The sequence below is a fragment of the Gossypium raimondii genome, chromosome 1 (assembly GCF_025698545.1).
Source record: "Gossypium raimondii isolate GPD5lz chromosome 1, ASM2569854v1, whole genome shotgun sequence".
NCBI lineage: Eukaryota > Viridiplantae > Streptophyta > Magnoliopsida > Malvales > Malvaceae > Gossypium > Gossypium raimondii.
The window spans coordinates 3063294-3135382 of NC_068565.1; the positions used below are offsets into that span (position 1 = coordinate 3063294).

Genomic DNA, 72089 nt, shown 5'->3' on the forward strand with positions numbered 1-72089 from the left:
TTTTTCATCATCAATCTAACATAATTTTTTTTCTTCATTCGAATTGATCTGTTGTAAATATAACAAGAACAAAATTTAAAAGTTCAAATTTACAACATCCCAGAATGTAACATTTTCTACAATTGAAAACCGACGTTTGACATCAACTCTAATGCTCACCACCAATTTTTGAACATGTCTCCATGATTTATACATGTTATCGCCAAGGCTGAAGCCATTTCATTTCCTTCCTTTTTTTCCATAAAAAATACAACACTACTTACCTTTTCAATTTTCCTCTCAATATTAACAAAAGTTAATTGTAGTGACTATATTCTCATTGACTTGTTTGCACACCAATTGAACACCACTTTAGAACCAATTTATACAAGCAGTGAATCATTTATCTTCCATTCCAAAGATATAAATACTTAGAATGCTAAAAACATCACTTGTTTGCAGTACCCTAAATCCAAGATACTAACCATCGATATTGCAAAGGTGTAATAGTGTAGTTTTAAGATTCGAAAGATTCAAATAAATTTATCATTATCTTTGTTCTTGTTCTAAGTTGTTTTTGAATTATTATATTCTCTTATTTTTAAATTTGTTGTTTGAGTTTCTATTTTAGATGTATTTATAAATAGAAGTATCTATTGATAAATCAATGAAATCGTTTCATAAGCCACCATTACTTCAATAGGGAGGTAGAAGGAAGGTCTCAAGATTTTTGAGGTATTTTTGCATGGTTTCAAGTATGCAAATTAGTGGTCTTGAGAAGAAATGGTTAGTGCAGAGAGTATATTCCTCTCAGTGGGTCCTCTTAGCACAAGTGTTGAATTATGGGAAGCAAATGGTTTAATCATAGGGAACCTCCTAACACATGCACTTGATTGGATGGATGGGACATTAAGTCCCCAAGTGGGATCAATGTGACTTGTTGTACGTCCACGTGTGAGACTGATGTTAAAAGGGAGAGTTGCCAGGTTACTCCTCCATTGGGCAAGGCAACTTCTTGAGATTGGTTTCTTATTGATATTTTGGCAAGCTCCTCTATGTTATGCTTTTAGGCAAGGCGGTGTTCAAAGGCTGCTCGCTGGTTGTGAGTTGGTAAATTGGGTGAAGTCCTCAAGGCCTCTCTTTAGGCAAGACATAACTATTAGACGAAACACCTCCGTATAACAAAAGTGTTCATGAAATGAGAAATGGTTGAAATAAGATTTTAACCCATACAAAGAAAAATATCTTGAAATATATCTTAATTATCAACTTGATGATACATTGGACATATACATATCCTAATTCTATATATTACAAATTGGTACATGAAGTGGCCTCGGCCTCCTAAAAAATGATAGATTTACGATTTAACCTCTTAAATTCTATAAAATTGCATGTTAGTATAATGGTAAAATCGAAATTTGTCTATTCCTTAATAATTTACGATTAATCTCTAATCCCCTTAAAATAATTTTTTGACTTCGTCGTCTCTTATAGACATCACAACATTCTAACACTAAATTAATTATTGTGTATCAAAACTGAAATCATTCCGGATTACTGAGAGGGATTATGCTAATTCTCTAAATTTACTTTTTGACATCTATCTATAACATAAATAAAAACACCATACATGTAGACCTGTCCATGGGCCGGGCCCAAAAAAATTTTCGGCCCGCCTCCTAGGCCCGGGCCCAGCCCAGACCGAAATATGGGCCTAAAATTTTGCTCAGGCCCGGCCCGAGAAAAATATCATAAGCCCGAGACCGGCCCGGCCCATTTTTAAAATAAACATTAAAAAATATTTTAAAAATAAAAAAATTATTTTAAAAGTATTTTAAAATTAAAAATGAAAAATGAAAAATATATATTTATTATATTCGGGCCGGGCCCGGGCCAAAAAAGTGGTGCCCGAGGCCCGACCCGTTTAAAATACGGGCCTCGTTTTTTTGCCCAAGCCCATATTTCGGACCTATATTTTTACCCGAACCCTCCCATATTTCGGGCGGGCCGTCGGGCCGGGCCGGGCCGAGCCGCCTGGCCCATGGACAGGTCTACATACATGTAGTACTGTATTGCTCTTAACACATGACAGGTGTGCGTTTCTTTTTTAATTATAACTATAATTATATTACAATTATTTATTAAATATTATTAAAATTATAATATATATTTATTAATATAATTGATATAGACTAAATCCTGAACTTTAACAAAGTAGAGGATCAATACTAAAATAAAAAAAGGCATGTATGATGACAAAATCGTTTAGAGCTTTCTTTTATATAAATAACTGACGAAATTATAAATATTGAGGTATCAAATTATGTAAAAGAACAAAATATAAAGATTAAATCTTAAATTTAAGTAGTATAGAGACCAAAATTGAAATTTAACCATTTATATTTATAATTAAAAAAACAGCTTTAGACAAGTGTTAAAGAAGGAAGGCTATAAATAATAGTATGGTTTATGGAAATAAAGAACAGGAGTAAGGGAAGGGAAGGCGATGGGTCTAATTTTGCCTTCAGTCCCTTTATTTTTAAAAATTTAAAATTTAGTGCTTTTATTTTTAATTTCAAGAATTTAGTCCATCTACTTAAGTTTAATTAGTTGTTAAATTTGAATATGTATTATCAATTGGACTTTAATTTTAAATTAAACCTTTGAATATTAAAATATCATATATTCAAAATTCATGAAATTCTATTAATAGTGTCATCAATTAAATTTTAATTTTAAAATCAAAGACTAGATTTTGGAAATAAATGATGAATATAAAGAGCACAGGGATTGGTGCATATTAAATTTTTATACCATTTTATAATCTTCATTATAATATTTTAATCATCATATTTTTCATGTCAACTATCACTTCAATTGTGGCATTATCACTTCATGATTCAATTAATTATTAACTTTCAATTAAAGGCTCAAGTAGGGCTTCATTATTTTTTTAATTTTTTTTCTCAGGGCATGTTTAGCACTTAAGCTTTTTTTTTATTTTTAATATATTTTTATCTAAGTTTATTATATACTCCTACATTACATGGGTTTAAAATTAGTATCTATATGTAAAAAAGAAAATTCAAACTTTAACCCCACAAATAGTGACATGTGATAAACAAGCATTAAAACTATTTTATATAGTTGCAAGAATTAAAATTATGTATTTTGCAACTTGCATTTCAAAATGGTAAAAATATCTGAATATTTGGAGGTTATAAATAAATAGCATAGGTTTTGGTGTCTCCAATGGTGATACAAGAACTTCCTCTCAAAAATAATAATAAATAATAATAATAATTCAATTTAAAACTATTCGACCAACTGACTTTACCTGAAAAACTGCCAACTACCAAATAGCTTTTTCCACTTTTTAGGGTTATCTTTAATTGATCTATCAATTAATTAAACTTTGTTTTATATACCCACCAATGATAAACATTAAGATAAACTTTCTTGGATTATTTTAACAAAGTGCATGCACTTTAATAAAAGTTAATCATGTGTTAATGTGCATATTAAAGTATATTAATATTAATGTCGATTGAGTCTTAATTCGAGTAGTATGGATATTGTTATCAATGTAGGAGGACATGGATTCGAGTACATTGAAAGTGCATTACCGTCCTATTTATAAGTTGGGAAGGGACTACCTATAGCCCCAGTTTTATGTTTTGTATAAAAATGACAGGTATAATCAAAATTTATAATGAAATTATTAAAAAATTTATGTTAATGTTAATGATTTTTTTTGTAATTAGGACACTTTTAAAGTTATCATATTAATTAAGTTTTTTTATTAGAATTTATTCAAATATTTAATAAAAAATTTATTATAATAATTATTTAATTAACCATAACAAGTGCTATAAGGATATATTAATATTTTATAATTCATCCATTCGCAGAACTTAAATTTGGTAAGAACACTAACTAAATGAAGGAAAATGGTAATTGATAACAATGATTAACACAAATAACGGTACTCAATTTATCCTTAATTACTGTTAAATCTTACCAAGGTTTGAATCGGATTGATAGTTAAACGTTGATATTATTAATTTTCAGTTTAATTGGGTTGATTTGTCTATTTTAATTAAATAAATTATTTAAAAAAATATAAAATAATAAAAATATATCTTAAAAATAGAGAAAACTTGTTAAATCTAATCAATCGTCGATTTAACCATTTTAATCTAGTTCAATCAATTCACAGGTGAACTGGTCCTGGCCAATCCAATTTGGCTCTGTAAGCAATGCCCATTACCAAATTCTCGAGGGTGTGTTCGGAAAGCAACTTAATAATTCAATTTGAATGTAATTATTTGTAATTTTATACATTTGTGGCATGTTTGGATAGTCATTATATTTAACGAGTCTAGTTGAACTGAATGTAACCGAAACAACCCAGTTACGCTCTTCAATTTTTAGGAGGAGATGGAGAATTCAAGTGATTATGTAAATAACTACAAATAAATATTACACTCAAATCCAATTACTCAATTATTTTTCAGACATTCTAACGCATGATTTGATTTTAAGAAGTCGTTATTATACAATAATAGTAGTCTTTTAATTTTAAGAAATATATTTATTTTTTCAAAATGTAATTATATGTTATTTTATTAATTTTGTTTAAATAATTATGAAATTTTATTGGTAAGAGATATTTTTAATGTATATTGACATACTAAATATAATACATTAAAGAATATAAAAATGTAAAAATAAACGGACACAACATGATACACAAATTGTCAAGTTGACTCATTAATTAAACCTTTACAAATGCATACCTCAATTATTTGAATCAAAATAATTTGGACTACTTACTATACTTTGTTTAAGTGACTTTAATATGTGATGAGATTAAGATTAATGATACAAAATTAATGAAGAGAAGGGAAAGTCACCTGCACTGATGACTGGTCTGTTCAATTTGGCCCCATATGAAAAAGGTGTGTTGAATTATGGCACATGGAGGGCACATTGGTTTGGGGGCAAAAGGAGAGGTGGTTGGCTACTCAAAAGAAGGTCCAAAACAAAAATGGTGGGTACTACATTTGTGCTATGCTTTGTACCATTGCATTCAAGAGGGGACAATCTTAATGTGAAATAAAACATTTATTTTGTTTTTTCTTTAAAAAAAATTTAATTGTTGTTACTTGTTACCAAATTCTTTTTCCCAAGGATTCGAATATTTATAGATACTTATTTTATGATTTTTTTTTACATTCATATTTTATTTTGCTTTAACTCTGATCATGTGTGTGTGCTCTTTTCAAATTTATTTTGATTTAGATTTGTAATGGCTAAATTAAAGCATGCTTAGAACACAAAAGCATGACAAGGTAACCTATTTACTTCAAATTGGTTTTAAGCTTAATGTCGGTCTTAAAAATAACACAAGCATAACTATCGTTAAAATAATATTACTATGGGGTGTAGATGTAAGACATGTTGCACTCTCAATTTTAAATTTTCGAAATGACATTGTTGAAATGCATGCATTTGAATACATTGATTTCATACTTGCTTGATTTCCGATGGATGAATGAGATTGTCAAAGCTTTGTACCCTAACACTAGGGGTGTAAATATAACATTGGTGCTCGTAAGCTATTTAAGTTCAACTCAGAAAAAAATTCGAACTCAATAGGGTAGTTATGAAGCTGAGCTCGAGCTATTGATCGAACTGAATTCGAGCTTAATATTACTTGACTCAACGGCTTGTGGGTCTTATCGAGCTTTTTATGTTGTTATATTATTAAATTACATTATTGCTCTTAATATATATTACTAACTCTGAGCTTAATTATCGAGACGAGCTCAAGCGTAAGTACAAAAATTGATAAATAAGCTTAATCGAGTCCAAATTTAAGTAACTCGATTATATTTCAAGTCAAACTTGAGCTTAAAGACAAATAATCGATCAAGCTCAAGTCGATATTAAGCTCTAAATTTTAAGTGAATCTCAACCTTGACCTTTACCTCAACAGTATTCAAAATCGGCTCAACTCGATTACACCCTAATAGTAAAAATTCAAATTTCCATTGCATGAGTATTGAAAAAAGACAATATATTAGGGTGTAAAAAGAAAGAAACGAAAAGAAAACACAGAGACACACACGATTCACATGTATTGATGAAATGCATGAGAATAAGCGATGGAGCATCTGGAATGTACCAAGTTGAAGTGTCAAAAATTGTCGGCGAGCTGACGTGGAGGAGGCAATGACTAGGATTTATTACATTGAACTTTCCCACCCTCTCCCATGCGTATACCTTTTGTTTCTCTTGGTGCAAAGTGATGATGTCCTTTTTGGCGTTGCTTCTCATCTTCTTTTTCTATTTATTGTCAAAAATTAGGTTATAATTGTGGAATTTTTATTTTTATTTTTTTGAAAAAATTTAACTTCATTTACACTCAATGAAGGATGAGAATGGAGTAAGATTCATCGATGTTGAGAAGGAAGTGGCTTCATCTCACCTTTTTAATTATAATATATAATATACTTAAATATTTATATTTTGTCTAGTTTAAGCTTAATTATATGTATTTTTTTTATAGATTTATTCTTATATATGTTTTTATATATTCTCATTATCAATTCAATGGTTCTTTGTAATGTTAATCACTTTGTAATTCTACCTATTAACTCTTCCAAAAAATTAAGTGGTTGAAAAAAAAAATATTTTTTTAAAATTTAATTTAATTTTGAAAGTATCTGAAAGTATCTGAAAGTTTTTAAGTTGATACAATACTTAAAACTACCCATAATCATGCCGATTGAGTCTTAACTCGATTGGGATAGGCATTGTTGCCTATGCAAAAGGACGTAGGTTCGAGTGCGTTGAAATACATTAGCCTCCTATTTATGGATTGGAGAAGGATTATGAACAGTTTTAGACATTGTGTCAAATAGAACAAATATGATTAAAACCTGAAAAACTATCTATAACTATCCCAACTCTTAAATAAGAAGATAAACATGTTTCAACATGCTCGAATCCATAAAACTATTACTCCTAAAAAAAAGAAATTTATGAATAATAACTAAATGGGCTGAGAAAAAGTGATCCAATTTTTTTTGTCCCATCACAAACTGTTGACCCGCTTTCTTTGGATTGGAAACCATCCTGCCAAGAGTTAGGTAAAAAGCAAATATCAGCAGGAAAATGTAGCATATATTTCTTGGCCTCTTTTTTACAATTAAGAAATTTTTTTAGACCCATTAATTGACATCGGTATCATTATTAATACAAAAAATATGATTTTAAATATATTTAAATATATTTTATTTTTTTATTTAAGAATTGAAGAAAAATTATGTCTAATTTTAAACATTATAAAAAAAATTAAACATTAGAAGAAAGACATACAAAGAAAATAAAATTTGGTATAATATTTATTTAATTATAAAAAAATCAAAATATATATACACCATAACATGTTTTAAAAAAATAAATTACATGGAATTATTTAATAAAAATGTAGACATGGAGATTGAAATTCATATCGCTGAAAATGGAGAAATAGGAACCTTCTGTAGAATTTGGGACATGTTTGGAAGTGTCAAATCAGTGGAGAATAAGCCAACTCTGTGGTCCACTTTTATTCATTTTGCCAAACACGCCGTTATGCCACGTGTAAAAAGACTGCATGAACTCGAAACCTTCTATGGGAGGGATAGCTATTATAACGTTTAGGTTAGGTTTACAGTACATCAATTTATGTTCCAATTATTATGTAAAATGGAGGCTTTTTTTTTTCTTTATAATTATTTAATTTCTATTTTGATTCTCCTATTTTTTTAGTTTATATGAATAATAAATATCTTTATATTATATTCAAAATATTTTGTTTTTCAACATATTTTGATATCGTTAACATTATAAATGTTATTAGTTAGTAAAAATACTTTATTTTAATTAAAATTATAATGTGAATTTTACGAATTATTGATACGAGTTTTTTTAATTTTAGAATGTCACACTAATAAATTTAATAAATAAATTTAACAATATTAATAGTGACTTAAATTTTTAAACACGAAAAATAAAAATATTAAATTCCTAAAATAAAAATATAAAATTAAATTTTAAATATCTGAAAACTTAAAGCATACTACAATTTAACACAAAGAATAATTAACCAGTGTGAAGCATGGATCAAAAATCTTACTAACATGTAGTAAATTCAATGTCCGAGAGAGTAATGACATTTGAATGATTTTTATATATTAGGATGAAAAATGATCTCTTCCTTTATTTTGTTTCCTCTCACTTTTCTTCTTTATTAAGCGCACTCAAATTCATTTTTTTTTCACTTTTCCTTTCCCTTCTGTTATCCCTCTATTTTTTCACCCAACCAAACACACATTTATTACCCGAGAGAAAAAAATAAATAAGATTTGTGCATTAAATTTATGTCGGTTATTTTAAATATTGATTTTATACTAATTTTATAACCGTGTTTTTTAATATTTCTTAAAAAATATTAATTATGGACAAAAAACAATTTCAAATAATTTAAGTTTTAGCCCCTTATTAATTTTCCACAAAAATTACTTTGAAAGTGTTATTTTTATGAAATGGACGTGGTTGTCAATGCAGAAGGACGTAGGTTTGAGTGCGCTAAAGCGCATTATCCTCCTATTTATGAGTTAAGGAGAAGTTATAGGCAGATTTAAATATTTTGTCAAAAAATAACATATATGATCAAAACTGAGATTCTTAAAAAAATATACTTACAAATTTCGAAGAAGAAATGTGATTATCATTATTTAATTTGGGAACAAAGAAATGTGATTATCATTATTTAATTTGGGAACAAAAATTGTGGTTAATGATAGAAACTTCGTTGTTAATACTTTCGGTTAAATAATGAAATTTGACCACAGTTAAAAGTTCCTCATTTTATCTTTCTCTTTTAGAAATTTAATCTTTTTTATTTTTATGAACTGAATTTTTAGATTTTAAAATGTAAGTTTAACAGTCAAGTTATAAAAATTCTTTTATTAGATCTATATTTATTACGATGTTATTGTATTGGTTATGTGGATACTAAACGGATATTTTTATTCTAAATTATGCCTTTAATAGAATAATTTTAATCAAGATCAAATTATAATTTTTAAGGGGTTAAAGTATAATTTTATCCATATATTAACATATTATTTCATTTTTAAAAGAATAAACTAAAATTTTATCATTTTAAGAAATCAAAGTGTAATTTAATATTATATCAAACTTATAAATTTAGTATTTTTGAAGTAACTACAAAACAATTTTACCATGTAGGAGGAGGCAAAAATTCTGTCAGTAATAAAAATAATTTTCATGAAAATTTATGCCACTAATATTCATAAATGCTAGATCCAAAAAAAGCCCTTAATCCGTGGGTTAAGGATAATTTTGCAGGAAAACACCGACAAAATTGCTTAACATACTCAAATGATGGTCGTTCAAATACATCGCAGGACCATGGTTGAATGGTCACTACAAATTTTCAACTTTATTTTGGCCATTTTCTAAATGTAAGAAATAAAAATTCATATATAATCTTGATGGACATGGATATGAGTGCAAAATAGATTTGGTCGGCATGTAAGATCATAGTTCATTCAACCCCTCAAAAGAATATTACAGATTTACATGTCGGAAAACGAGGGAAATGTTGCCAAAAACCTTAAATTATCGAAATAAATAAATAAATTTGTGATTTAATGGGGTAATTATTTAATTATTATACAAAATAAATAGCATTAAAATTTTATTCCTAATTCGTCTAAACTGGTAATCTTCAAAAAATTGTGTGGTGGGAAATTGTTGATCCGTACAAGTGATGGGTTTTCCACAATGGAAGTTGAAACTCCATTTAAGTGGCTTGTTATTATTCTAATAGGATTGAATTAATTAAGACGGTGCTTAATTAAAACCATAACCCTTTCTTTTTGGTTTAGCTTTTTCTAAATTATTATTTGGGTAAACTGCACCCAAGTTCACTAAATTATTAATATATTATGTTTAGGTCACTCAATTTTAAAAAGTTACAAAGTTGTCATTGAATTATTTAAAAATTTTTTATTTACATCATTGGGTTGTTAAGTTTTTTTTTTTTAAGCTCGGCTAACGAGTTTTAAGCAATGAGTCGATGATCAATACAATGAATTAGTACCCATTGAAGAGTAGAAGAACATACCCTAGATCCAAATCGATCTGATGGTCAATGTCCAATATCGGAGAAGAAAGTTGTTCGGATATTGGTTTGCAGATTCGTGGCATCCACAGTTGTTTCATAAAAAATGGACTGTAAAAAGAGAAAGGGAAATAGAGCTTTCGATTAGTGCAAACGGTGTAAATAGAGAAAACCATATAATAATAATTTTAACAGCTCAGTAACTTAAATGAAAACTTTCAAATAGTTCTTTATCTATTTTGTAACTTTTTAAAATTGAGTGATTAAAATATAAATTTACTAATAATTTAGTGATATGGGGTATAGTTTACCTTATTATTTTTATCATTTCTTTTGAAATAAAATAATTGTTGAGGGAAGACCAGCTCGTTTTCTAAATATCATCCTTTCAAAATTAATCAATCCCTTAATAATCAAAACCCAAAGATAATACCGATTTGTCGAGAGGTCTGATAAACTTTATCCACTTCGCTATTAGAATTAATGAACACATATTGTATAATTAGAAGATGGAAGACCTAAGTGATAAAGCTAAAACAAGCCGTTCAAGTTAAGAACTTCTAATGTACTCATTAGTCAATAACCACTTTTGGTTAAATATTTAATTATAAAACTTGGCAAACATTGAGGTTTCTTGTGCAAATGAAATACCCATTTTCAAGATATCTCCATTTCCCCACAAAATTATTATCTCATTATGTATAAAATATATAAAATAAACTAAAAACACCATAAGAATGAGGTTCATTGTATTTGGGAGAGATGGATCCATTATTGACCTTTTCCAAAATACCTTTAAATATAATTTCATCAATTTACCTTGAAATTTTGTTATTTTATTTTATTGAAGTCTTGATTTATGATAAAATTAAAATTTTGAGAATATTAATGGTTTAAGTTCGAGTTAGAATGAACTAAGTTAATTAGTTCAACTCGAATTTAAATGTTTAAAACCTTAACTTTTATTAATGATACTAAAATTTCGTTAGTATTTAAATTCTATTGTTAGTTATAATTACTTAGTCGGATATTATTTATATCTGTTGACAGGGAGTCGACTCTTAGCTCAAGTAATTCTATGTATGTAAGCATGCTGCCTTTAAGGCTTTAATTGATGGTTCGAGTTACATATCTCATATTGTCACATTTTTCTATAAATCATACACGACTTCGTAAAAATTAGAGACGAAACTTTAATACAAAACCCAGTTATACTCAACCGTGTTAATTTATTTTGAAAGAGCAAGCACGATATTTATAATTCTAGAGAATCAATCGTTTTCCCATTTACTTCTAAGTTAAGTTCAATTGTCACGTTTTAATGTAAATTTTTAAAAAAAGACAAAAACCATGTCTTGGTTTCAAAGCAACAATTTCGACATCCTCCCAAAAGCAAAAGCTGCCGCCAAGCGTACAATGCCGTTAATCAAATGCCATGTAATTACTATATATGATTCTCCGACAAGACCTTTCACCTGACATGTGTCGGCTCCTCCATCAGAACCAAAAATTGATGGGGATACGTGTCCAATCCACCGTGTTTTGACTCGGTATAGCCAACTCATCCTCCTCAGTCAACTCACACACCACTATCTTTATTCATTACATAAACCAACCGCACTACAAATTCGTGATTTGCTTTCCATTTTTATTCTACTTTTTGGTTGCATACGACATTGATTATGACAAAGACAATATATAAAATAAAACAACATGTGTACCATTGAGATGTAATATTAATGTTTAGATTCTTTGTAAGAATCCTCCATGGCATTACCTTGTTAAAAGAGTAGTCAATTTCTCATCTCTTTTTTTTTCTTGCTTGATCTTTTGTTTGAAACTTGCGGAAATTTCTAAGAAATAACATATGGGGATTTTGGTAATGTTGAATTATTGTTTAGCTTCTTCTTTTTTCTCTGCTGGAAGATACTTCAAATTTCGGACCATTTGACTGGGTAATTAATCACTAGTTGTCTGTCGACTTGTCGTCTTCTCTACTTTCTTTTATTTATTTATTTATTTTTGTTATGGATTTGGCCAATCAACAATTTGTATTTGATTCACGCTTTACTACGTAAACAAGTACCGTGTGGAAAAACATTAAAATTAATGGTCCTAACACTCGTGATGAAAGATATTTGTGAGTTCTAACCTTACATTTCATTCCAAAAACAAAAAATATATAAAATCCTTCACTTTTGGTCTAAGGCCCACTTAAAACGGGTTTAATTTTAAGAAATTTCTTTAACATATAAGTTTAGTATGGTGAATTAAATGTTGTCTCAGTTGATATCGTTGTTATTGTAATAATAAAGAGGGTGTGGGTTCAAACGTGTTGAAGTAGATTTTATCTTCTAATTTATGGGCGAGGGGATTTATACGATCATTTGAATGTGGTCTGTATGGCAGTTGAGGATTTTACCAAAAGTGTGTATTTATATACACAAAGGCAAAGTAGGAGGCTAGCAATAGATCTGCTCATGGACCAGGCCACCTATCCCAAAAAATGGGCAAAAATATAGATTCAGAAAATAGGTTTTGATAAATATATAGGCCCAAAAGATAGATTTGGGCAAAAAAATAAAACTCGTTTAAAAAATGGATTGCGTCTAGGGTAAGGCATTTTTGGCTTTGGCCTGACCCAACCTGAATTCACAAAATGACAATTTTTTTTGTTATTGTTGTTTTAATGCTATTTTCTTGTTGTTTTCTCCCTATTTTGCTATCATTTTATTATTATGTTATTATTATTTTGTTGATATTGTTTGGATATTGTATAATGCTTGTTTTATTGTTAATTTTATTATTATTTTAGAGGCATTTGCTTATTAAGTTACATCTATTTTAGCGTTATTTAAGTATACATATTTTTTAAAATTTATTTTCAATTTGTTAGGAAATATTTATTTTAATGTTTCTAGTATTTTTGATGTATTATATATATTTAAAAATTATATAAAAAATTAATGCAGGTGGGCCAGGCCCAAATTTTAATATTTTTATCCAGACTAAGCTTGAGCAAAATTTTTGACCCATTTTTCGGGTTGGCCCAACTCAGCCCATGAACACTTCTAGCTAGCAAGGGCCTTGGTTCCTTCTAAAAATGAAAAATTTTAGCTATCACTCTAAAGACAATAATATTACAAATTAATCAATAGTAAATTTATACTTTGACTCCCAAATCTAAAAAGAAAAAAAATTAGTCCCTTAAAAATAATGAAATTATAAATTAATACATTATAAATTTATATTTTATCTCTTGAAATATTTATAATTCAATTTTCACCTCCTTAAAAATTTTCTAACTATCTCATATATATATATATATATATATATATATATATATATATATTCTTAAATATATCCTAAAATGTTTGAGATCTTGCTAATCTCACTAGTGATTAAATATAAATGAGATAATTGCTTTTATAATAATATCGAGAGAATTATATTTTTAACCTAAAGTCATGTATAAGTTTTCATAGAATTAATTAAAAATAAATCAAGTTGACTAATAGCTAGTTAACCAAAATATTAGCCATAATAATATATAAATTCCTTTTTTCTATTTTTTTTTAGAAAAGTACAGTATTAAGTAATTTCATTAGATAAAACCATAATCAAGAGGAAATAGATATGTTGTGATCTCTTCCCATCAAGTAAGTTCATGACCGAAGTCGATGGGGATCTAAATAAACGTATCAAAGAACTATTTGTATCAGAACATTTAGTCATGTGATTAGCAACACTATTAAGAGCTCTCGGGATATGTCGGATACGAATCTCCCATTTCTAACGCAAAACTTGATGTAACAGCCACAATTTCACTAAACTACTACTAACTCCTTCACCAGGCAAAAGTAATTTTGTGGCAATTTTTTATCCATCATTTGTTTTTCTTCTTGTCTTTTATAGTTCAATGAATCCAAGAACCAATTGCAAATAGGTCGGTTTGGGATGATGTGGATGAATTTAGCACATGCCAAATTATGTGGTTGATGATTCTAACCAATATATTTGACTTGAAAATGAGTTATTTTTTCTTTTTTTCTTTTAAAATTTTGCTTTCATCCATCATTAATGCTTAGAATTTTCGAGATTTACATTCCAATGGTTTGAATGATGAAATTCTTGTAGAAAATTATAAATAATTCATCATCATTTGTAAATATATTATTTTCATCCATGAGCTAAAAATATTACGTCTATAATACAAACTTCCATCATTTATATTTTATTTAATGGACCGTCAATTTTTCTACCCAACTTTGTCACACAATCAATTGATCATATAGCCATATCACATGTTTTGTCAAGCCACATGGTCTTATTGGTAGCATTAGTACTTCTTTTTTCTCATTTTATTGTAAATTTAAATTAACAAATGTATGGAAAGTTTGAAAATTGGAAGAAAAAATTTATAGTAATTATAAAAAACACACACAAAATACTCACATTGCAAATCGAAAAGAGAAATGCCCATATATATATAGTGAGTGTTTGGGGTTTTCCTTTCAATTATTTACATTTAAGGCCTTGTATGGCTATTGGGTAAGCTAACCCAAGATTGCAAGGCTTAAAAAGGTTGGGTTCTGCCTTTTAAAATAGACTACTAATTTTAATTCTAATTATTTTCCTTGCATTCTAATACAATTTTATTAACTTTACCTGTACTATAACGATCCGATATTAGTCGATACCAAAGTGATTTTATATCGAAAATTGATATAATATCAAATAACACTAAAAGCATATCCTTCGCAATACTTTGGAAGTAAAAGTGTTCATAGACTAAATCAGATCAAGTCATTGCATTGTATCAATACCAAATATACTTGTCCAAGTTTGGTGTAGTTCGAAACATAGGCCTTAAATTTTATTGAAATCTGATCATATTTGTAAATTGATAACCCAAATTTATTTAAGTCCTCCCATATATCTATATATATAATTTTATAAAATTAAGTTACAGACAAGAGAAAAGAAATTACATCAATAGGATTTGAACTTGGGTCATTGAGATGTCAGCAAGAGGCTTTAACAACTGCTCCTTTATGCTATTGACTATATATATGGGGAGTGATCTACTTACATCCTGCACGCTTTTGTATCTCTTTGTACGTTTAATATTTTAACGATCCAATTATTAAATTAAAATTCATATATAGTTTTCAAAATTATCTCAAAAATTATTATTATTTTCTTATATAAACTAGGCTTAAGTATTTTTGAAGTAAAGCCCATTGACTAATTTACAGTGTGGGAAGAAAAGAATTATTTTAGGGCCTGATGGACTTGTTTGGTTGAATTTTAGTTTTAAGGGTTAGCTTTGGTAGGTCAATGGGCCTGTCTTCTCCTATTTATTAAATATTTATTTTTAGATCAGAAGTAGAGCATAGAGCAATCAATTTTCATATAATTTTTCATCATTAATTTTATATATTTATAAATCTCTTCAAATAAAAATCTAATTCTTTTAAATTGAAAAAAAAAAAAGAGTTCTCAAAATATTCATAGAAAATCAACATGAATTGATTTAATTGATTGAATTCCTATTTTATATTTTAATAAATTTTAAAAATAAAATTAATTAAAGAGAGAACCAAAGAAACCCAAGTGATCATCCAAATTTGGTCATAAAATTACTCAGTCTGTTACCAAACCCAAACTCTCGGGTAGGTGAGACCATCATAAGCCGCCTACTTTCTCTTCTGGTGTGTCTGCATTCGAGTTTCCCACTCCCCCTTATACCTTGTAAGAACAAAGACAACCCCCCCTTTTATACATCGTTAAAAATGTTGTCTTGAAGGAAAATATTTGCAATTAAGCTGCTAAAAAGACAAAATTCAACAAGGTACTTTTGCTCTCTCCTATCCTTTTCAAATTGTTTTTGATTTTTTTTGGATATAGCTTGTTTTGGGGGGAGGGGGATTTTCTTTGATTTTTCAGCTAGAAAAATTTACTAGCTTGATTGGTTTTTTGGGTAAATTTCAATTATTGGAAACTTGGGTTTTTATGTTTACCTTCTTCTCTTCTAAACCCATCATTTCTTTCTCTCTGATTCCAGGTCAAGCTTTTGCTTTCAGCTGTGAACAAAATATTCTATTTTTTTTTCTTTTAATGATTTGGGGATTGGATAATATGAGTGATTTAATTGGTCTCACGAGTTTAATTTTGTTTTGATTGTTTGATTTACTGTAGAAGATAATTTATGTATAACTTGACTACAAACTGCTTTATCATTTTCATGGTCTACTTTTCATTTTACTTTGATTTTACAAGTTCTGGAACTTGGGTATGTCTTTTCAAGTGTCACTGTTATCACAGATTTGTGTGAAGTGCATAATTCTAGTGGCTTCTGCTACTTTGTTGGATTGAAACTCTTTTGTTCTTTTATGGTTTTTGTTATCATAATATGAGAATTTTTTTCCTCTTTTGTTGAATTCCTTGCTGACTTTCATTAATTAACCTGATAACTTAGTGTTCTTTCTCCGTTTGTTTGGAAGTAAAATATTTTTCGGAAAAGATTTTTAGCCTTTTCCAGTGTTTGTTTGGCTGAAAATATTTTCTTAACGTAAAATCAATTACAAACACGAGAAAAAGAAGCCTTAATTTTGGAAAATGTCTTACCGTTTCTAATTCGGTAAGACATTTTCAGGAAAATTAGACACCGATCTTCCCTTTCCCTTTCCCTTTCCCTTCCCTTTCCCCTTCCCCTCCCCCTATCCTTGACACCTGATCTTCTGCTTGCCATCAGCCAACACCGATTCTCAACACCAGACACCGGCATTCATCAACCTTTTTTCTATGTTTTGATTTCGGAGCAATAATTGAGGGAATCAGAAAATGGAGAAAACTGATGGAATTGGGAAAGAAAATGTAAGCACAGAAGAAAAGCAAAGTTTCAAAGATGAATCAATTTGTGGGTATAATTCGCTTCACCACCTCTTGAGCGCAAATCTCAAGCCTCAACTCTACCAAGTCTTTTCTTTTTCTTTTTTCCCGCTTTCCGGGTTGTAATTTATCTGTCTTCACTTTATTGATTTAATTGGGTATTTTTGTTTTTCTTAATCTGGCCATGCACTGGGCAAAAAATTCCAATCTTTCCTATTATTTTTCTTGCTTATATATATTTATATACTGTAAAAGCAAATTTGATCATGAAAAAGGAAACCCCATTTCAAATTGTCTATTATGAATCGATTGGTTATTGTCATTTTGGTCAGTTTTTGCCACTGAAATGATCATTGCAGTCGATCCTAGAATTTGTAAACAGTTTATCTTATTAACAAGTAACATGTTTTGCCTATTAAAAGTCAAAATCTACTGATCTTATTGCTGGTGAAAGTAACAATCTTTTGGAATTTTGTTATGGTTTACTAATAGGAAGTCAGCCGGTTGCTTCTGGGGCTGAATTGCGGAAAAGCACTTGAAACTATTGTTCCACCTGAATCAGCTAAAGCCCTCTCTTCAAAACATGATTTTGATCTTCAGGTGCCTATTTATTTATCCAACATTACTGCATTATAACGATTCGTTGATATAGAGATCCATCATCTTAGCTCATCAATATTGGAAAACAATAACCACAAGGTTGGCCTGGCTGAAATCGTAATACTCTTATAAAACAATCAAAGGGAAGGAACAATATATGTTTTGGACACTTTAGATATACAAGGCACTACCATGCATTTTGACTGCAACTGAAGATTATGTTAATCTTTAGGCAGGGTTAGCTAATCTATGTCATATATTCTGATATTTGTATGGAATATTTTTCTTCCTCCATTTTCCCCCTTTTCCAGTTTCTAGTTCACACATTTGAACATTTGGTTATAATAGTTCTAATGTATAATTTTAGTACTACCAGGATCTCCTTGAAATATGTTGATTTTCATTCAATCCACTCTTATCTAAGTGGTTGAAAAACATCCCTTTTCTCATTACAAAATTATTCTCTCACCGACATGACCTGAGCATACTTGTAGCTATTATCTCCGTACATTTTTGTCATTTCAATACAAGTATATTGTAGGAGGCAATTATATGTGCTTTTCCATTTCAAATCATTCCAGGCTTACAAATTTTCTGCTGACAAAGAGTTGTTAAGAGAATCCCGGGTAAGGGTGGGTCTTATTCAGAACTCCATTGCTCTCCCAACCACTGCTCCCTTTTCAGACCAGAAAAAAGCTATAGTTGAGAAATTGAGACCAATAATTGATGCTGCTGGTGCTTCAGGAGTCAACATACTATGCTTGCAGGTATGGTCAATTTTATTGATCGATGCATAATATTCTGAAAATGCAAATTAATAAGTCTATGATGCAAGTTCAGGAAGCATGGATGATGCCATTTGCCTTCTGTACACGAGAAAAGAGGTGGTGTGAATTTGCAGAACCTGTTAACGGGGAATCTACACAATTTCTTCAGGAATTTGCACTCAAGTATAACATGGTCATTATAAGCTCAATTCTTGAGAGGGATATAAATCATGGAGAGACTCTGGAATACTGCTGTTATAATTGGAAATCATGGCAACATAATAGGCAAGCACCGTAAGGTAAACGCAGTAGTTTATCTGGGTTTGGGTTTATGTTTCTTGAATTTTTATTGATTTTGCTTAATTGACTGGCTTCTGGCAGAACCATATTCCTAGAGTTGGCGACTTCAATGAGAGCACGTATTATATGGAAGGAAATACCGGGCATCCTGTATTTGAGACTGTTTATGGGAAGATTGCTGTTAATATATGTTACGGAAGGCACCATCCTTTGAATTGGCTAGCTTTTGGTTTGAATGGTGCTGAGATCGTTTTCAACCCATCAGCCACGGTCGGTGAACTTAGTGAACCAATGTGGCCCATTGAGGTTATTCTTTACCCCCATTTCATATAATACGTAACTATCTAAAGATTGGATGTGATACTGATTTAGTAGGGAGTCATCTAATATTACAGGTGCAAGTGACATTTTGATACAGATGTTAGCATTATATCAGTTAATGCCTGCCTACCACCGAACTGTCTTCTACAAGTCGTTTGACATATTATTCCTTTATATTACAGGCACGTAACGCTTCAATAGCAAACAGTTACTTTGTTGGGTCAATCAATCGTGTAGGGACTGAGATTTTCCCCAACCCATTCACCTCAGGGGATGGAAAGCCACAACATCCAGATTTTGGCCATTTCTATGGATCTAGTCATTTTTCAGCACCTGATGCTTCCTGCACACCATCACTCTCCCGTTTTAAGGATGGACTGATGATCTCAGATATGGATCTTAACCTCTGTAGGCAACTGAAAGACAAATGGGGGTTCCGAATGACTGCAAGATATGAGTTATATGCAGATACGCTTGCCAGTTATCTGAAACCAGACTTTGAACCCCAAGTCATCTCTGATCCCTTTTTACATAAGAAGTCTTTTTAAGTACCTGTCTTCTTAAGTTCCAGGTACTAATTGTAGCTCAATGTATGAAGTTAATAAATGGAGATGAAAATAGAAACTGTATTGATATATCATATTGAATCATCCACAAGAACAAGTTCGTTGTGTTTGTGTTTGTTAGTATTTGTGCCCGTTTCTGTTTAATATATAAATTTATTAATATATATATATAAATTTATTAATATATGTAAAAACAGCTTTTTTAGAAAATATTTTCAGAAAATTTGCCAAACAACAGAAAATATTTTATACAAATTCATTCAAATTCTAGAAAAGTAAATCATTTTCAGAAAAGTAAAAGTAAATAATTTTTCAGAAAACATTTTACTGGCAAACAAACGGAGTTAAGTGTCTTTCTCAATGTTGTGAATCATGTATATTGGCCTTTGCATGTTATGATCTACCTTTCTCCTTCAGTTATATGGAGGAGTGAGAGCTTAGGTGGTTCAATGAGAATGGATGCTTGCAATTGCAGGGGTGTTCATTCGGTTAACCGACCGGTTAACCGACCCGAAATTACTATAATCGAATTAACCGACCTTCCAAAAATTTTAACCGTTAACCGAACCGATTTTTTAAAAAAAAAATTTAACCGAACCGAAATTTTTTCGGTTAATAAGGTCGGTTAACCGAATTAACCGAAAATTATGTATTTTTTATTTTTGGTTAAAAATTACCCGAATTAACTGAATTACCCGAATTAACCAAATTACCGAAAAATACCCGAATTACCCGAATTTTTTTATTTTTTATTTTTAAAATTTAAAAAAATTATAAATTATTAAAGTAAATTGGGTTTTAGACTTTAGTAAATTGGGTTGTCTTTTAGTTTTAGTTTTATTGGATTGGGTAATTGGGTAAACTTTAGTTTTAGTTTTATTGGGTTGGGTAATTGAGTTTGGGTTGGGTTGGATAATTTTATTTATTAATTTTTTCGGTTAACCGAAAATTTTCGGTTAACCGACCGGTTTCGAACCGAATTAACCGTTAACCGAAAAATCATAAAAAAATTAACCGACCCCCGACCGAAAAAATTCGGTTAACCGACCGATTAACCGAATTCGGTCGGTTAACCGAATTTTTTCGGTTTTACCCGAATTATGAATGGCCGCCAGATGATCTGTTAATGAAATATCAATATATTTTCGACTTCTTCATTGCGCTTGCTTAGTTCTCAATTCCTTTAGAGCTTATTAACTTGTGGACTTTTACAATGCATACGAGAACCGTGGCCATGGTAATGACGACTGCTGTGGTATCATGTGCAACTGCCTTGATGCTGGTACATATTATTCCTAATGTATTGAGTGTCAAAACCCGAGAATTACTTTTGAGAATTAAGGCCGCCGAGCTCGATAGAGAAATGGGTCTAATTCGTACACAAGAGGAAACATGAGAATTATTTTTCAAAAGTATATATGTAAATATATTTATTGGCATTTATCCAATGGCCTAAGAACGTACTGAACTATTCAAGAATGAATCGAACCACCCTTGCTTGCACCATATCAGCCTCACAAGCCAAGACTAAATCGTAGCAAAGAACAAATGGGAGATTTGCGAACCCTGCCTTGCCAGACGAATTGAATGCCACTCATTTTTATCAACAGCATGTTTAATACTATGTCGTAGACACTCCATCCCAAGGACAAATAGATAGGACAATGAGGATCGTCTTTTGTAATTCCACTTGTCGGTTTGAACTCTTCAGCTAATTGCCTAATCCCCCATTCCATAGCACTTGCATTGAAGAAGATGAGATGCATCGCATAATTAACTGAACACGCAGTCCTAGGAATCTTGCTTAGTTCAAATATCCTCTATCCCGTTGCACTTTATCATCAGTTTTCTCCAAGTCTACCTTGATAGGCATCCACCCAACCTTTGAATAACTTCTTAGGCAATAAGAATATCATCCGTGATGCCTCTACTCGGAATAAAATTAACTTGATTTGGTTCCACTAACTTCAGTATAATCCATTTCAATCTATTAACTATAATCTTAGTAATTAATTTATAAAACATAGTGCACAAATTAATCGAACGAACGATGGTGAGAAAGACTCCAGAGTCTATTGCATATGTTGATTAATGATGTTAGAATTTAGCTACCAAACTTTCTCAATCTTGTGATCTTGAGGGTTTCCAAATACCTTCATATATAGAGGTAATTGCACCAACATCTCCGAATCATGATGTTGATTATAAGTCGGCCTCTAAACTTTAAATCATACTTATTACATCTTCAAACAATCGAGATCATATCATTAGATTCTTCTGTTACTAAAATCGTTTGGCATGTCAAATCTTATATGATATAATTTTAAAAAAATTTTAAAAATAATAATTTTGAGGTTTTCAAAGTTTTTTTATGGAAGCTTTATTATTCACATTTTTTTCAGTTTCTCTTTTCTTTTACTTACTTTTAAAAGTTATGCAGTCATTTATTATTATTATTAAAGAGTAAATTTATGATCCACCATAATTCGGGTAATCACTATTTCAATAAAAAAGTAAAGGCATCCATGAAAAATAAGAAAAGAAAATGTGTATGTTATGATAAATAAAAATCATTAGTAGAATTCTGTATCATTTGTAAACTAAACTAGAAGTTTTGTTCCTCACAACAACCTATTACAAAACCCCTTTCCATAAATTTGTTGTTTCCTTTTGCTTGTTGCACAAGAAACTCAAAAAGAAAATTATTTTGCACCAACTCCTCTATATTTCTTTTAAATCCTCTGGTTTCGCCTGCAATGTAGTGATTCTTTCATGGTCTTCCCCCTTTTTTGGGGGGGTTTATGTTTCCCTGTAATTGGTTGGTAACGAGACACTGTCTTTGTGCTTATATTGCCTCGAAAAGAACTCGATGCTCCAAAAGATCCGATAAAACACTTCTCATTTTATCAAGTGAAACAGGTTTCAATATAATACCATCCATACCGACTCTCATGCAGTTCTCTTTCGTCACCTTGTCTGTATTTCCGGTGAGCGCTACTATTACCGGCCTTTCATGGCGTTTTGTGAATTTCTCATTTATGCGGATTGCGACTTCGTAACCATCCATACCGGGAACACAAACATCCATGAAAACAACCTTGTGCTCATGAGAAACTACACGCAAACACTCTTCACTTGAGCTTACCATCGTTACATCACACCCAAGACGCACAAGAAGCCCCTTAGTCACCATCCGGCTAACCCTGCAATGATGGCATAACAACTCCATGTTCATTCACTTGGCATGGAGGAAAAAAACAGTACTCATAATCGAATTATTCTACATCAGTCCATCAATCGAAAACACCCCATCCCATTTAATGCAACAATTTATCAGCTCAGTGAAAAGCATGTTTTTATCATATGCAAATCATAATGATAGCAGTGTGAATTTACCATTAATGCATATGGAAGAAGCATACATGAAAATAATAAGCAACTAAACAAGCAAGAAACACGAGTACCGGATATATCTTATCATCTGTAACTACAAAATATGATCAAAAACATTAACAAATAAATAGGAATTAACATGAACACGATGAAACTGACCCATTCTCATCCATAACCAGAACTTTAAGCCCGGGAAAAGCTGTTGGACCATGATTTGTTGGTACTTTAGGCATGAAAGGAAGTTTAGGTTCGTTCGACCGTTCCGGGATGCCGAGTTTTACCATGAAGATAGCTGTACATCCCTTACCAAGACCTTCACTCTCGATCCAAATATGTCCCTCCATTAGATTTACAAATCTGATCACATAATAAAGAAGGTAAAACATTAGGCAGATAGCTAAAAAATCAAAAACACCAGTATAGAGGTTGGGCTGAAGCCAATGCACTACAACAATAACCGAGATGCTAACTAAGTGCAGGGAAAAAGTGTACCTCTTACAAATGGCAAGACCTAGACCACTGCCACCAGAATTTCGTGTTGCCGTTGATTGAGTTTGTGCAAATTTGGTAAATAACTTTGGAATATCTTGGGGGCTAATCCCTACACCTGAATCTTTCACCTACACCAGAAGCGAAGAAGCATAAACATTAATCAACCACTAAAGATAAAGCATAATACAACTGGCAACAACAGAACCAACCTGTACACGCAAATAAAAGTGATTATCGCTGGGCACAGGGAAAAATTCAGGGGTCCGAGAATCTCTCAGTAATTCTGATTTTGCGACAAAAGCAGTGATTGAAATGCTGCCCTCCTTTGAAAATTTCACAGCATTACCAACGACATTTAAAATTGTTTGCATCAGGCGCTTCTCATCACCAATGGCATATTCAGGCAAGTCCGGAGCCAAATTTAATGAAACATGAAGCTTTTTAACAGATGCAATGGGCTTGATCAAGTTAAGGACCTACAACACAATAAAACCATGTTACTATAATGAAAAAACACCGAGCAGCAATTTTAAAAATTTTCCAGAAGCCAAAGAATGAAATTCTACCTCTCTGAATACGGCAAAAAGGTTAAAAGTTCCAAGGTCTAGTTGAAGGCTGCCATCTTCCAGCCTCGAAAGATCCAATACATCATTTATTAGAGTTGAAAGAAGGTTACTACTCTTGAGAATCGTTTCAACCATCAGACGTTGTTCAGGTGTTAACTCGGTTTCCTGCAGTAAAGAAGATAGAGCAATAATAGCATGCATTGGGGTTCTCATCTCGTGATTCATAACAGCCAAGAAATCATTTCGAGCACGGATTGCCGTCTCTGCTTCTCTTCTGGCAAGGTCAAGTGCAACATTCTGCTCCATAAGAAGATCCCTAGCCCTCATTGACTCTTCTAAAATTGCAGCATGTGAAAGAGCAACGGCCACCTGATTCATTATACAAATGTACAAATCAAGTGCTTTTAGCAACATTGATATCTGGACCATATGCAACAATCTAAGAGCGACAAACTTAGTTACCTGATCAGCAACTACTTCAACAAGCTCCAGTTCGTGGACATGCCATTGCCTTGCACTATCAGAAGGGAGCATCAAAACCATCAAAGCATATCGTTTTGTTGAAAGTTCCGGCCAATCGTTAATTTGGAAGTTAGAGAGATGCAGGAGTGGGACACGAACAGCAACCACCTCCCCAGGCATGTACTTCCCTGCGGGGCGTATTCGCGCCACGGGACATTTTGGGGATATTTTTACTGCATGACTGCTACTAAATACCTGATTGATCACAGGAAGATGGATTGGTACAGTATACCCAACTGGATTCTGTTGACGAAGAGTGTATGAAAGTTGGAGCTCAAGTCCAGTACGTGTTGGCATCCACAGGGCACATTCTTCTAGTGCCAAAGTTCGACCCAATTCAACAAGAGTGGTTTTTAATATTGTATGTCTATCCAAAGTGCTTCTGATCTCATGTGTAAGCATCCTGACATGTCGACCTGTTTCCTCTTGTGTACGAATTAGACCCATTTCTCTATCGAGCTCGGCGGCCTTATTTTTCAAAAATAATTCTCGGGTTTTAACACTCAATAAATCAGGAATAATATGCACCAGCATCAAGGCAGTTGCACACGATACCACAGCAGTAAAAACCTTAGCAGTCGTCATTACCATAGCCACAGTTCTCGTATGCATTGTAAAAGTCCACAAGTTAATAAGATGCGTTGCACCACAAAGTACTATAAAGGCACCAAATTGCACAAGTACCCATCTATACGGAAACACGGCAGATTTCTTCACAAAGTATATAAGCTCTAAAGGAATTGAGAAATAAGCAAGCGCAATGAAGAAGTCGGAAATATATTGATATTTCATTAACAGATCATCTGGTGGCCATTGCGGCTCAATACAGTTGCAAGAATCCATTCTGATTGAATCACCTAGGCTCTCACTTCTTCTTCATATACCTGAAGGAGAAAGGTAGATCATAACATGCAAAGAACAATATGCATGATTAACAACATTGAGAAAGACATTTAGATTCTGCAATACCTAACAATTACATACACTAAGTTATCAGATTAATCAAAGAAAGTCGGCAACAAATTCAACAGAAAAGGAAAACAATTTCTCATACTATGATAGCAAAACCATAAAAGAACAAAAGAGGTTCAATCCAACAAACTAGCAGAAGCCACTAGAATTATGCACTTCACACAAATCTGTGATAACAGTGACACTTGAAATGACATACCCAAGTTCTAGAACTTGTAAAATCAAAGTAAAATGAAAAGAAGACCATGAAAACGATAAAGCAGTTTGTAGTCAAGTAATACATAAATATCTTCTACAGTAAATCAAACAACCAAAACAAAATTACACTCGTGAGACCAATTAAATCACTCATATTATCCAATCCCCAAATCATTAAAAGAAAAAATAGAATCTTTTGTTCACAGCTGAAAGCAAAAGCTTGACCTGGAACCAGAGAGAAAGAAATGGTGGGTTTGGAAGAGAAGAAGGGAAACATAAAAACCCAAGTTTCCAATAATTGAAACTTACCCAAAAAACCAATCAAGCTAGTAAATTTTACTAGCTGAAAAATCAAAGAAAATTCCCCCCCCCCTTTCCAAAAAAAAACCAAAAACAATTTGAAAAGGATAGGAGAGAGCAAAAGTACCTTGTTGAATTTTGTCTTTTTAGCAGCTTAATTGCAAATATTTTCCTTCAAGACAACATTTTTAACGATCTATAAAAGGGGGGGTTGTCTTTGTTCTTACAAGGTATAAGGGGGAGTGGGAAACTCGAATGTAGACAGAGCAGAAAAGAAAGTAGGCGGCTTATGATGATCTCACTTACCCGTGAGATTGGGTTTGGTAACAGACGAACTAATCAAGTCCGTTTCGACCTTTTGAGTTATTACTTGATCATTAATGGTGTGGGACTCAATGAGGTCATGATGTATGGCTGAGATTATGTTAGAGTTTCACAGATGGGTGAGGATAGGGTGTTGAAATCTTCCCCCTAAAAAGGGAAATGGGGACCCAATTTGGATGACAACTTGTGTTTCTTTGGCTTTCCTTTTTTGGAGTTTTTTTCTTTTTGAAATTATTTCTCTCCTTACATCATTTTCCTTTATTGGAAAAAGTCTAGGGAAAGAAGGTTATCTTCCTTCTTAGTTAGATATATTATCGGTCCTTAAAAGATTAAAAAATAATATATTTAAATAATTCACGGAAAAATAAATATCGATGAGACTCATTAAAATAAAAATAGATATTCAATTTTGTAATTTAATAGAATTAGAGAGATTTATGATATATATATATATATATGTGGTTAATGATGAAATTTTATATCAATACACGTAAAAATTCGTAATTTTAATTATTAATTCAAAATTGATTGCTATATGCTTTTGAATTAAAACAAAAATAATAGCTTTCAAAAAATAAATAATAAAATACTTAGTAAATAGGAGAGAGAGGCCCATTGACCTAGCAAATCTAACCCATAAAACTAGTATTCAACCCAACAAGCCCTAAAATAAACCTTTTCTTTATATAAGAATATATTGATAATAGGCCCAATTTATACTTAATTTTGATAATTTTAAGTTTATTATATAATTTTTTTTATTAGTTGCAAAAGTAAGATTGGAAAGTTAAGAAAAGTCATTGATTCGGGTTGTCGTAAAAGTTTGAGCTGGCGAACCAATTGAAGGACTAAGATACAATTCCGATATCGAATCGTAAGATTTAAACCTACACTTAAAAACCTTCATTCTGGTATTTTTTATTTCTCCAGTTTAAGAGATAGGCATCATCGTCTCAGAAAGTTTTATTAGAACAAAGTCAAAAAGAGCTAGTTGATTCGATGTTGATAGATATACAATTGGAAGTACCGAGTCGATTGTCTATCGTATTCGGTCTACCGTAGAATACATTAGCATGTCCAATTAAGTAGTTGGTTGGATCCATTAAGGAAAATAGCAATTGGATCTAAATGACCTGCGCGGTTGAGGCTGTTGGTTCGAGTTGGATCCTTCTAGTGCACAAAGCTACCAAAGAGCTAAATCGTTGACACATGTTTCATGGTTGTTCATTCAGTAAGGGTTAGTTGTTGGACATTCCCACAATTAATTTACATATGGAAAGGTTGGTGGTCTAAGGCATCCTCAATCACTAAAACTAACTTATCGATTGAAAGAGATAATTTGTTATCAAGGATAGGTTCGAACCAAAGCAAAATCAAGCCTAAAGCTAGAATTTCATCATATGGGTTTATTTAATTAAATTTTGTTTTTGCTTATTTTTACAATTATTTTGATTTTATTTATTTTTAATTTTATCATATTTAAATTTCCTTTTAATTTTTGCACAGACCGTCACACGTCGTGGGCATATAGCTGCCTAAACATGTAATCTAGTTGGACCAAACAACAATTTTAGATATCTCAGTCTCTGTAGGATTGACCCTACTTCATATACTACTATTTATTTATTGTTTAGGCGTAGTAAATTATTATTTTTGATGGATTTGACACTCATCATTAGGGGTGAGCATTCGATCGAATCGAATCGAATCGAATCGAATCGAAAATTTTCGAGTTAATCGAGTTTTCGAATCTCATTTTATCATCCTAACTTTATTTGAAGTTTTCTCGAATCGAGTTGAGTGAGATGGAATTCGAATCGAATCGAATCGAATATATTTGTTCGAGTTAAATTTTAAAAAATAATTTTGGGTTCTTGTAACCATTGTCACCCATCGTAATAAAATTTGTCCACCTTAATCAAATTTTTATTAACTTTCATCACCTCATAATTTATTTATTAATTTTTTATATCTTGGTTAGCTTATTTGTTTGCTTAGTTGTTTCAATTATCTTGGATTCTTGTCACTATGTATTTTGGAATTAAAATATATTAAATATAAAATGTGATTTTTAATAAAATTTATTTTAAAATAAAATTTGAAATTGATACCAATATAAAATTTTAACACGAATATTTTATGGCATAATTAAGAATTCAATTTTAATATAAATATTCAATATGACTAAACAATTCAATAATATAAATAATATAAAATGTGAAATTTAATTTAATAATATAAATAGTATATATAAATAAAATTATTACTATTTATGTTTAGTGATTTTTTTTGGATAATTTTGATTTTTTATTTGAGAGTAAAGGGTGAGAAGTAAAAGTTTAGGGGGAAAATAAAAAGTTTTGGGGAATAAAAGTTTGAGGGAAAGTAAATAGGGGGAGTAAAATTTTGGAGGGAAAATATTAAAAAAATTGGAGGGGGAGGGTTTGGGGTAGATGGGAGGTGGGATGGGAAGAGAATAAAAGTTTTAGGGGAAAAGTGGGAGGGAGTAAAAATTTTGGGGGAAAATAAAAAGTTTTGAGGGTTTTTGAGAGTAAAATTTTGAAAAAAAATGAATGGAAGAGTAAAATTTTGGTGGGAAATGGATTTTGGGTAGATTGGGGGTTGGGAGGAGGAGTAAAATTTTGGGGAAAAGTGGGAAGGAGTAAAAGTTTTGAGGGAAAAGTAAAAAAGTTTGGGAGTTTGGGGTAAAACTGTAAAATATTATAGTTTGATATTCGAATTATTCGAATTATTCGAATTCGAAAACTCAACTCGATTCGAACTCGAAATTGAAAAAAATTGAGTTGATTGAATAACTCGATTAACTCAAATAACTCGATTCGTTTAACTCGAAATTCGAATTTTTTTTCGATTTTTTCGAGTCGAATCGAATTTTGCTCACCCCTACTCATCATGTAACAACCAGATAGTCACAAGTGTCGGAAAGTGCATTTCCGAAACTTCGTTACCGTAAATCGGACTCGTAAATATTTATTAAAAAATATTTACGAAGTTAGTTGTGTAGTTAAATAGGTTTTGGTTAAGTGAATTTGCATGAATTAAAAGTAATTAGGTATAATGACTAAATTACATATAAGGTGAAAGTTGAATTATAAATTAAAGAAACAATTTTGCCATAGTTTATAAATGAGGCAGTAAGGGTGAAATTATTATAAAATTTTAAGTTAAAATATATATTATAATATGTTACTTAATAATTAAGTATATATATTATATTATAATAATAAAACAAATAAATAAAAGAAAAAGAAAGAAAAAAGAAGAGAAAACCAAAACGAAGCAGAAAGAAAAATAAAGAAAAGGGAGAAAGAAGGAGACGATGGGCTTTAGGGTTTCAAAATTTTCAAGTTCAATTGGTTAGTTAATTTAGCCCATTTTTCTTGTAATTTTTATGTTTTTGGAATTCCAATGTTAAATACTACCTGAACCATGTCGAAATTTTAGAAATTATTGAGTTTTTAAGTGTTGTCTATGTTGAATAATTTTAGAATTAGGGATTAAATTGATAGATTTTAAGTTAGAAATGAAAAAGGATTGAATTGTAGAATAAATTGTAAATTTTGAGTAATAAGGGCTAAATTGTGAAATTTTGAAATGTAGAGATTTAAGTGAAAATAGGGAGTTAAATTTAGTTTAAAGTGAAAATTAAATGAAAATATAGAATTAAATGTGAAGAAATATAGTTAGTCTCAGTTTAAGAACTAAATTGGAATTTAGACAAATATTGATTAAAAATTAAAATATTCAATATGAAATTGAATTGTGTTGTATTGATGAATTTTAATTGTTTTAATTCCGTAGCTAACGTTGTACCGAAATCCTTTACTAAAAAGGGGAAAGATAAAGTCGATGGGGAATAGTTCGGAATTTCTGATTTGTACTTCTATAATCCGGAACTAGTTATTAAATGTTGTATTTTTGATTTAATGCATATGGTAAGTGTTGAGGTGAGTATTTGACACTTTGACATTGAATTGAATTAAAGTTGATTGAATGGATTGAATTGATATATATATTATGAATGTATTGATTATTGAATTGAAATGAATATGTATATATATATATGTGTGCAAATATGATAATTGAATTTTGGTTGTATTTGGAAAGTGAAATTAAACCCTATTAATTGTATCGGGCTGAGTCGGATATAGATGGCATGCCATAGGATTGGAAGAATTCAATGATATTTTTGAGTTTGAGTTTATGAGACACTGGGTGTCAATCTATCACTTCAGATTTATTCGATGAGGCACTAGGTGCCAATTTACTTCGGTTTAACTGATGAGGCACTGGGTGTCAATTTACTGCTTCGAATTATCTGATGAGGCACTAGGTGCCAAATTGGTGTGTTTGGTTGGATCTGTGTATTCGTCCGAGTCCGAATCGTGTTAATAGGGGTAAATAAATAATGAAGTTCTATAATTGATATTGAAATGACATGGTATGAGAAATGGAAGTGATATAGTGGATTAAAAATAGAATGTGAAATATGTTGTAAATACATGGAATATATGAGTTATATACTCATGAATTGAATATGGAATGGATAATGCCATTGTTTAAATGAAATGTAAAACGGATTGTGAAAAGCTATTTATATAGCAAGTATGAGAATTGGGATAATTGTGAAACAAATGAAATATGATATGCTATTGTGTATGAATTCAAAGAGTTGGCATATGGTAGTTGTGATTTTTAAATAATATTAATATGTTTTTATATTTCAAATATACATTTGTAATCTTTTATCTTTAAATATTTAGATTATAGAAACACCACTGAGTTTTACTAAGCGTACGGTTTTTATTTTCTGTGGCAGATCAGGTACTTCAATTTTGATCGCCGATCCAGCATCCAACAACGATCCCAAACTCAAATGTGGTGATGTTTATCCTTAGTGTCGGCATGTACCTAGGGTGTCTAAATAATAGTTATTTTGTGGTTTGATTGTAAATGAGGTTATAAGTTTAATATTGGTTGGTATATACATATGAATATGTGTTTGTGTTTGAGGCTTATTTATGGCATGTTAAATTGATGTTTTAGTGTTCATAAACTAGGAAAAATAGATTAAATTAGGTCTGTCTATAATTTGGACTTGAATAATGCTTTGATGATATAAATGTGGTACCAATGAGGGTACATTGGTTAGACACCTAGGATGATTGTTTTGACATGATTTGAATGTGTTTGATTGTGTTTTGAACTGGTTAAACGAATGATTTTTGAATTATTTAGTGTCCAAGCTTGCAGGGAAGGGTAAACTTGTTGTTTAAGGTACATTTTGAGTCCATATGGCCAGACACATGGGCATGTGACTGAGCCGTGTAAGACACACGGCTTGCATACGGGCGTGCGACGCCATTTCGAAAAGGTACACAATCTGGCACACGAGCGTGTGGCTTGGCCGTGTGAGCCAAGTCAGAGAGTTACACGAGTACAAACACGGGCTGGGACACGATCGTGTGTCCCTATTTCGAATGCCAACACGGTCTAAGACATGGGCGTGTCTCCTGACCGTGTGAGTCACACGGCCTGACCACACGGCCGTGTGAACCCTACAGCTTTGAAAATTTTTAATGTATTTCGAAAAATTTCCTAAGTTTTCGAATTAGTCCCAACTTGTTTCTAACACGTATTTTGGGCCTCGAGGGCTCAAATAAAGGAACAACATATATGAGTTTGAGTGGTTTATGACTTGAATATTATGTTATATGAAATGTTGAAATTTCTATCTGTTTGATCTGTAAACTCTGGTAATGCTCCAAAACCCGGTTCCAACGAGAGATACGAGTTGGGGGTGTTACACATCAAATTTTAACGCAGTTTTTGAGGATTGGCAATAATCTAATTTTGTTTTTTTCTTAATGATCGGGTCAAAATTAAGAGAACCACTAGAATTTGATCTCGGAATCAAGAAAACTTCCTGAATGTTACGAAGAGAAGTAATAAGATGCGGTAAAAAACTAGAAGGGTCTAAAACGTCAACGATAAAATTAGAGATGAAAATACAATAGTGACAGAGGTTGCTAACGCCACCGTATGCCACCCCTAGTCGACCCCTACTCTTGCTTATTCAACAGCACCAACAACCCTCACACACAATTGTCGCACCTTCCAAAACCACCCAACATCTCCATTCCTCAAGTCACAAACCCTTCGTTGAACACACACACCACAGCTACCTCTACCCCTCAACATAACCTCCTTCGCCGTACTTTCCCCCAACCCGAAAAACACCCCTAAATCGACCGTACCCTCAACCGACATTGAACGAAACCTGTTCTATACCAATCCAACCCTTAACCGACGTCGAACAAAATTTCTTCCATATCGACTCTCGTCGAACAAAACCACCTTCATATCGATGCTCGTCGATCGAAACAGAAACCACACCACCACCGTGGTTAGAACCTGTAATCGAGTCATTCAGGAATCATCGTCCGTTATCAACAATTGGCGCCACCACTTTTTGGCACCTCCAATCATTAACATCGATGATGACAACCTGACACCACCACCTCAAACCCACCCTACAACCTCCCACCAGGAAATCAAACCTCTTCGACACTGTCGCTCGCCATCCTAAGATAGAAGTTTGACACCATTTAGTGTCATTCCATCTTTTGTCAACCCAATTGACTCGGATGATAATGGGTATTCCACACCAGATATGCCACCCTCACCACTCCGCCTTATGTTCAATGCCAAACCATCTGACCAAGTCGACCCGACAGAAATGTATGACGCAGCCCTATCTAGCACTTGCGAGCTACCCAACACACAGAAGCATGAACAAGCAACACATGCAACCACTACACAGTTGTGCAAATAGTAGCAACTGCCACGCTCGTTGAATCCAGAATCGGTGCAATCTACCCACTAAAATACTAATGCCATTGATATGCCAAGCCCAGTAACCAACGACCATGAACCGTATTTTCAACCACCTACAGGCCATGAACAAAACCGACGAGGCCGCACGTTCATGATGCCTCTAGAGAATCGGTTCCAAGGCCACTTAATGTTCACAAATAGAGAGCATCGGTCATGCTATGACCAAATCCATTGTTGACCTATCATTAAGAAAACGAACCAATGGCATAGACCTATCATTAAGAAAACGACATCAACCAAATACCACTTATCAAAACGGACCCTATGGCATGTCAACTATACTAGTGACTCTATCCAACAACATTAATAAGATAAATACCATTATTAATTATCATGCAATACCAAGTAAGCATATACATATACAATCACAAACCAACTATCATTATCACATTGTTAGGTATATACGCACCTTTCAAACATAATCCTATAAATATTTTACTATTTTCGACCATTTAACAAGTCAAACGTATACATTTAGATATTTAACAAACTCGATTTATGATAGCACAAAACCAAAGTATCTATTCATTGACAACTTTGGATTTTCTTTTGTCCCGAGATGGTCCTACATCGTCTTTAGCTACGAAATTAAATTCGAATAGAAAAATTCATCAATCACACAACTCAACACATTATAGACATAAATGCATTTTATTCATTTTAGTCCCTATAAGCTCTAATATAAGAAATGACCATAACATTCGGTTTTCTTTATCAAATTGAAAACCGATTTCATATTTCTAAACTAGGAACTTCTAACTTTCAATTCATGATATAATTTTCTAACAACTTTCAATTTATTTGATTTGGTCCCTAATTTTACATAATTATTCAAGTAATCCAAATTTGTTATAAGCTTGATTCACTACTATCTATAACATTTTATAACATGATCTTACACAATTTAATTAATTCCATTCATGCATGAACCTTAAGCTAACTACATCAATGGTTTTAAAGCTATTTAACTATGAAATCCAAATTAAAATTTATTAATTCTTAAATTTACTACATGGGCTTTCATTGCCTAACATTATTCATTAGAAATTCAACTAAAATTTGAAAAAAAAAAATCTTACCACCTTAGCCATGGAAGGTCACGGCAATGGAGAGAAGAAGAACATGAAATTTTCTTCTTCTTTTTTTCTTTCTTAGTGGACGGCGAGGAAGAAGAAAGAATGAAGTTTTGATTTTATTTTTACTTTCTCTTTCCCACTAACTTTGCTTATATACCTAGATTAGTGATAGGTTTAAATTTAATTAATTAACATAAAACCATTATATTATTTAAACCACATTAAAAATGGTGAGTGGATTTAATCATATCATTCCACTATCTTAAATTTATTTTGGTCTAATTATTTTATAGTCCCTAGTTTAATTTCTAACTAGATCCTTTTTTCATTTACTAAATTAAAACTTAATAATAATAATACTACTTTTACAGTTTAGTCCCTACACCATAAATACTAATTGTTTCTAATTTAATCTTATTTAGTAATCCAACCCACAATTCCATCCTGAAACTGAATTTTGTAATGTTATTATTAGGCGGTAAATTGTGCCAAGGTGACACAAAATATGGGTACCAAAAGTCGTTTTCGAAGAATTGGGAATTACAAAAGAAAGCTAATTCTAAAAAAAAAAAAAATCAATGTAATTTCTATTTAGTCCAATGAAAAGTACAAATCAAGGGAAAACAATTTTGTTTTTTTTTTCCCAATATTAAAGTCCATATTCAAATTAAAAGTAAAAGAAGGAAACTTGGTCCAATTAAGGCTCTCACTTTATATGTTTAAATCTACATATTTTAATTAAAATTGTGAACCACATGTTCTGTACCTAATTTAACAAATGATTACTATATATTATAATAACTTGAATTTTGTTGTGTAGAAATAGGAAAATATAAAATACGAATTTTAGTAAAGCAATTCCAAATTGAAATTATATAAAATGGTCTAACATGTGCAACATCTCAAATATTAGATCTCTTCAATCTCTATAATTTATTTCAGGTTTATTCAACTCAAAACCATTCAAATATTATTTGAATTTGACTTTGAATTTTTCTTAAAATGAAAATGGATCTAATATTTACATTTTTCAATTATTCAATTCAAATCCGAATTAAATACGATTATTCGTTAGATATTCTAATTTTTTTGAGGCATCCACATGTATACCACATCAATAAAATTTTGAGATAATTTGACTAATCATATAAGTTCAATGGCTAAAAATTAAATAATTTTGTTTTTGTAAAATTGAAGGATGAAATAGGAGTTATACCATTATAAACCACTTTATTGAAGATTATTAGCTTGTCATTTTGTGAACATAACTGAAGGCAAAAATAAATAATAAAAGAATTATATATAATATTTCTAACTAACATCCTTGGGATACGCAAACTATAATATAACATATGAACACTAGCTTTTAATTAAATAACATATAATAATAGAATAATTGAAAGTTACATACCCCAAAATCCCAATTCTAACTACCATAATTTTATATATGAATATTAATTTGATATATAAATTTTGATTCGTATATACATAATGGTTTATATGCATATATAAAATTTTGATTTCGATTTAATTATACACATTTAAATAAATAAATAAATACATATATTTATTTTTATATTGAATTAATGTAATTGTTTGTACGTGTAATATATCAACGGCCGCTTCCCTCCGCATTTCATCAAGTGGTCATGCTAAAGACATAAATAGTCATAGATAATTGTGAGATACAATCCTTTCGAATGGGATAAGAGGATTCCTACTATTATTTAGTATTCTACTACTCTCTTTTTTTCCCTTAATTGAAGCAATAATTGGAAAATAAAACAACAAGTATAAAAATGAGTAATTACCCCCCAGTAGAGACTGTTACGATTCAATTCAACATTTTGTTTGTTCGGGTTTGATTGTATCATAGCTCTATAATTAATTTGAATTAGGTTTATCGTTGGATGAATTGCATTGTTGATATTAACCCCAAAAAAGAAATGGTAGGTACAGCTAGTCCGTGAACAGCCAACTATCGCACTGTCAAAATTGGATAGGTTCGATCTATGGTCATTGGGTCCTCCTAAAAAGATCTATTAAATTCATTGAGTTGTTCCAAAGAATCAAAACAGCCAGTTATTAATGGAATTCATTGTCGGCTCTCTGTAAAATACTCACTCATTTGGACGAGGGCTTCCAAACATATCATAAACTAAATCTGTGCTAACGAATAACCAACCCGATATAAATAGGGAAGGTATGGTAATACTATGAATGATCCAGTATCGAATACGGATAATAATATTAGTAAAATAGTACAAATTTGATAACATTATTAATGATTTATCTTTTTTAATTTTAAATTATTATATTAAGCATTTTTAATCAATAATGGTTTATTATATATTTAGTGATGTATATATATATCTTTAAATATTGGGATAATTTAAATAAATAAGATAAATGCGTCACCTTTAGTTACACTTTACTGTCAACAATAAAAAGTGGAATAATATTGTTTTTGTAAAAAGAAAAATTAAAATAGACCTTTATTGGAGCATTGGAATTTCAAGACAAACATCACCATTACTTTAAGGTAACCAAATTGTCAAATACACCAAAATTACAATAAATAATTTCTTCTCCACATTAGACCAAGCACTAAATACATCACAATAATTACAACCTATTTTTTTAATTTATTAAATTTATAACATTAAAGAAAACAATTACACCCATTTTTTTCGAAAATAAAATTTTAAATGCACCATTTTGATGTGAAAAAGTATGTATTAATTTGGTGAAATGCTTTTGTAGTCATTATTTACTGGTACAACTACAATGAAAATACAAGTAGGGTATAATTATAGTACAATCATAAGCATAACCAAAGGTGTAAATACATACTCGGGCAACAATAAAGCAGAGTCAAATGATTGCAACGTATAGATAAACGAATAATCGAAATAAGTTAAACAAAATCTAGTCATTGAATTAAGCCCACACATGACAATTTCGTATAGTGATGGGACTAAAGACCCACACATGACAATTGAGTCACGGTTAGCCCCCCTCCAAATGCAGATAGAGGCCTCCTCAAGTGCAAATGGAAGCTATTAAGTGCTTAGGGAGCCCCCCCCCCCTCAGGCATAACAAATCCGAAACATGGCCTACTCGAGAGAGAAGAGTCCAAATGTTCCCAAAATGTGGTTGGTAATTCTAAAATGAGTTGGAAGAGCCTAAAAGTCTTAGAAAAATCCGGAAGCCTAAGGAAAGGATTGGAATCGAGTAAAACATTCCGAAAGCTCTAAAATAATCCAGGTTATGATAGACATGTATACAATTGTACATCATTCTATAGATATGGCCTAGGTTGCCTGTTGTAAATAATCATTAATTGTAGGATCGAAGGGACTTGACCTATAAATAGGAGTCACCTCTCTCTTCTTTGTACAACATGCATACTTGAGCAGTAACACTTCTAGCACGGGTCTGTTATTACTAGCTTTCTTGGTTTCGAGTTGGATAAAAAGCTTAAACATATGTTAACATAAGACTTGAGTCTAAGGTCATATGTCTAAAGCTGCACTAATATATTGACAGAGTTAAAGTCTCAGTATGTAACAATTATGCATGGTAGTTACAAGTTCTATAAGATAAAAGTAAGGTAATTAATTATCAAAAATACTCATTTGTATAACATTCCATGCTTGAATAATAGATTTTTATTGTTCTCATTGTTGTTAATCCTCGAGTTTAATATCGCACATTGGCAAAGTTAAAATCTCTAGTATTTTTTGAGTTGTTCTTATTCGAGTTTAATACCATACGTTGGTAAAGTTAAAATGTACACGTGACAAATACATTTTCCGTTTGTTTAAGTAAAATAATCACAAAATTACAAATAATTAAATTAAAAAATACATGAGAGAAAAATATTAAATATTTAATCCAAATTTAAAAACTAAGCTAATTAATTAACATAAATAAAAAATTATAAAAGATTTTTGTTTGATTTTGTTTGAAAAAATTTCAAAGTTAAAATATTTTAAAATATTGAACTTTTAAAATGAAAATATGTAATCTTAACTACCCAGAAAAGTAGGAGTTGAATATGATCACACACAAAATCCGACATAAAATTTGTTAATAAGTTGATAATTAATTAAATTAAAAATAAAAATTTGTTTTAACTTTTTACATAGTTTCAAATTTTAAAATCTATTTTAAAATTAATTAATTATATTTTAAAAAAACAATCTGGTTCTAAGAATAAGGATAATATACAAACTAACTGAAAATATTATATTTTAAACAAAAATATTAAAAAAGAATGGTCTGTTCTTTTCTCTATGTTTTCCGTTTTGTTTGATCATGGATATCATTTCTACCATTTCCACCAAAAACCCTAATTTTTTCCTTCTCTCTCGATTTTTTTTTAATTTGAAATATTTGTCAATTTAATTAGATCACAAAAAAGAAAAAAATGCATTTTCTCCTTTATTTACATTTCTAGTCCAATGGGTATGTATTATTAGGCATCAACCATCTTAATTGTTATTCTCTAAAGCTCTCAACTTCTTTTTGCTCTGTAGTAAGAAAGGAGGAAGATATAAAGGGAATAAATTTACAAAATCAAATTGCCATTTTCCTCTGATTGTTTTCTTTTTTATTTTTCCTTGTGGGGTTGGGGTTTTCATTCTATGGCTGCAGTTGCTGACAAGTCAGGTGAGGCAGCGCTAGTAGCCGCAGCTGCTAATGACAAGAACAGTTTGGTGGTGGAAACACCCAAATCAGAATCAAAGGAATTCAATGTCCAAAACCTGGTTGATATGTTCACAAAGTTGAATCCTTTGGCCAAAGAATTTTTCCCATCTTCTTATCAACAAAATCAGACCAAAAATGATGGCAAATTTAATCAGGTGCCTGTTGGTAACAAATCAGTTGGAAATGAGAATTTCTCCAACAGAAGGGTATTCTTTTTCCTTCAATTGAATTGCATTTTTTGCTTAATTCTATGTTCTTAATTATGGGTGTTCGCTCATTTTTATTTGTTGTTTTTTGGTAATGTTCATCTTTTTCCGTCAGGGTTTTGGGTTTGATATGATTTTGATTGCATAGCTAATCCAAATTGGTTTAAACTTGTTGTCTGATTCCTGTCTTTGCTTATCCAATTCTTCATTTTGAACTGGTTTTTGATTAATTTTCCCCCCTTTGGATTGATGCTGTTTTGTTTTGTTAACATTTATTATTGTTTAATTTTTTAATTTGATTGACATTTATACAATTAGAGTTAGTTTTTCTTCCTCTGCTTGTCATATTAGTTTTTCTTCCTCTGCTTGTCATATCTGGGGATTAAGTTAAACTCAATATTGACATGTACTTGTATTGCATTTGTTCTTTAGTTTCCCTTGGTTACATTTGGTAAATGGTTATAGTTGTGTTTTTCAGAGGAGAAATAACTCCAACCAAGGTAGAAGAAGGCTTAATGGTAAAGCTTTTCGAGCTCAACGAGATGATAGTATTAGGCAAACAGTATATGTTTCTGATATTGATCAGAATGTAAGTTTTAAAGGTGATTCTCTTTTTTTTTTTTTTTCGGTCTCATTATGATTTGGCGAAGTCACTTGTAAAATTCATTTCTTTCAGGTTACTGAAGAGCAACTTGCTGGCTTATTTAGTAATTGTGGACAAGTAAGTTAAAATGCCGGCTTTAAAGTTTTTGTTATAATGTTGCTTTATCATCTCGATGATTTGATCTATTGAGATCTCTCTGTGATATTTGCAAGATTCCGTGTTTCCCATTTTTTTTTATCTTATTTAGGCATGGTTCTTCATTTATAGCCTAAATAAAATGCCAAGTTTCTGAAGTGGTTTGGAAATTATTGTTGAAGGTTGTTGATTGCCGAGTTTGTGGTGATCCACATTCAGTTCTTCGGTTTGCATTTGTGGAATTCGCAGATGAAGGTCAGTAGCTTTTATCAACTGAATATGAACCTTTTGTTTTAAAAATCAATGTACATTTATTTACATGTAATGTTTTATATATAATTTGTTTTCACAGAAGGTGCACGAGCTGCTTTGAACCTTAATGGGATAATGCTAGGGTTTTATCCAGTTAGGGTCTTGCCTTCGAAAACGGCCATCCTTCCCGTGAACCCCACATTTCTACCTAGGGTATGGATGAATAACTTTCTGGCTCTTAGTCATCTCAGTTTTGCGTACAGCTTCATTTATCCAATAACATATCACTGTTAGCTATTGGAGATTATCTATAGTTTGCTTTCTAGACTCACTGTTGATTAACTACAATTGCAGTCAGAAGATGAAAGGGAAATGTGTACCAGGACGGTTTATTGTACAAATATTGACAAGAAGGTAACCCCCGTGTTCTGGACTTTATCACAAGCATTTACATTATTTGTGTAACATAGTTTAACTAATCCCGTGGAGCATTCTTACTTTGATTGAAGGTTTCCCAAGCTGAAGTGAAGAATTTCTTCGAATCAGCCTGTGGTGAGGTTAGTATTGAATCGACACCATGCGTGCCTCTTTTCTTTTTATTTTTTACTGGAGGTTGACACCAATTTTCTTTTAATTCTCAGGTCACTCGATTGAGGCTTTTGGGGGATAATGTTCATTCAACCCGAATTGCTTTTGTTGAATTTGCCATGGTAAGTTCATGTTACTTTGAAGGCTATCCTATGTTGTTAAATTTATTTCTAATATGTCATCTGCATCTCATTGCAAACTATTTGCGCAAATGTAGCCATGCTAGTTTCTCCTTATATGCTTGAAAAGAAGTAATATGTAATCAGCCTTCTTTCTTAACTTTGAATATATTTTTGCTTTGCTTCATAGTTTCCTTTTTCAACTTCACTCCTCTTTCTCGCCCTTATTAAAACATAAAAACATCTGCCGCCATATTATGCGAACTCGTGCAAAATATTACTGCTATTTGTGTGCCTCTTTGAGTGAAAACTTCCCTTCATGTCTTCAAGATATTTACATTAAAATAGAAATGATTAGTAGATTAAATCAATTCTATATAAACATGAGTTCTTCTTGGAACAAGTCTTTTATCTTTATCCAGATTTGTTACAGCCATTTAATAATAGCATTAGCAAATTACCTGAAATTATGCCAGTTAATTATGTTGAGGCTATTGACTATATGATCTTTCATGGCCTTTTCAAAAAATTTCACATTTTTAGCCTATGACTTTGCCAATGTGGTGTTAGTTTTTGGGCCGTGTCTTTAAGAAGCAATAATCTTGACCTCAGCCATCAAATTCTCTGAAATTAGTTGCTGATCTCCGGGAACTGTTATCTATTATTTACCAAATAACAAAAAAGAGTGTGCTACATTATCCTGAGTTTGAGCATGTTATTCTGTAGCCTTTGCTTGAAGTTTTGTTACATGTCGACATGTCTTTCCTAACAAGTCAATTGAAAATTATTCTTGGATAGAGTAGCAGGAATAGTTATATTTTTTATAGTTTCTGTTTTGCTTTATTGAATAGAATCATATGACTTTAGACAATTCAATGATTTTATTTGTCTTTGGGTTTAAATCCAGTAACTTCTGTTTTCCTAGAGAGGATTTTTGTAGATTTTGAGCAACTCATGTCACGCATTGCACCATTATTGACTAATTAGAGTGGTGAAGATGTAGTTACGTACCGAGCATTCTTTATATATAATTTAGGTTTTACGCATGTATTCTCCATCTCACTTCTGATGTATGTAATTTTAGGTTTATTCAATTAATGCTTTTCTTGGAACTCTTTGGCTTTGCCCTGGATCATCTAAATAGAGAAGTTTCTATCCTGATTTTCCTTCAGTTTTATGTCGTTTGTCGTTTTTGGAATGTTAGTCGTTAGATTCTTAATAGAAGTTACTAAGCAGTTGTGGACAACTCTACACCTTTGATTGACATATATAATATTCCAATAAGCGTTTTCTTCCTTTTTGCTTGTCGTAAGAGTTGAATGACTTCTATTGCAATTAATTAAAATATTGCAGCATCTTTATAGATTTTATAGCAAAATGTTGCATGACCAAACTATCATTCATCTGTATATCACACCTTGGTTTTGCAATGGATATGTAACCATCATTCATCTGTATATTTATGTGATAGAATAATCAGCATGAAATGGAATATTTGTGGCACCATATTTACATATATGGTGCTTGGAACCCGGTTCTAATATTTGTTTCCCAATTAATAATTTCTTGGCATTATGATTTGCGATTTATCCGAGACTGATTAGTTTTCCGCTCTTACAAATAGGCGGAAAGTGCCATAGTCGCACTGAATTGTAGTGGAATGGTGCTAGGAACCCAGCCTCTCAGGTAATGTCTCCAGACTTGTTACTCTAAATTCCATTCTTGTCACTAATAAAGCTAATGTTACAATGTTTATACTCTTGATTTTTAGGGTAAGTCCTTCGAAGACACCCGTGAGGCCGCGAGTTGCCCGTCCAACATTGGTTTAATCGATTAACCAAGTTTTTTTGAGATCCATGGATGGAACTGGATGATTTCCCAATAGAGAGAAACTTTGTTGTGTTTAGGGATAGTAAAAAAAACTTTCCCTCCGTTTTTTCATTTCCATCTTTTTCCATTCGCGACTGTTGCATTTTTGTTTTTGACAGAATATATTGTGATTATGCTTCGGTTTGAAGTTTGACCTTGAGATTTTTTTTCACTTAATCTTATTCCATCGTTTTGTTTTGACAATGTCATCTCGAGCTAGTTTGCCGCTAGTTTTTCTATTCATTGGTTGGGTTGGGTCGAGATAAATTTTAGTTGGACCTAAATAAGATATTTTCGCTCATTCTCTTTTAAAAAATGATTATATTTAAATATATAATTGGGTTCGGTTAGGCCATGGTCAAAAATTTTTGTTCAAGGCTTAATTCAAATCAAACTTTCAATTTTGCTTAAGCATATTTTTAGGGGTTTTTTTTGTCTGAATCATCTTTCGGATTTGGGTGGAATTTGTTTTAAGTATGCTCTAACTGGTTGTGGAACCAAAGATTTTGTACCCAGATTGCAATGTTGGGTAGGGTGGTGACTAGAGGTGTTCATGGCCATAGGTTGAGATTTAGTTTCAAAAATTTTTTTAAGCTCAAGCCCATTTGTCTAAAAAGCTCGTTTTACTATTAAAAATTAATAAAATATTAAAAAATATTTTTAATTGATATTTTATATAATTTTATTATTATTCAAATTGAAAATCGAATCGAATTGAAATGTAAAATTCTTATCCAAACCTGACCAAAATTAAGCCGAACGTATCGAGTTAGGGTGGTGATTGACATGAATATGCTTAATTTAAAAAAAAATTTGTATATTTAGTAATCCTATATACTCATCAGGTATGCCATATGAATTCCAAAAATACAAATGTTTGAGATTTAGGAGAATTCGAGTTAAAGATCACTTTGAAAATATCATAAATTATGAAGCGATTAGCTTAAGGTAGGCGTTAATGAAAATGAAAATAGTAATAATATCTCATTTATTTTGTTATATCTTTTGAAATCTCTTTATGCTTTAAGATTAATATAAAATAGTTGGAGACTTCAATGGTGGTTAAAATAATGTCTTTAATAAAGATTCGATATAGAGAGATGTTAACATTTTCTCTTATAATCTAAGCAAGTGTCACTCTGCTCGAGAAAATTATCGTGTAGTTAAATTATTTCATCTATTTTATTTTACCAAAAAAAACTTGTAATACTCAAATTAGAATATACAGAAAATATTAGAGAAGATTGTACCAAAATTGTAAGTTGATTAAATGAAATTAATGGTTTACCATATTAATTAGATTGTTTCCAATATGATAATTTTAAAATTATTGCATATACAATTTAACTTCTTTTTAACTTTTTTTGGTACAAACAAAGATTAAACCAAAGTAATCCTATGGTAAATTATATTGCATTATGAAATTCATCATGTAGTACTCGAAGGATTTCATTCGGTAGGTATTTGAATATTCTTTTACCTAATAATCTTAAGAAAGTCATCTTTGCAAAACCATTAGTTATCTTATTGCCTTCTCTGAACACATGTATTAATTGTATCGTCCAACCTTGCTGAAGTAGGTCCTTAATTGCGCAGACCATTACCAAGCAATCCTACTTCTTTCCAGTTACTTGAATTTTTTGAATAGTTTCTTTACTATCTGTCCTAAGGATTACTTCCTTCATGCAATTTGGAGCCCATCCAAAATACCCCACAGCTCCGTCATTGTCCCTGAGCAACACCCAATATTCATGGTCACATTCGACTCCACCTGCAACAACAATCTCAGAATTCTAACATCCAGCACTCACCTTCATTCAACCATACTCAGGCGGCTTCGACTTTATAAATTGACGTGGGTCAGTATAATTTGCTTTAATTTTTGCTGAAATATATATAAAATTTTATTATATTAATAAATTCATAACAATCTATTTAATGGTTAAAAAATTCAACTAAAAAACCCAAATGATAATCACAAATAAGCTTTTTTTTATTATAAAAAAAAGTTGGAACAAGGTAGATGCCATATTTACTAAAATTTTGCAGCAAAGAGTAGGACCAGAAATTAAAATTTGCATCAAAGATCGTAAAGAATCAAACTAAAAGCAAGGAGGAGGATATTGTCGTCCAAAGGATCGACCATTAACATATGAACAATAAGATTTCAAAGACTTTTTAGTTCCATGATGACCAAATTTGATGTCTGTCATCACTATGTTTTTGCATGGGAATTTTTTGCTACATTGCATAGAAACTGCAATCTCAGAACTCGAAGTTCCAAATATGTTCCTATACGTAACATCTCGAATTTGAACATGAGAGGCTGTCTGAAAGATTTTTTAAAAAAAACAAGGTTAATTCATTCAATATTAATGAAATTTGGATCAATATATTGTATATATATATTTATTTACCTGTCGATTGCATGGAGGATGAGGGCAATATGTCTGGTCAATAATGATCGGGTTTCGAACATTGTACATGAAAATATCTTGAAATAAGAAATTTGAAGCAGTGATTGAAATGGGAGATTCCCATGATTTAATTCGAATACCATTGTCTGTTCCATTCAATGTACACTTCCTAACGGAGACGCCATTAACGTTCTTCTCATTTGTGTACTTGCCTAGGCTTCCGATACTAATACCATGTCCGGGGCCACAGTAAACGTTAGAGATATCGATGTTGGAAGTATTGGAGAGGATGGCTATGCAGTCATCTCCGGTGCTTATTTTCGAGTAGGAAATTCGAATGTTGGATGAACTCCCCATCTTGATTCCATCTGTGTTGGGGCTGTAATCTGGTGCTAATAATTCAACATTTGAAATATTTATATTGGTGCATCCGAAAAATGAGAAATGAGCATTCTTGCTGTGGATTGATCTTATGGATTTAATCCTAGAATTTGTCACAAAATCAAATTTGACAGACTGAAATTGAAATAAATAAGATTGTTAGATTTAAAAAAAAAAAAACCCAAAAACAATTTAAGGGATTCATTTCCATTGCCAATACTACCTAAATCTATCTATGGGTCGAGTCACTCAGTTTGGCCCAAATATAAAAATGAAAGGGTTACCCAAAAATATAAGCAAAAAAATGGGTTTAGGATAAGAAAGGTCCATTTAGAAAACAGGCCGAACCTCAAACAGGGTTTTTAGCTCAGGCCCGAATTTGACTCGAATGTATCGATACCCTTAACAAAGTATCGATACCTTTCACAACAGTATCGATATCATGCCCGAGGGTATCAATAACTTGGAGTAAGTATCAAAACATTCCTTATTTTAGGTCTATTTTTCAAGTCGGGTCAGGCCTGAACCTATTAAACAAGCCCAAAATTTTGTTAAGGCCCAAGCTACGGATACCTCTAATTCCATCCGAGTATAACAGAAATATTTAAGGAATTTAATTCTAAAAGAGATTAAAAGTTTTCATTATGGTTGAAATTATATTGTGGTATACTAAAGGTATGATTACTTTGATAAAGCCATACAATTTCAAAAATATTATGGGGGAATTTTCAAAACTTTTGAATCAAAACCAAAACAATTGAAGTCGGTGAAAATAAGAAAATCAGCAAGAAAGAAACCCCACAAATAAAAAAAATTAAAAATTATACTTACAATTGGGAGAGTCTGGCAATTATTGTTCTTGTGACATTGATTGAAAGGCCAAGCAGATTGTCCTTGACCATCCAATGTTCCACCACCTTTCATTATCAAATTATCAACATATCGAAACCCTAACCATGTCTCAACATTCAAAAATGCTCCTCTTGGAGCCCTTAAATCTCCCTTCATAAAAAACATTGTAACTCCTCTACATGGACCTGCAAATTCAACTGATCCCAACATGTAAACTCCTTTAGGTATATAAACTATGGAAACTCCCTTCTGATCGCAAGCGTCCATCCATGCTCGAAGAAAAGCCTAAAATGTGTAAAATATGTAAATTAATTGAGAGAGATACAAACGATAAAAAAAAAAGTTTAAAAATGTACATTTTAGAAATAGACTAGTATTGTTACCGTATTAATACCTTTCGATTGTCTGTTCGGCCATCGGCAATGGCACCGTAATATTTTACGTTGAAAGTTCTTGCACCTTGAGCTACGGTAGAAGAGACACAAAATAAAATTGAAAAGAAAATACATGGAAAAATATTTTGGTGAGCCATTGCCAGCAAAATTGCTGCTTGTGTTTAATGTGTATTCGACAAATTTTCATTACTTATAAGGGTTTTTTTAAGTGATTTTGGCTGAAAATTTCAGTGATTTTCTTTCCAATTTTTATATGAGAAGTAAATTTTTATCTTAATTAATGGGATATTGGAAACGTCTTTTTATGGTTACTTTTTATACCTTAATTCTCATCATAATTTCCTCTTTTTTTTTTTTTTTTGCAAATTCTTGGTGCAATATTAAGTTTATATATTTTGTAATAAAAATAATAGCCAAAGATTGTTTTATATAATTGTTATTGTGATTGATAAGGTAACTTTGCATTCATAACATTTCTCAATGACTGATTGATTTTGTCAATTGGTACAAATATTACCTTAAATAACAATGTTTTTTTATTATTATTTCCAAATGATTCGTTCATTGTTGATTAATAATATATGCATAATTCTTTTCTGATTTGGATTATTGCCACATGCATGAATCCAATAAAACACTTTAAAAACTTTAATTTAATTTTCCTACACACATTTCTTGTCATTTCATTTTTTTTCTGAAAAGACAACATATTGAAACAAACTAATTATACAATAATTTCTTGAGCAACATTTTCACCTGCTTTAGCATTGGAAGAGCTTATTAGATCCTCCTTCGGGATTTCCATAAACACCTTCAAACCTTGTCTTGTATCAAAGACCATTGGCAATGCAATCAGCAATTTTATTAATCTCTCGAAGAATGTGTTGTAGAACTTAAAGTCCTACATTCGTCAATAGTTGATGAATTTGTCTAATTAAGGTAGAGTTCGAAACCGTCGAGGAAGGGTCTTATATGGCATTGACCACCTCTATATTGTCCATTTGAATCATCACTCCAGCATATCGCCTATCTTGGATGAGAGCCAACCCGTCAAGAAAGCATTCACACAAGAATCTGTTGTATCCTATAATCCATTCCCCATTCCCATGCCTTAATATGCCCCCAGCTGCAGTAGTTATCGAGTCTACTTGAACTGCACCATCGGTACATAACTGGATCCATCTGTCTGGCATTGGGGTTGTTGACATTGGTTCCTATTGATAATTATATATATATATATATATATATATATATAAATGAAACACGTTACATTATTTTTAATTTTATTTGTAAAATAAAAAAATTTCTATTAGTGTGTATTCAATACTATTAGGCATTTATTTCATCCTCTAACTTTAAAAAGAAAGTTATTTTAGTCATCAATTTAATTTTTCGTTTCTTTTAGCCCTTAAACTTGTACTATTTATTAAATCACCCTAAAATTGATGTAAAAGTTAATGTACATAAACAATCCAAAAGAGGTAAGGAGGGATCTTGGCCCCGGATATTGCAATTTTAGCCCGCTTAAAATTTACCAATTCAATTTAGCCTTTATCATAGATTCTTTTGGTTAAACCCTCAAACAAATTATATTTTAATTTATCTTAGCCCCTCCAACCAAAATGTTTTTTTTTTCTTCATCGTTGTTATATATTATTATATGTGTGATAAAAATGATGGATGACCCATTCGAAAAGCCAAAAAGTTAGGGGTTGTCGTTGTCCCAACAGCGGTCAACCTTGGCACAATATTAATGATTCAAGGAAATCTTTTGTTTTCCTTTAATTACAAGCTCAACCTCCCCAAGAAAAAAACATTTAAGAGCTTGAGTCATGGAATCAAGTTTAAAAAATTTAATCCAAATCAATTATCCTTTGAATGACTCTACATCGTTTTTAATCCCAGGAACAATTTTATTAAATAAAATAATTGAAATGATTCACTCTAGAATTGGGACCAACCATATATATGACTTACCAAATACCTTTGAAAATATCTAACCAGAGATCCTTTTGAAAAATTAGTCCAAATTAAATAAATATAAAATAACTCTTAAATTAAATTAACCTAATTACCTAAAAATAATTTCAAAATGAATGCATATGTTCGTTTACGGAGGTTTATAAAAAATACTAAATATGTGCATTCATTTTGAAACTTTTTTAGATAATTACATGTATTTTTTAAAATTAAGAGTTATTTTTTAATTTCATGTATGATTTATTTATTTTATTATTTTCACATGTAACTATTTTATTGGGTTACCTAAGTAATAGATTACATCTCATTATTATTTTCATCAAATTTGTTTAAAAAAGCAATTTGAAAAAAATAAAATTGATGGGTAAAAAGGCTCAAAAATACATTTAGGGCTATTTTGACAAAACATGTAAAGCGTTATTGGCCAAATTTATCATTAAACCTTTTATTATTATTATAGGTGAACAACTCCATGTAAAGCTTTTCCTTTATTAGAATATTCTTGAAAATTTATTAATATTTTAGCCTTAAATGATTAGTGTCCTGAAGAATTTGAGTAAAATCTTATATGGAAAGAGAGAGAGAGTGAAGCCATGTTCCATATTCATTGGTTATCAAAAAACTTTCATGTTTTAGGTTTGAAAGTTGAGTTGTTGATATACAAAGGCGAATCTAAGGAGGGTTAGTAGGCGCCCTGGTCCCTTATAAAATGGAAAATTATTTTTTGACTCTTTAGTTAAAATTTTAAATTTTAAATTAGTAAAGGTAAAATTATATGCTTTGGCCCTTTAAAATTTTGAAAATTTAATTTAATCCTTTAAAATTATAAAGACATAGACTATTAAAATTAAAATTTTATTTCGACCCTTAAAAAGAATTTCTGCCCTCGCCCTGTTGATATAAGCAAAATTAATTTAACAATAAAAAAAGGTGAATTGCATATTAATAATTAGTAAACAAAATATATCTTGATATTTTTAGTTAAAATTATATATTTTAATTAAAATAATAAAATTTACAAGGAAATGCCACCAAATTTAAAACCATATGATTGCCACTGGCTTGTTGGCAATTTATTCTTTAAGACAACATGGAATAAATTTGTAATTTTATAAAATTAAAGGAAAAATAAAAGTTACAGTTAAAAACAGGTTAAATTAGTCATATATGCCCTTTTTTTAAATGGGTCAAATAGAGTTTTTTTTTCTTTTAAGATTTAAAGAAATAGATCGATTTTTGAGGAGAGAGTATGAAAAACGCATCCAGCTGGACGCGCTTTCTGCATAGTTAGTAGAAAAGCTCATTCAGCTGGATGAACTTTTGCTGACATGTGAGGGAAAGCGCGCCCAGCTGGATGCGATTTCTTTGGAATTTTCAGAAAACGTGTCCAGCTAGGCGCGCTTTTCCTAACATGTCAACAAAAGTTCCAGCTGAACATGCTTTCACACACTTTCTAAAAAATCGGCTTATTTCTCTAAATCTTAAAAAAAAACTTATTTAATTACTTAAAAAAACCCAGATATATATACACAATTAAACCTTAAAAGCTAATTAGAGCCAAAAAAGACCTTTACATATCCGAAGTTTTGTAACCCATGATGTCATAAGCAGCTTTCAAGATTTATAGTCCGACTGACATAATTTATTTATTATATTTCCATTTCCAATATTGACCATACCAAAAATATAGGTTCAAAGAAATCTTTATAATGGGGTGCAAACATCTCACACTTAACTTAAGATTCTTGACCCTTTTATTTTTCTAAAATTTTGATTTCTCAAGAAAGAAAAACAAAAAGTACAAGATTTTGACCATATATTCTTATACACATAACTAGAATATCAACCACAATAATAATACACACTTTCATGTTACTTGATATTAAATTTAAAGATTTTGTTTAGCATTTTTGGATAACAACAATTAGGTTTCACATGCATCCCCTAAACCAATAGCATGGATTTCTTCTCGATTTTGACAGTGAAAGACTCTATTTTTACGTTTACATTTGTCTTTAAATCTCGTCATTTCTCTGTTAATTGTCAATCATAATCACAAAAATTAAAATTTGTCACCTCAAAATTAATCACGACAAAAAAATTACGACGTTATTGAGGAAAAATCAACAATGATTAATCTTTTTCGCAACAGTTAATTTCAACCATATTTACGTGACGTGATCAACCATTACTACGTCCAATTTTTTTCTTCCTTCATCAACCACAGAATTGAAGGTTAAATTATATCGGATTAATACATCACGTTTTAATTTCGCTTCAATAGTCAATTACGAGTTTTTGTATCTTCTCTTCAGGAATAAAGTCAGAAAATTTTTATGATAGTAAAAATGTAATTTCACAATTTTAATAGTCTATATCTTTATAATTTTTAAATGATTATATCAAATTTTCATCATAAATTTTTATCATTTTTAGGAGGCTAAAGTACAATTTTAAAGGAGACCAGGCAAAATTTTAAAGGAGACCCTGCCAGCCCCCTAGCTACGCTCCTGCTAGAGGTGATCAACCCGGCCCGACACAGACAAAATTTTAGGCTCATTTTCTAGGCCCGAGTCTAGCCTGGCCCGAAATATGAGCTTAAAAATTTGTCCAAGCCCGGCCCAAAAGAAAATTACTAAGCCCAAGCTTGGCCCAGCTCGGCCCATATTAAATATATATAAAAATATATATTTGATTAAAACAAATATATATTTAATATATAATTCGAGCTGGGCCCGGGCCAAAAAAGTTTTACCCAAGGCTCGGCCCGTTGTCTAAACGGGCCTCATTTTTTTGCCCAAACCCATAATTCGGGCCTATATTTTTACCCAAACCCTCACATTTTTCGGGCGAGCTGTCGGGCCAGGCCTGGTAGCCCAACCCATGATCACCTCTAGCTCCTGCTTAAGTACTTGAGTTTAGTTTAAATATTTAAATTGGTATTAAGACCAAATGACATCATGTGGCTTAAAGACACATGTGCTCTAGTAAAAGAAACATAAGTACTTAATTGGGGTAAAAAGTAGTTTAGGTACCAAATTAAATATTGAAGCCAAACTCAGGTACTTAACTGGAAAAAAAAAGCACAAATATCTAATTAGAAAAAAAGGTACTAAATTAAATATTGAAACTAATTTCAAGTACTAAATAGTATTTTAACCCAAATACACTATACGATCGCACAATAACAATGGGCCAAAACAGGTCCACAATGGTTTGCATGTGGCCTTTGACTGACTTTTCATATCCATGCGTATAGTACATATACAATGCATTCGAACGTGCAATTTCCTGTCATGTGCCGTTGAATTTTTTACCCATTATTAATAGCTCTAGGTCCCATTCTCTTTACATATTCCAAATTTAGTTTTTTTTTTAATTCCAATAATTCAATTTCTCTCATAATTGAAATCCAATAAATAAAATTATTCAACAGGAGTGAATTCAGAAATTTTTTAGGGTTGTAATTAAATTATATATTTTATTATTATAAAATATAATTTCATCATTTTAATATCTATATATTTAAAATTTTTAAAGGGTTAAATTAATTTTTATCATTTTTAGGGGTAAAGTACAATGTTATCTTAAATATTTATAAATTTTAGAGCATAAATGAAAAATTTTCCATTTTGGGGCGGAGCCCTGCCAATAACCTTCACTAAATTGAATTATGTGACATTTTAAATGAAAAATTACTCACTTTTAAAAAAAAAAAAACTAAAACAGTATGGAAGAAACTTCTGATCCCAAATTCAACATATTTATTTATTTATTTGATTTTTTATGCGTGTAAAATTATCACATGAGTAATTTGTTTACTTTTAAAATGCCATATAACCAATTCAACAGAACTCAATTGGACAAAAGACTAGACAGACTGAGTTACTTGGGATTAAATTTCAAATATACTAAAAGTATAAGGATTAGGAGCACAAATAGACCTTATTAATAAATACGTTTGACCCAATCAAAAATTACTTTTTGTCTAATTTATATTTAAGTTTTGGTCCTTCTAGACTGCTTTAGAGACATAGCGGTCAAATGGTCTCATCTCTCTTAATGTGCTTTAGCTTCGAAATCCTTTTAATAGCCATAGGATTTCAAGTTCGAACTACTACGTCCGTACAAGTTTCAGTTGCTTCTGAATATCACCTTCTATATATACCCCCAAAATCACACGGCGATCCAACACTACCCCTTTAAAGCAATCCTATATTATCGTTTCCTGTTTAAACCCTTTTTATCATTTGATATGGAGAATGGTCGACAGCCAATGAAAGTTGTGATCATCAACACCAAGTACGTGCAGACGGATGCCACCAGCTTTAAGTCAGTTGTACAAGAGCTGACCGGCAGAGATTCGAAGGTTGCGACCAACCCGCCGAGGCTGAGAAGCCGGTTTTACGAGGAACAAGTAAAGAAGAAAGAACAGGCCGGGGTTCAGACAGCTGCAGGGGTCGGAAGTAGTACTTCTTCGAGACCGGGGGATTCGATTTTGATGAAAAATTTGTCGTTCAAGGAGTTGGAAAGGTTGTTAAAAGAGATGCCTCCGGGAGATGATTTATGGTGGAATATGGACTGATGTTGCACGAATTTTATAACCCATAGTTTTCATGTGGGAGGGAAGGCTAAATTATTTTGATCTATAGCTAGAATGTCTGCTGCTGCTGCTGCTGCTGCTGCTGCTGCTGCTTCAGTGGTGTGCCTTTATACTAATAATTGCAGGGACAGCAGCAAGCCATTCTAATTATGGATTAATTTAGTTATTCCTTGTATTATTCATTCATTATTTTTTATGCTATATACATCCCAAGTATTATTCTATTTTCTTTCCTTTGAGCATATACTGTTAAACATAAACAAGTAGATGACATGAAGCAAATTTGGTAACATTTTTAAGGGTAAACTACACCCATGGTCACTTTTGTTTACCTTAGGTTACGTTTTAGTCATTTATGTTTGAAATGTTACGTTTTAGTCATTTACCTTATCATGTTGTAACATTTTAGTCACTGAGCCATTAATCGTCGTTAATGGTGTAGCGGTAAGCTGATGTGGCACGTTAAATCATCATTTCAAACAAAATTTTAGGTTAAATTATACAATTGATCCCCATAATTTTTTCGTTTTAAGTAATTTAATTTTTTTTCTTTTATGTTCTTTAAACTTTCCTCTCTTTTTTTCATTCTCTTTTGTTTCTCCCTCTGTTTTCATACCTTTCTCATTTCTTTTAACATATTAGGAAGTCAAATTGACAATGAAAAAAGAAGTAGGAAGTCGACTGTCATCATTTGCCTATAACCAAAACCCATAAACCCATACCATGCTTCTTTGTTCACTACTAATTCGACTTCTTGGTATGTTAAAAGAAATAAAGAAGGTAGAAAAACAGAGGGAGGAGTAGAAGAGAATGGAAAAAAAAAAGAAAGAAAGTTAAAAAAACATAAAAAAAATTTAAATTGCTTAAAACGAAAAATTATGGGGACCAATTGTATAATTTAACCTAAAGTTTTTGTTTGAAATGATGATTTAACGTGCCACGTCAGCTTATCATTACACCATTAACGACAATTAACGGCTCAATGACTAAAATGTTACAACACGATAACGTAAGTGACTAAAATGTAACATTTCAAACATAAGTGGCTGAAATGTAACCTAAGGTAAACAAAAGTGACCATGGGTGTAGTTTACCCAATTTTTAATTAGTAATGATAAAAGTGTATTTTAATCTTAAAAATGATAAAAAATTAATTTAATTTTTAAAAAATTATAAAGATAAATATTATTAAAATAATAAAATTACATTTTTATTATTATAAAATTACACAATTTAATTCCGATAGTACTTTGCACATTCATGAAGCATGACAGTGATTAAGTGTGTGCATGTGCTAGTTTAAGCACTCGTGTTGCTTGTCTGAATGTCTAATAGCTTTCGCCTTTATTTCATACTTGTATAGCTCTGATATAGACAATAACCAGTCGTTTGGATTGTTGCCGGTTCTTGTTCATAGCCTCCCCTAACAATGATTTTTCCTTACCACACCGTTTGGATTCTGAAACCGGCGTCGGGAACCTCTTCCGACCAAGCCGCAGCTGGATGTATAGTCATTGGACAGTCGGTCGTCAACCTCCCCCCTCCCCCGGTGCTCCCGTCTTTTTCCTCGTTCACCATTCGTTTTTCCGGCATGAAGAGGATCGAAACTGAAACTTTTTGGTGTTCGAATGTTCAGGAATGCTAGTATATAGACACTGAGTAAAGCATTCTGCTTAGATATGGGCATTTGAGTTCATGTGTAGATTTCATTTTTGGGTCGTAGACCAACAAATTGTCTTCTTTTATGGATTAATAAAACATTATGCTGATAGTGTTTTTAATTTTTACAATTTGGTACATCCACCGTGTACAAAATTTTTTTATTCTATAAATAGTTTTAAAAAATTGTCATGTATTTTTTAAAAAATATATTTTTCAATATTACACTATACTAACACACTACACACTTGTCAACCTCTAACACTATTTATAGAACTAAAAACTTCACTAAATACTAAATATTATTCCTTACATTTTTATATAAAATCTATAAAAACTAATTTTTTGAACATTAATCTCCTTATAGGTTCTTATCATATATGCTCTTTTTGTTACAATGCCTTAAACTACCCATAGCCCTTCCCCGACCCTTAAATAGGAGGATAATGCATGTAATACACCTTACCAGACCTGATAATTGGATCCGAGTATGGTATGCCACAACTTAAAATCATACGAGTTTAGCAAAAGTATTTGAAAATTATAAAAACTTAAGATATTGGTGTAATCCTCAATAAGACAAGGACAAAACAATCCATTTAATTATACACCAAGAAAAGTATTTTAGACAAAACATTTAGTGGAAGCCTTATAAAAGTCGATAGAGTTATTCTCTTTACAAAAGTTTCAGCATCGTTGGCAGTTAACTATCATTCAAAACAATTTGGCGTACACGCCTAAAATATTATCTCACAAACCACACACACGCACACACGTGTGTGTATATATATACTGTTCAGGTTTACAAAAAATTTCATAAAACAAAGTTTAACAAAAATTGCAAGAGGTAATACAAAATGTTTCTACACGCCACCTTGCCCACGACATGCATGATACAGAAATTAACAAAAGGGTCACAATCAACAGTGCTCTAGTGTAATCCCTTCAAAATTCTCTTCCTTCAATCAACACTCCTGAGAAGGAAAAGGTAACAGAGTAAGTTCAAACGAATTTAAAGAATCCCAATGAAAAAGAAAGCACATATAAATCATATATAACTAATACACGAGATGATATCAAACCTTTTCAGAAGGGTTTAAATCATAATATGACCTCTGGCGTTCACAATATATAGACAAACTCGATATATCCACTTAACACGCCACAGGGGCGGTCACTATTCACCAGCTTAACCATAACAAATACTCAACCCATCCTTATGTTAGCCTTGTACCCAGAATTCAGATTTAGAAGCATATCAGCTAGTCATATTCACATACATACACCCCATTAACTCCTCATGTCATTTATGATCAACCAAGTATGTTTTCTCATAATCTGTCAGTCCGATTTGCAATATTGTTGCCCTACCGGAGGCATCACAAACATAACCCCCTTCTTCAACATCTCAATTCACATATCACATATCGATGGTACTGGCTTGTGTAGTAATAAGGGTATTTACTTTGTAATGCAAATAGAACATACTTACTCTGATGGCGTTGGATAACTACCAACAACATAGGCACTAATTATACGTTCTTGAGAGAGATTACTTACCTTACACAATATATACAACAATGGAATATATAGCACATAGAAGTAAGAAGGAACTCACCAGAAAATCTAGTACAATGATCTACTTAGCAAGTTATTTACCCTTACTGCTGGGACCTTCATTAGCTTATTGAGTTAAAAGAAAGATGAATATCCCTATCAAACCATTTAACTATCAGAATTTAACATGCATGCAATGATCAGTATCAAACAACCTAGAATTAGGAAGTTTCCTTCCTCACGAACAATTTTAAGGTCTATGCATGCAATACTATAAACACATGAACCTCTTCGATAAAAACCTAAAGGTTTACTATAAATTACTAGTAATTTGGTGCAACCGTAGGTGCTCACTAAACATTGAGAACCCTCTTCGCTAAAGCTTTCTACACTAAGGTTTTTCAGAAACTTATAGAATTTTCTACACTGGAAAGAAGAAGATGTAAAGGTGACTCATGATAGCTAACAATATCCTTATATACTCATGCGACGAAGACAAGGTTTAGTGGGAAATTCAAATAATCCCACTAACACCCTTGATTCCCGTGATTAAACGCACTTAACAAGTTTTAAGTCTAATCATCTATAGTATTCTAGTTCAGTTTTAACTAGGTCTCAACTAAACCTCAACATGATTAACTAAGTCATCATAATATGCGCTAATATAGAAATAAATCTATTAAAATTGCGAACTTAATGAGTTCACCCAAAACATCTAGGATGGGCGGATACTTGACAGAAGAGTCCGCCAAACCCTAGAGTTTGCCAAAACTTGGAGTTTGCCAGACGGCGAATCCCACAGAGTACGTCACTCAGTCAAAACAAATACTTTACTTGCTCAGTTCTACTCGACTTAACCAACGTATACGCTAAACAGTAACTTGATATCGAGTCTTTGCCGCGCGGGCTATTATATACGCTTTAGTACACTCAAACCTATATCCTCCTGTACTGAAAACAATGTCAATGAAAATCAAGCTAAGACTCAATTGACTATAAAAATAAATTTAAATCAACACATGATGTAATTTAAATATAAATCATCATAATTTTTAAAAATTTAATTTTACCAATGCAATTAAACTCTCATTTATTTTTATTTTACAGTTTTTTTTTTATCTAAATGGTGGGGGTGTAATAGTCTAAATTTCTTTAAAATGTTTAATCTTACCTTTTTGTGATTAGTTTTGATAAAAAAAATTATATAAAAACATTAAAAATTATGATATATCAGATGGATTCAGAATCAGATATATCATATATTTTGAAGTTTATGGCCGATACAATTATAATTAAATGCTTCCATTTAATTGGGGCGAAGTGGGGCGGAGCAAAAAACAGCCCATGGTGCTGTGGCACTCCTTTGTTGGGTTTGATTCTTTCTTTGCTTTGTTTAATGAGTTGGGAATTGTTGGGTCTTATTCTACAAAATTTGATTGATTCTTTTAGGTGTGCATACCTTTTTTGATGTCTGGTCAATAGCAAACCACATCACAATATCATACTAATGCAATTCATGGTCCACCCAGAATTTTTCTATTTAAAAGTTTATTATTATACTTTATATTACTGCAAATCACATCACAATATCATACTAATGTTGAAAGCGAGCACAATATTGTCAAATTAAAATGGCAAAATTAGAATAAACTTGAATACGAAAGCGATAAGATTAAATACTGTTATAATACTGTAACGTGAAATAAAAAGAAAGTTAAACTTACTACAATAATAATAAATGTTTATCCAAAGAAGCTCTTAGTCAGTATTTGAGTAATGGGTTTAGTACCTGGATAATGGGCTATGGGTTTGTTTTGATATTTGAGCAATGGGCTTTAGGGCATTTTTATCATAATGAGGTAATGGATTTGGGATAAATATTATTTTTATAATTTCTTATGAAGATTTCAATGCGATAAAAATAATGGTTACATGGTGGTCTAGAGGTCGAAAAAGATAATAATGCACCTCAAGAGAAACGAGTCATCAGAGACTCGTACATGAGTTATAACAGGCTTAGCACAAGCCCCATCATGGGGGAGACCATAAATATCATAAGCCAACCAAAAAAAGGGAGGGGGGGAAGGCAGGAACAATGAAGGCAATGAGTAGCGTCAGAATGGTGTAGGTGGAGAGACAAGGGGAAAGAGACAGTATCAATGGTAGAAGGAGGGAAAAATGATAGGGAAAGGGAAGAGACTCAGAGAAAAAAAAGGGAGGAGAAAGGAAGGAGGGGAGTAACCACTAGCCAGCTCGAAAGTTGATGTCGCCATCAACAGGGCAAAGGAAAAAGGAAAGGGGAGCGATTAAGGGTTTTGGCATGAGAAGGAAAATGAAAAAGAGAGACAACATTGGGGTAATATTAAATATATAATAATTAAATATAAATACAATGTTAAATTTTATTTATCCATAATTGGGACTAGGCTAAAACATCAATTGTTTTTCGATACTTTTTCAAAATTTATAATTAACCTTTGCAGCTTAATTATGAGACATTGACTCCCTGTATTTTTTATTTAAGAATCTAAGACGAGGATCGTTGATGTGGTATTACTTATAAAAAATATAAAATAATTTTTTTAGCTCTCAACATTTACAATTCTTGTTAATTTAATCATTACTTTATAAAAATACATACAAAATTTAAAAATGCAATTTTTTAAACAAGCTTAATTTTACCCAAACTCATTTTTTAGACATAATATTTTACTCAATGCCCCAAACCATTTCAAAATTTGGGAAGCCCTTAGGCTTGGGAAGATAACTTAACCATCAAATAACACTACCCATAATCCTTTAAATCCTTAAAAGGGAGGGTTAATATGAAGGTTTTTAAAATATGATAAAGGGTTGAATTGGTTAATTTGTAGGATTTCATTAAATAAATCATTAAAGTTTCATAAAAAATAAAAAATTGATTCAACCGTCAGTTTAATCTATTTTTATCCTAATTTAGTTAGTCTGTATCAATTCACGAGTCTAACTGATGTAATGTTTCTTTCCAAATCGAACCCCACCAATTCACGATTCAACTTGTCTAAGTCAAACATCTATAAATAAGATACTCGAGTTTTGTTGTTCTAATAACTACAACAAGAATGACAGGGATTAAATTAAGTTTGATGTAATTAAATTGAGGAGCGGACCTCTCCCGCAAGAAAAGAATAGTTGGTGAAGTATAAGGATATATGAATAAGATTGATTCTTGTTCTTCTGTATGACTCCGCCCCCTTTCCTCATAATCCCTTTCTTCCCATGTTACTCTTCTTCTCTGTTTCTTTTAATTAATTATTTTTCATCGTTTTGCATTATCTTCTAAATTTAATTTCACGTCAAAAACAATACCTTTTTTAAACAATTAATTAATATTTTTATTGTTAAAAAGAAATTATTACGAAAAAGACCACTAAGAATATATAGAGAAAGAAAATGACAATCTTTCTCTTTTTGTATGAGAAAAATTCCTGATTTAATTTTTCATTAGCATTGGAGAATCTCTCGTTATTCTCTCTATCTTTCCTTTTTTTTTTAGTCTCTAATTTCTATTCACGGACTCCATTTTCTGGATTCGAAGGTCAGTTTCGCTCATCTCTCGATTAATTTAGTAAAGTTTGTCTCTTTTTTTCTTCGATATTTATTTATTTTTTGGTTTGCTTTGTATAATTTTTTCTTATTGAAATTATCCGTTTCCCGAAATGGGTTTATTTTGAAGTTTTAGTCTTATTATTATTATTGTTGTTATTTTGGGGAGTATGTCAATGTTTCTGAAATGAATACGCTGTGGCTAGTTCATTTTGTGAGAACTGAACTTGTTAAGTTAATTTCTTTTAGTAATCCAATAATTAGGGTTCTCTCCCTTAGTGAATTCACATTTTGGAATCATTTTTTTTAGAAATTATTAATTTGTTTCTATGTTTAATTTTTAAGCATTATTTAGCTGCATTTGCAGGATCCTTTGTGGCATAATATTAAGTAGTTAACTGTTATCAATTTTGATTATTTGTTCATAAAGTGTTTGATATTTTGAGCGTACCAAATAATCAAAAAAAAAATGTGTTGTTATTTGGTTGGCTTTGGTTCAGGAGAATTTTAAGAGTAAATCTAATAATAATAAGTAAAAGGAGAAGAAGGGAAGAGAACAATTTTTGGAACACGAATTATATATATATATATATATTATTGATGGGCAATAAATTGGGAAGGAAGAGGCAAGTGGTGGACGAGAGGTATACACGGCCGCAAGGGTTGGATATTGATATAGATGTAGATATTAAGAAGCTGAGAAAGCTGATACTTGATTCAAAGCTCGCTCCGTGTTATCCTGGGGATGAAGAGTGTTGTTCTGATCTTGAAGAATGCCCAATTTGCTTTTTGGTATGCATTTATGTCATTGGCTTTCTGTAGTTATGTTTCCTCTCATATCATAAATTTTATAATCTTTCATCCTTTTGCTTTATTAGTGACTGCATATGATTTTTTTTCCATTCAGTATTATCCTAGTCTCAACAGATCAAGATGTTGCAGGAAAAGTATTTGTACAGGTAAACCATCGGTGATTTTTCTGATTGATACTTAGTGATACTGCTGATTGAAATTTTGACACATTTTATTTGAACCAGAATGTTTTCTGCAGATGAAGAATCCTAATTCGGCTCGTCCTACGCAGTATCCTTCACATTAATGACATTGACTACAAAACATGTCAATTTGATTAGTTGTTTATGTACTTGTATACCGATGTTTGCGTTCTTTGACTATTGAGGTGTCCATTCTGCAAAACCCCAAACTATGCTGTGGAGTATCGAGGTGTGAAAACAAAAGAAGAAAAAGGGATGGAGCAAATTGTAAGACCACCTTCTCTCTCCCAAACAAACAAAGAAAGGTGTAAAATCCTCCTATGGTTTTCATTAGATAGAAAATAGATCTATTTTTTTTGTTTGAATTGAGCAGGAAGAACAACGTGTCATAGAAGCACAACTTAGAATAAGGCAGCAGGAACTTCAGGATGAAGAAGAAAGAATGCAGAAAAGACGAGAATCGAGTACTTCAACTGGTGTTGCACCAGGAGAAGTTCAAAACAGTTCGGTTGCAGGTATTGTTATATTGTGATTCTGTTTTCCACTTATATTGATTCTTCATTCCTTCTAACATTATACTATCTTGGATTTTTTTTCCCTTTATTTTTCTTCTTATTTGCAGCTCGTTCCTCTGGTGCGGAGGAAGTAGTTTCTTTTCAAGATTCACAACCTGCCTTGATGAGTAAACAACCTTCAAATCCTAGGTCAAACAGGTAGGCAGAGTTTTTTTGTAGCTTCCTTACATAGAATTCACTATTCATGCTTATGAAAGAAAGGGGGGGGGGGCGTAGAGTATAGTTGTTAATTCATGTCTGCATTAGTTTATTTACTTTATAATCAAATTATGGAACTCGTGTAGAAAGATTGTTCTTAGTGTTTCTCTTTCAAGTTTTATCCAGGTGAGAGTATAATGTATGTTTTTGCTAGATTTCTTCAAAGAGTAAAATTGTAATCCTTACTCAGCTATTACTGTTTTTCTTTCTGGAGTTGCAAGGCCATGGTAAAAAAAGAGCTGAAGAAGCTAATCTGAAAGTGGATTTGGAGGTCAAATCTTTAGTGTTGAAATGAAACCTATGTTTCAACTTTCAATGATTTCTAGTAGATTCCAGTCCTTCACCAATCCTGTTTCTTGTTTAAAAACATGATTTAGGTCAAATGAAAAAAATCCGCACCATTCACCAGTGGTTTTGAGATCAAATTATTACATTATATGCGTGGCATACAAGGAAAGAAGAGAGTATGAATGAGTGTTTAAAGGATGAGGGTTAGACCTGTTGGGAACAGATTAAGTGACCTTTTGACAGATAAAGAGGAGTCCTAGAATTGCCTTCATGTGAACTTGTGATTGATGATAATGGAAGATATTATTGTCATGAGAAGAATTTCAAAGAGGATATGGGTGAAAACTATAAAAGAAATTAGTTTTACTTAGATTACTGAGTGAGGGTCTCGTCCATATTAGAGTACAGTGGCGCAATATGATCCATATCTCTTAACTCTATGTGCTGAGAAAAATATGATGTATTTATTTTTGCTGTTGTACCTATTTCTTTTGTGTGGAGGAAATCTGCTCATCGATCTTAGACAGTGCAAAGTAGTCAATGGATGCACTGAACTTTGTTACTCGAACCTGGTGCAAAGAAGTAAATCCTTCTTAGTTGGTAACTGAAAGTTCTATTATCTACAAAAATAATTACATTACATAGCAGTAAATCTCTTCATTTGTTTTTTGAATGCACCGAAATTTTCTGTTGGTGTAAAAAGAATGAAGCCAACAATTCATATTTTCGTAGTTTCATAGTTTGTTATTGCAATCCTGTTTTCTATAAAAGGTTTGTGGCAAAAAGTGAAAGGTATTAAGAACTGATATGATGCTGGGTACATTCCTTTGTGGCAAACTTGTCTTATTTGCTTTTGAACAAAAACGATAAGACATTATGTTGTTTAACAATGCACAAGTACCACACACTCTCTCTCGGGCCTAAAAAAGTTTGTTCTTTGTTGAACTTATGTTCCGGGAAGAATCTGATTGAATCTTTTATGACTATCTTGTATCAAATCCTAAAATTTCAGGGATGAGTTTGACATAGATCTTGAGGACATAATGGTCACGGAAGCAATTTGGCAGTCAATTCAGGTATATTTTTTAAACTTGGTAAGTTATATCTATGAAACTAATTGTAGAATTCAAGCATTTAGCGGCTGTAAGAAAACCCATACTTGTTAGTTTAAACAAAGTGTGCATTTGTGTATTGCTATTCTTTCATGGAAAGTTGCTTTTAGTTGTTACAGGAAGAGGAGGTTGAAAGACTGCATTGAAAATGTGCTTTTATATATTGCCTTCTTTGGATTTCTGTTCCGTCTTTGTTCTTCAGTAATTTTATTTTGCAGTCCTAAATAAGTTACAAATCTCTGTCATCCATAATATATTGTCTGTAATTATTAAGTTAGGCACTGATTTCAGTTTAAGACGATGGTAGAACTTTGCTATTTTGATAGCACCTAAGTGTCTATTGTACTAGCATGCATTCAATGGTGAGAAATTCATGTGAATTTGAGTTAACAGGAAAAAAAAAGTGAAAAAAGCTTGTAATAACTCATAAAAATGTTTAACATTGTTTTTTGTATAGCATGTCCATTTTACCGGCCCATAGTACAGACTTGATTTCATTTTCATAAATTTGGTCCCATCTGACTGTTGATTCTTTGAACCGTACTGGTATAGGAGAACTGTGGACAGAGAAATTCTAGCTGCAGAGATGCTGCTTCTTTAGTCCAACATGTTTCAGGATATCGTTATATCTCTCCTGCTATGACAACAGTGGCTGGTTCATCATCATCTGCTTCTGCTAGTCATGTTTGTGCGGTAGCTGGCCTAACTGAGTGGCAGCAGATGACTGGAGAATCTTCTTCCAATTATAATGTAAATTTGCCAGCATTCAATATGCTTCCCAGCAGCAGCAGGTTTTGTTGTAATAGGTTGGACCAAGTTGCTGAGAACTATCATTCTGCACAAAGTCCGGTTGACATGTCAGCTGAAGGTGGGATGACACCAGCAAGAGATGAAGGGGAATGGGGCGTAGATCTTGGACCAGAAGTAGCCAAAGCAGGGACTAGCTATGCAAGCTCTGATGTTCTGGGAGATGCTTCTGGGATCTCTATGATACCACCGCAAGAAGATGAAATAAGGGACGGTTTTTATAATGTCTCTGAACCCATTGTTCCCGAAAGTTATGAGGAGCAGATGATGCTGGCTATGGCTCTATCTCTGGCTGAAGGTAGAACTATGACAAGCGGCGTTGGACCACGGTCAAGCTACGAGCGATCATCTTTCTCAAACAGATGATGCTGGCCATGGTGCTACCCAAGTCTCGAACTGGGACAAATTGTACTTTTAGCTCCTCAACAACCCAGTTTAAAGGTCAATGTATTGATGATCCTTTCTCGTCTTCACACATTTCACTCCATACATATAGATGTTAGGAAAAAGTAAACAGATCATAGTAGCAAATGAATGATTGTTTGTTTATCCAATTCATAATGTTTTGGATTTCCTTTTTTTTTTTAGCATGTTCATATCCTAGAAACATAATCATATTATGAATCTATTTTTACCAATTTGATTGAAAATGGGCTTGATGGCCCATTTTTCAAAGACAAAATATATTTAAATGATTTTATATTAGTTGTTGATACAAGAATGGATAGATGGTAGAGATGAGTGGTTCACTCTGTTTAGGACAGGGTGGAGAGTTGCCAATAGAGCAGTCGGAGTAATAGGAAGGAAGGAGGGAAGGAGAAGATGTGGCTTGAGGTAGACGGGGACGAGAGATGGTGTAGGTAGCTTGGTCTCAGGCTATTTTCCCCATATATATGAAATAAAAAGATTAATTAGCAAAATAGATGGGGTTGTAGATTAATTAGTGAAATGGTTAAAGTAGGCACCTTCAGGCGCCATCTTCTATATATATCTTTTGAGCTCAAATGAAAAAAAGGGCAAATATCATAAATAGTCCCCATATCTTATCAAACTTTCATAATAATTAATTTTAGTTAGTTTCAACTTCAAGCCAACAATTTGGTGAGAACAAGTAAATATGCCATTTATTTTATTAATTTATTCTTCTCTACAAGAATTTATATTGGAAATTTGATAATTTGTGAGGGACTATTTGTGATATTATTTCACTTTTAGTCCAAAGCATAGAAACTCTTACTCTCAACTAAAAGAAAGGAATAATATCACAATTGGTCCATTATAATTTTTCATTTGAGCCCAAATATAGATATATAGAAGACAGCACCTAGAGGTGCCGACTTCAACTATTTCACTAATTAATCTACAATCCCATTTATTTTGCTAATTAATCTTTTTTATTTCATATATATGAAAAAAAAAGTCCTTGGTCCCATCCTTAGGTACTCGGCCATATATACTTGTTATCTCCTATCTCGAGGTATCACTTGTCAAGTTTTTTTATTAGATGCATGGATTTAGGTATAGTAACATTATGATGTGCCCTAGGCTATCTCAAATGTGACATAGTGATTGAGATGTAATGTGTCCATTAATAGCTAGGTCTACTTGTCAAGCAAGTTGCAAGTCGAGAAACTCTTATGAAATGTCCGTTCAGAGAGTTTATTCATACCACTCGAATATTTGATCATTCCGACAATCATAGCAAGATATAACAAATTTTATATAATTATAATTAAACTAAACTAAAATATTTAATTATTGAATATAATTCGATCAAAGCAAATTCAATCTTTAAAATCTTTATTGAAATATAGCTTAAACTATCCGATTCCTGGACAAGTCTAATATTTATAATTAAATAACAAACAACATCTTCACAGTTGGATGTATATAAATATGAGATAAAAATGGTCAACTGTGGGGCAGAACATTAAAAATTGAATGGGTTTGGGGTCCTTTGCCCAAAAGAGTAGTTGAAAAAATATGAAAAAACAATTAAATTTCACATGCATTTTCTTTCCTTCACATAAGGAAACCTCATCTACTTGTATTTAAGTTCACATGCTTTGTCATGTCTTGGCCTCTTATTTTCTTTTCATATATATATATATATATATATATATATATATATATTAAGGACCACATCGACCTACATTCCATCTATAATTTGAATATTACAACAATCATATAATTATTGGATTTTAGATTTAATGAGACAAGAAAATATTCAAACCTCTAATATGTTATTTTTGGACCACCCATCATCTCATCATAATTTTGACTCTCTTTAACTATCACTTCCTTTCTTAAATTTTAATTTTTTTAATATACTTACTGTCTGATTTAACTTTTTTTCTGTAATAATAATTGGTTAAGATGTTTAATTTAAGATTATTTTTTATCTAAATTAAAGTCAAACGTTTAACAATTAAGAATAACAATTTTATAATAATTGTTTGTTTCTATGTGTTCATCTCAGTGTAGATCATCAATATATATATAAAGCATGGTCCACTAATGTGATGTGTTAGGGGTAATTAAGTGCCATGTGTGACGACATGTTACCTCCTTAAAGGTTGCACGTGTCTTAAATACCCCCAAAAGATATGGGTGAACAAGGTAAGACCATACAAGTGGCAAGCACACATATGTAACGTTTCGTCATGAATAGCATCTAATTACCTTTCATACATCACATCAATAGATTGTGCCTTATATATATATGTCGATGAGCCACTTTGAGGAAGTCTCAGATAAATAAACACTCATCATGGTTAATTTTCTCCCAAATATTTTCCCAACAGATTAATCAGAATAATAATTGGTTATATATTTTTTATTAATATTATATAAATTTTGATATATGCATATATTTTATATTGTTAGGTGTAATTAATATTATACCAGAAAAGTTGAAATCACAAATAAGTCAATTACTTGGTGAAAAGTTGTGTGTGTACATTTATAAATATATACAAAAGTAAGATACACGGGCGGATTGTTGATGTGCTCTCCCTCATGAATCCTTCACTTTTTTTTTTTCCTCTTTTGTTGAGTGGGTGAAAAGGAAAAGAAGAGAAAAGAATATAAAAGAAGGAAAGAGAAAAATAAAATAACAATTTATATTCTTCAGCTCGTTGCAATAATAATAATAATAATAATAATAATAATACCAATTTAATTAAAATTTATTATAATAAACGTCGATAATGATAATAGAACGACTGATCGAAGAGCAATAAGAAAAACATACCGATTTTATGTGGAAACCCTTTTGGGAGAAAATTACAGGTAGAGGATGAGAAATTCATTAATGTTAAAAAACGAATGATACAAGAAGAGTTTCGACTACATCTATTTAAGGGTTAAAAACTATGTTCTAATCAAAGTCAAATAGAAAAATAATAATTCTATAAAGATTCAATTTGTGCTGTATGACCCGTACCGCGGGAGCAGACCAGTTTTGTGCTTAATGGGGATATGTGGCGGGCTACGACCCTCGGCCTTTCGCCCCCACAGATCTCCTTATTTTGCCACTGTTTTATTTCTTCAACAAGTGACAGGATATGGTTGATCAATGTGAGAATTTTTATAGATTTTGACATATTAAGTTAAAGTTATTTTTGTTTTATGTTTTAATTTTTGTTTTGTTTTGTGATATAATGCCTAGAACTATGTATAATCCCTCTCCAACCCTTATATAAGAAGATAATGTGTTGAAGCGCATTCGAACTCACACCTTCCACTAACAACAGTATCAATGCTAACTAAGCTAAGACTCAATCTGTAATTACTATTTTAAATTTAATTGAAGTATTTAAAGAGTTTGTTCTATATAATCAATCCCACGTTGGATTTAGGATATGTTGTTGATCCACTTCAATTTTTTTTTGTTTATTACAATGTTATATATATATATATATATATATATTTATTTATTTATTTATTTATGAAGTTGGTCATACTTGTAAAATTTTAACTATAAAAGTTACATTTTTAATAAATAAATTTTTAAGAATAAGTGTAATTATTCATTTGGTTTATTTAATTTATGATTTTCACTTTGTTTATCTTAAAAGATTTTTTTCTTATTTTCTTTTTAATTTTCCTACAGTTCTATCTTTACATCTGGACCAACAGCAAAAATTGACAACTCATTTATGTTGAGTTGTGGACGGCCATATCCAAAAATTGGGATTTTTCTGAAAAAGAGAAAATAAATTATGTAGTTCTTTTTAGAAAATTTTTATCTGCTTTGATTATGCATTTTATGAAGATATTAAGAAGCCTTATAAATAAAACTTCCGTACATATGATATCTAAGAAAAGAAATATCATCTTCTACTTTACATTTTTCTCTTCTCTCTTATTATTACTCTTAGGAGATAATATAAAATTTTGGCTTTTGAAGTTAATAACTGTTTTTGGTTCATCAATTTGAATTTTATCAAGATTTGATAATGTAGTCGGTGCTCTTAGAACATGATTGGATTGGTTGGTCAGACCAATTGGATCAAGAATCAACCAGTATACTAGTCCAAACAAAAGGGTTGAACCGATTGAATTGGGAATTACTCGAAACCAGTAAAAATCGAAAGCTGATACAAGAACCAATAGTTGAACAACTTTAATATTTTTTAATTGTTATGAATTTTTAATTAATTAATTATTATTGGTCTAGTAGTTGAACTAATCAAATTGATTGAATCAATAGCTAGTGGTCTGATCGGTTCAACCACTGTTCCGGTTATTAGAAAATTGTACGTAACACTCTAAGATTATATAACTGAAAAATTAACATATATTTTTTTTTATTTTCAAGTGATGATCTGGCACAGTATCAAAATGTCATGTTATCAAACTTTTATATATTCAAAGTATAAATTAAGAATCAAAATAAACTTAATTGTCAAATTTAAAAAACAAAAAGAAAATATAAATACCAGAATTAACTTAATTAAGATATTATATTAGGAATTCAACTTATACAGAAATAATTTTTTCCCACCAATAAGCCCTCTTCCTAATTAATTACGTTGGTTTTCAAAGAGAGACCATGTCTAAGTGCCGGATCTTAAAAATTCTGTCTTTATTGTTTCCATATGGTCGAGAGAAGGAGATTAATAATATACCCTGCTTATAGGTTAGGTTTAGACTAAAAAATGATTTAAATTTGAGTCAATTTAGACTCGGAATATTATTGTTTAAGCAATATTCGTAAACTTATCTAATAATTGAATTTGAGTGTTATTTTTGTAATTATATAAGGGTGACATATTTGAGTAACCATTGTAATTGATAAATCTCACTAAATTTGGTATAATTGGAGCACCACGATTACACTTTTCAATTTTTAAAGGGAGGGAGGGTGAGAGTTAGAGTACAAGCATCTAATTACACCTAAATCCAATTAAAAAAGTTAATTTTATAAAAGTTATAAGAATTATTATAATCATGAAAATATATTAGTGTTTGGGATGGTTATAGAAAAATAATTATATTATAAAAATAATTTATGTATTTTATAAAGTTATACAAAAATATTATTTAAATCTTCAAGAATTTCTAAAGTTATGGTCCAAATGTATGTTCTAAAAATAATTTACATGTTATAAAAGTATTATAATATATTTATTTATAAAAAAAGTTATGATTATGTATGAACAAAACTTATTTATGTGTTCAAGCTATATATTATCAAAATAATATACTTATTTATGTAATCGTACTATCAACTACTTTTTCAAACTAATATAATACATATGATAATTTGATTTTAATATTTGTTAACTTGTTTAGAAATTATTGTTATCATACTAATAACTTTTTATAGTAATTAATATTTTTAAAATTATAAATTATGTAATTGTGTAATTACAAATTATACTACCAAACATGATATAAGGAATTACGATGTAATTACATTCTATTAATCAAACACATCTAAAAATTAATACCCTAATAATTACACTTTCATTCAATTAGCCTGTGTTATCTAAATGGATTAATAAGTTTTTTTTTTATCAAAATTCAAATGGAGGTTGAACCTATAGCAAGCAAACTTTTCATTATTCAAGCCTACATTAACATGATTTATATGTAGTTTTAATCAATGAGATGAATATGTAAAAAATAAAATTAAAGATATAAGTGTATAAGCCCAAATTTGCCCAAGGCCCAAAAATGGCCCAAAACCCTATTAGAGAGTAGAAAGTTGTTAGTTAGTCGTGAATCTGGTAATGCTGTTGCTCAGTTTAGAGTGGTTACTCAAGTCTATAAATACTGTACATTGTGAATTCACAGATTAAGCATTTAGTATACAAAAGAAGTTTATTCTATAATTTCTCTATTTTCATTCTCAGTTTGGTTAGATATTTTCTATCACTTTTATTCAATTCTTTCATGGTATCATTCGCCATTTGATTCTGGATCCTTGTCTATCATGGCTTCTGCTGATTTCGCATCTGGTGAGTCTAGTTCTGGTGTGTTCGCCGACGATCGTGTCACCACTGTTCTTCCTCGGCATGAGGTGGTTAAGCTCGATGACGGCACCTATATTTAATGGCGTAAACAGATAAAATTAATCGTGGATGGCTATGGACTTATAGGATTCTTAGATGGTACTATTGCTCCGCCATCACGATTTATTTTAATGCCCGATGGATCTCGTGCTCCAAATCCGGCGGCTCAGGTGTTCACACAGCAGGATCGGCTTCTGACTTCATGGCTTGTCTACTGTAAGTGTTTCCCATCAGTCGTCGTTTGATGATGCGTGCACGGCGTGTGACATATGGAACACGACGATTAATCTGTTTGCGGCTGATACTGGTGCCAAGCAGTCACGAATTCGGCATGAGCTTTATTCTTTGAAGAAAGGTAATCTGTCCATTAAAGCTTATGTTGCTAAAATTAAACATTTGTGTGCTATGTTAGATGCATCTGGTTCTCGTATTTCTGAGGAAGAGAAGATTGAGGTGACACTCGCGGGTTTGCCGTCGGAGTTTGAGGCAGTTATTTCCTTCGCTCGGTTGTCGACTGGAATTCTGTCGTTACAACGTCTTGTTGATGCTTTAGTTGACTGTGAAAATCGTCAAGCTCAAGTGTTGCAGGAAGTAAACTTGCACGCAAACCTTGTTGAAGATGCGCCGTCTGTTGAAGGGGCTAGTTGTGGTGGTCGTGCGCCTGTTGTAGCCGTGGTAGAGCTTTTAGATCTCGCGTTCAATGCCAGATTTGTAGTCGCTTCGGTCATGAAACTCAGAAGTGCTACTACCGCTATCATCATGACTCGAATCGGGACTCGAATATCTCGTCTGTGGTGCCTCCGATCTCCTACCAAGGTGGTCCGTCTGGTGTTGAGAGGTTTGATTCGGAGTTGTTTATGCAACATGATGAAGAACAGTGTGTGGCTCCTTCTCAGAAAAGTCAAAGAACAATTTATGGCCAAGGGAACTATGCAAGTCAAAATAGGTATGCTGGTGGTCAAAACTGGGGTGGTGGCATGCAAAATGAACAATTGGCATATGGGCCACATGTGTCATATGCTCAGCATGAATATGGCCGGTCATATGCTAATGGGTATAAGCCCAATTTACGTCATATAGGCCCTGATGGTGGGACCGGTTTTAATGGCAATGCGCCATTTGAATTTGTTACTGGGAATGGACGGAGTGTATCACATGGGCTGAATGTTGAACAACATGCTGGACCGAATGGTGTACCATCTTCTAACTTTGTTCAAGTTGATCAAGTTGATCCTGATTCACCTGAACCGATTAATGTTGATCAGGGTCTACGATTTACCAAA

At 31.5% G+C, this 72089-nt stretch overlaps 5 protein-coding genes and 1 pseudogene across 8 annotated transcripts; 4 read left to right on the plus strand and 2 right to left on the minus strand.

The window, feature by feature from the left end:
- The first annotated feature begins 16080 nt into the window (after positions 1 to 16080).
- LOC105775937 (beta-ureidopropionase-like) lies at positions 16081 to 19754 on the plus strand (annotated as a pseudogene).
- A 2413-nt stretch (positions 19755 to 22167) lies between these two features.
- LOC105775948 (ethylene receptor) lies at positions 22168 to 26386 on the minus strand. Of its 2 annotated transcripts, XM_012598440.2 has the most exons (7): positions 26205 to 26382; positions 24548 to 25491; positions 24086 to 24454; positions 23729 to 23995; positions 23520 to 23647; positions 23187 to 23384; positions 22168 to 22837 (listed from the first exon to the last, which is right to left on the minus strand). In XM_012598440.2, the coding sequence occupies exons 2-7, from the start codon at positions 25448 to 25450 to the stop codon at positions 22480 to 22482; spliced, it is 2223 nt and encodes a 740-aa protein (XP_012453894.1). In that variant the 5' UTR covers positions 25451 to 25491; positions 26205 to 26382; the 3' UTR covers positions 22168 to 22479. The 2 variants fall into 2 exon arrangements, with proteins under 2 accessions (XP_012453894.1, XP_012453888.1); XM_012598434.2 differs by having other exon boundaries at positions 23187 to 23647; positions 26205 to 26386.
- A 12361-nt stretch (positions 26387 to 38747) lies between these two features.
- LOC105775965 (polyadenylate-binding protein-interacting protein 9) lies at positions 38748 to 43085 on the plus strand. Its single transcript, XM_012598449.2, has 10 exons — positions 38748 to 39314; positions 39793 to 39903; positions 39991 to 40035; positions 40236 to 40308; positions 40406 to 40518; positions 40660 to 40719; positions 40815 to 40862; positions 40947 to 41015; positions 42637 to 42698; positions 42784 to 43085. Exons 1-10 carry the CDS (start codon positions 39045 to 39047, stop codon positions 42839 to 42841), a joined length of 909 nt encoding a protein of 302 aa, XP_012453903.1. The 5' UTR covers positions 38748 to 39044; the 3' UTR covers positions 42842 to 43085.
- A 1898-nt stretch (positions 43086 to 44983) lies between these two features.
- Positions 44984 to 48134, minus strand: LOC105786645 (exopolygalacturonase). The gene is made up of 6 exons (XM_012613158.2): positions 47913 to 48134; positions 47683 to 47827; positions 46926 to 46996; positions 46511 to 46816; positions 45299 to 45814; positions 44984 to 45211 (listed from the first exon to the last, which is right to left on the minus strand). The coding sequence occupies exons 1-6, from the start codon at positions 48132 to 48134 to the stop codon at positions 44984 to 44986; spliced, it is 1488 nt and encodes a 495-aa protein (XP_012468612.2).
- Positions 48135 to 52950: 4816 nt separating this feature from the next.
- LOC105787155 (VQ motif-containing protein 1) lies at positions 52951 to 53733 on the plus strand. The gene has a single exon (XM_012613598.2). The coding sequence runs from the start codon at positions 53162 to 53164 to the stop codon at positions 53489 to 53491; it is 330 nt and encodes a 109-aa protein (XP_012469052.1). The 5' UTR covers positions 52951 to 53161; the 3' UTR covers positions 53492 to 53733.
- Positions 53734 to 59846: 6113 nt separating this feature from the next.
- Positions 59847 to 64859, plus strand: LOC105775996 (E3 ubiquitin-protein ligase DA2L). 3 transcript variants are annotated; one of them, XM_012598475.2, is made up of 9 exons: positions 59847 to 60302; positions 60811 to 61102; positions 61218 to 61269; positions 61348 to 61393; positions 61491 to 61572; positions 61679 to 61820; positions 61928 to 62018; positions 63379 to 63442; positions 64031 to 64859. In XM_012598475.2, exons 2-9 carry the CDS (start codon positions 60911 to 60913, stop codon positions 64649 to 64651), a joined length of 1290 nt encoding a protein of 429 aa, XP_012453929.1. In that variant the 5' UTR covers positions 59847 to 60302; positions 60811 to 60910; the 3' UTR covers positions 64652 to 64859. The 3 variants fall into 3 exon arrangements, with proteins under 3 accessions (XP_012453929.1, XP_012453923.1, XP_052485687.1); XM_012598469.2 differs by having other exon boundaries at positions 59847 to 61102; XM_052629727.1 differs by lacking the exon at positions 59847 to 60302 and having other exon boundaries at positions 60917 to 61102; positions 61362 to 61393.
- Positions 64860 to 72089: the final 7230 nt, after the last annotated feature.

Coding starts and splice junctions, on each gene's coding strand:
- LOC105775948 (XM_012598434.2), bottom strand. CDS start 25,450: ATGGATTCTTGCAACTGTATTGAGCCGCAATGGCCACCAGATGATCTG. Junction 24,455..24,547: donor TTGAAGTAGTTGCTGATCAG/GTAACTAAGTTT, acceptor ATAATGAATCAG/GTGGCCGTTGCTCTTTCACA. Junction 23,648..23,728: donor ACTTTTATTTGCGTGTACAG/GTTGGTTCTGTT, acceptor CTTCTGGTGTAG/GTGAAAGATTCAGGTGTAGG.
- LOC105775965 (XM_012598449.2), top strand. CDS start 39,045: ATGGCTGCAGTTGCTGACAAGTCAGGTGAGGCAGCGCTAGTAGCCGCA. Junction 39,904..39,990: donor TTTCTGATATTGATCAGAAT/GTAAGTTTTAAA, acceptor CATTTCTTTCAG/GTTACTGAAGAGCAACTTGC. Junction 40,720..40,814: donor GTACAAATATTGACAAGAAG/GTAACCCCCGTG, acceptor CTTTGATTGAAG/GTTTCCCAAGCTGAAGTGAA.
- LOC105775996 (XM_012598469.2), top strand. CDS start 60,911: ATGGGCAATAAATTGGGAAGGAAGAGGCAAGTGGTGGACGAGAGGTAT. Junction 61,573..61,678: donor AAAAAGGGATGGAGCAAATT/GTAAGACCACCT, acceptor TGAATTGAGCAG/GAAGAACAACGTGTCATAGA. Junction 61,821..61,927: donor TCAAAACAGTTCGGTTGCAG/GTATTGTTATAT, acceptor TCTTATTTGCAG/CTCGTTCCTCTGGTGCGGAG.
- LOC105786645 (XM_012613158.2), bottom strand. CDS start 48,134: ATGTCAACAACCCCAATGCCAGACAGATGGATCCAGTTATGTACCGAT. Junction 47,828..47,912: donor TTCAAATGGACAATATAGAG/GTGGTCAATGCC, acceptor TGACGAATGTAG/GACTTTAAGTTCTACAACAC. Junction 45,212..45,298: donor ATCCTCCATGCAATCGACAG/GTAAATAAATAT, acceptor AAAATCTTTCAG/ACAGCCTCTCATGTTCAAAT.
- LOC105787155 (XM_012613598.2), top strand. CDS start 53,162: ATGGAGAATGGTCGACAGCCAATGAAAGTTGTGATCATCAACACCAAG.